We start from the raw sequence: 65,503 nt of genomic DNA on the forward strand, positions 1-65,503 counted from the left end.
ATCAGAACCACACCCCATCGTCATCTTCCCCAACGATTCCACCTCGCCGAAAAATTAATTTTAGGATATTTCTTTCCAGCTCTGTCTTCTTCTCTAGAAATTTGATCCTTTTTTTTTCTTCCTCTTCTTCTTCATTCTTCCTTTGTTGCTTAAAACTACGGAGAGTTTTGGCTGTTAATATAGAGTCTGAAGCCAAATTGACCGGAGAATACTTTTCTTGTGACAGAAATCGGCGATTTATTTGTGCAAATCAGTTGTTGTAATAGCAGAAAAAGAAAGAGCATAATAGCCCCATTTTATAGAGGTATAGGAGTGTTATTGAGATGGTTTAATATGTTCCTTTTCTTTGTTCTTTTTTTTTCTCAAAGGATTGTTGATTTTAATAAATGAAGAAACTAAGGACATGGCAGAGAGGGGGTAACCGCCTGGCGGCATCAAATCTTCGAATAAAACCTTGTAGCATTCAATTTCTTTTGTTGCAACAGGAACAATCTTTTGGGTGTGGGTTTGCTAATTCTGTATGCTACCCGACATTGCCTCATTGAAATTAATATTGATACCGACAAATTGCAACCCATTTGGACTCCCCACAAAAAAATTAGATTTGAAGGTGCTTTTGATGGGATCTTAAAAATGAGAAACAAAAATAAAAAATTATGGTGGTAGCCAAATTTAAAGGTGGCAGTGTTGGTGGTGTGCTCAGATTTGGAGGAGATGATATTAATGGTGTGAAAGATCTAGTAATTTAAAAGAAATATTCTCCGGAAAAGTTTTCGGCAAAAGCTATTATTTTCCGGCAAAAAGTATGAAAGATTTGTCTTTCGGACCATTTTTACACGCTTGAAATATGTGAGAAACACTGACCTTGCCATGTCAGCATTTTGTATCTAAATGATACAGCAAAGTAGGGGTGGGCATTCGGTACTTCGGTTCGGTATTCGATTTATCAATTGTGTATACCAAATACCGTACCAAAGTAATTCGGTACAGTTCAGTATTTCTTATTTTGGTTTGGTACGATTTCGGTTTGATACATATTCATGTGTCACGTATTGCTAAGAGCCTTAGCAAGCAGAAACAAAATTATAGTGCATGAATACATTCCTAATTTAGGAAAATCTTTCCTTTCATTTCTAATTAAAAAGAAATAAAATCTAGAGGCATCAGCATTCAATTAGCACCATTAATATCTTTCCTTTGAACTGCAAAATGATACTCACTAAATTTAATACTAATATGAAAGGAAAGATTCTGACTAAAAGAAAAATCTAGCAGCAGAATTTCTAATTCAAATTTACACTTTACACACAGATGCAACAAAAACACATGTATTGGGGCAAAATTTGTTTATAGTTTATACAGCCTTTTGTACCCAAAAATTAAGCTACTGGTTACAAAATACAAAGTTAGAAACTGAAATTTGAAGAACGAAAAAGTTGTGAACATGTTGAAGAGTTGAAGATTAAAGAATGAAGGTCAAAAATGAGGAAACAAGCAGTCACACTTGAGAGTCGTCAGCGAGGTGCAAAAATATTACTCAAAAATGAGGAAACAAGCAGTCACAAGCAGTCAAAATCTTAATACCGAGGACCATACCAGTATATCGAAAATTTAATATTGAATTATACCGAAACCGGAATTCAATTTTTCAAATTTTATGCACACCCCTACAGCAAAGGCCTCGTTAAAAGTGTTCAAATGGAATTAAAGTATTCAAATAGAAGAGATTTGAGATGGAGTGTCTAAGTGAAAAAATGTGGACAACTTTAAGGGACTAGCGATGTATTTTGCTGAAAAAGAAAAATCTTAAATGACGTCGTATATATCATCTTTGAACCAAAATTGCAAGCAAGAGGTGCCATTAGTTTCTGCTATTAAATAGATTAAATTTCTATTTGCATAAATATCTAAATGGCCCCTGCTCGTGTAACGGAATGTGATTTCACCCAAAGTCCAATTGAAAGTTAAAGAAATGAGCCATCCTAGAGCTAAGAAGAAAGATGTCCCGGTAAAACATGAGATCAATCAAGCGGGGGAGAAACTACATATATATTGATGAAACAAAAAAAGGAAGCATTATCTTTTGCAAGTCTGCAGAAAACATCGCTCAGAACAGAAAACAAAATTTAGAATACTAACATTTCACTTCGTAATAGAAAACTACCAAGTAGAACACCAAAACAAGGGAGCATAACATCTAAACAATCATCAAGCCTCAACCCTCTCAGGTGCTGGTGCCTCCTCAGTGGTGGAGATAATAACTTTACTGGTAGGTTTAGACAAGATATCAGCATACTCTTGGAAAGGAGATTTGGTGAAGCGAGTCTCCTTCCAGAAGTCTGGAGTCAGGAATCCATAAGTCTTCATCAAACAATCAAATGTAGCCTGCAACATATAAAGAATGGCATTTACCACCAGTAAAAAATACTATGGTATATCAACAACAGATGAGGCATCCAAGTGCTGTGGCTGAACAGATGATCCTTCTGCTTGTGAAATTAATTTACTCTTGTATTATGTCAAGTTTGTACTATTACTCCATGATTGAGGGTAATATAATTCTTAAAATAATCTAAATATAACATATTTTTTATTTAAAGATGCCAAAAACACACATTTCTATTGCCTATTGATACTATATTTCTATCCTATTCTACAAACTCTCGCTTTTTATTTCCTAAAATTCGGAATTTTGAGGACAACAATTGACTATCAAACAGGATACAAAAAGCAGAATACTTTTTTTGTTCAATCACAAAGTTGAACAACCAATCGCATCAATTCTTACACTATAAGATCACTACATGTACTAAACATATAATGCTGTATTCAATATATCCCACCATAAAAGGTAGTTGCAAGATTTATTAAAAGGATCGAACCTTAACGAAGTTGCCAAGGGTTTTGGTGGATCCACGAGAAGAGGTGAAGACATCCTCAATACCAGCAAACTGAAGCACCTTCTTAGGAACACGAGCAGCCACGATACCAGCACCACGCGGAGCAGGCACCATCCTCACTGTAACTGACCCACATTTCCCAGTTACTTTACACGGCACTGTGTGTGGCTTTCCGATTTTGTTGCCCCAGTATCCTCTCCTCACTGGAATCACTGATAACTTAGCCAATATAATTGCGCCACGTATAGCAGTCGCCACTTCCTTCGAGCACTTCACCCCCAAACCGACGTGACCGTTCCCATCACCGACGACAACGAAAGCCTTGAACCGGGTTCTCTGACCGGCCCGGGTCTGTTTCTGAACCGGCATGATTTTCATCACCTCGTCCTTTAGAGATGGTCCGATGAGTGTATCGATGATTTGGAACTCCTTAATAGGGAGTGAGTGGAGGTAGATTTGCTCCAGTGAACGGATTTTGCCGTCTTTCACGAGCCTTCCGAGCTTTGTGACTGGGACCCATTTCTCCTCCTCTGTCTCACGGCGGGGACGACGGCCACCACGGCCGCGTCCGCCGCGGTCTCCGCCTCTTCCACCGCGTCCTCCGAAGCCACGGCCAAAGCCTCCTCTCTCTCCTCCTCTCTCAGCCATGGTTGTTTGCTGTCAACGGCTAGGGTTTTAGTAAATACAGAGGAAGTATGAAAATGCAGAATAAGGGGTTGGTTTATAAGGGCTAGGGTTTGTTGATGTGGTGTAATTGGGCTTGAGAGTAAGCTGATTGTGACCCATAGAGAAAGGCAAGTTTGGCCCAGAGCTTGCTATATATTTGTCGGAAGGTGATTATGTCATATAGTATTGTGGATCAAATGTGGCATTACATTAAGAAAGGAAATTCCTAGTTATACTTTCTAAAAATTATCATTCGTAACTATATTTTAATTTTATAGCAAATCCGTCTATAATACTGAAACAAGAGAATAATTATTTTAAAATAAATCAAGAGAGCAACAAGCTTTAGTAGCCTAGTTGGTTAGATCACTCATTTAGTAAGCGAAGGTCTTAGATTTGACTATGAATGAGAGCATTGACACCGTCGGTATTCAATCCCCATGATTTATTCCTAAAGTTCTAAAGCTCTCTACATGTGAAACTACAACATTGTATGGCACTTTAAAGGTAAAACTCCAACACTTCTCGCTTAAGGTAGTCATTTTGTGTAGAACTATCTTGATTTATAACTTTATATTGTTATTCCAACTAACACTATTAGACATAGCTAGTATCTATGAATATGCGTTGCACGTTAATAATGGCACGTGATGATTTAAACATTTATTTATATGAAGGAGCAACAAAATTTAATTAATGAGAGAAATTTTTTGTATAATAATACAACAATCGTCTAATTAAATGCTGAAAAATATTATTACATTCGCATAATACATGAATTTAAAATAAAAGGATATCATCAAATCTTACACAAATGATCATTTTTTGTCATGTACTTGACCAGTATCATAATATTTGTATGTATGACGTTATTGTCAAAACTTCTATATACTACCCGTGTGCTATAACATAAGCTATTCAGCGTATCTAAGTTTTTCAGTAGCATGGCGGGCATATTTCTTCAAAATCAACCTATATATAATGGAAGATCAATTTTAACTTAGTCTATTATATAAACGGTGACACTAACATACGTAAGAAATAATAAACTTGACAACAAACATGTATGGTAGAAGGCCATTTGGTATTAAAGTATTTAAGTATTCTTCTTGTTATTAATTATTGGTATCATTTTTTGCGGAGTCAAAAATAGAAAAATATTTTGTTTTTACTATAAAATTTTACAATCAAACATTTATTTAGTTGATCAACACTTTCATTTCTGCTAGCTAAGATATTTTTTTATTTATATCATGCGATTTGCACAAATTACGTTTTAATATAATGATATAAATATTTCTCTTATTAAATGCACTACTATTACCATTGGGATTGACAACCAAGTGTTCAAAAAAAACCAAATTATTTTTTATTGGATGCTCTTCTTCGTTTCTGACACGAAGCAAGAAGATACTGAATATTGGATCTGTTCTTGTTTTATATTTTTTGTCAGTTGAATCTTTTTCATTTGAGGCCAGAAGTATAACTTTGGCAAGCTAGCTTTTACAGTCTTTACTTTTGTCGATTTTGGAACTACTGGTAGTACTTGACATAAATCACATCCAAAACCATTAATTTTCCAACAAACGGTTCATTAATATACAATACACTTAGTCATAAGTGCTTAATCCAATATTATCAATTTTATTTTCCTTATAAATTTAGTATCGTTGCTCTGCTTTGATATATTTGTGATGACTATTTAAGTTGTTTGAAGAGGTATATCAAATCTAAAGTGGGTGACATGCACAATAAAATTGTTATTGGTACACCATTTGGTATTATTGCTATTAGTGTCATGCCTCTTGATATGATACTTGCAAGTAATGCATGACATAGAAATATTATTCATACAAAGAGTAATCTCATTATAGCATAGTCGACTCTTTATAATATAGTCTTGAAAGTTTGTTCTTGTTTAGGATTTAGTTTTGTTTGTACTTCCTCAAACACTTTTATAGCATTTTGATTCTTAATAATATACTAACATTTTTACTTTGTGTTCTAACGCTCTTTTTATGGAATAAATTTATATACCCTATGACCTTTTTAAAATCTTAAATAATAATTTTACTCATATGATGAATTTTAAAAATAATTGAATTGGATTCTCTTGCTAAATAATTAATTAAAAGATTTAATTATTTGGTTTTAATATAAAAAATAATTTATTCTATGTTGATTCAGATCTTAATATTAGTTACTCTCTTGTTTTGAATCTTTGGTCCTAATTATAATTTTATCTACCATAAATTTTATTTTCAAAGAGTAAAAGATTGATATGATATTTCACTTTTAGATCTCTATGCTTGTAGAATCATTAGTGGTATTGACTTTTGCCAACTATTTTTTTTCTCTTTCTCACATATTTATATTCTTAAATATTTTTTAGTTGTTGTTTAATAATTAGGTATTTTTCAATATTACACGAAAATTTGATTTAAAAAATATTATTTGAGTAGAAAAATAGTTCGAATATAATATAAAATATATTAACGTGGGGGTATTTTTTTTAAATTTTAACTCTTTACGCAGTCTATTTAATATTACTTTTTTTTTGTATTGGACATTATGGAGTGGTAATGTATTGCCAATACGGATGATTATTATAAAATTGACTGGCAGAATAGGTAAACACCCCTCTAAACTTGACACTTTTTATTGAGCGTACACTTTTTATGGAAGCGATGGCCATGAAGAGCTGAGGGTTGTTAAAGAAGATCTGAAGAAATATAGACAAACGAATAGGAGAAAACTAAGGAAGGAAAAACCTAATGGATTTTTAGGTGAAGTTGGAGTTGATGAAGGTTATGAGAACATAGATTGGCCCAAAAAAATGAGAGACAAATTAGGAGGTGATGATGAGCCTTACTATGATAGTTCAGATCCAGAAAGCTTTGAATCTGAATTGGATATGGAAGGGGAGGGTGATCCTGTATCTGATGATGATGTAGATGGGGAAGATAATATAGGACAATTAAGGGGAAGGAAAATAAATAAATAAGGTGGTTTATGATCCTTCTGCCAAAATTGTTACTTGGCAACTGGATAGAAGCATTTACCAAGTATGCTATAAAGAAAGGTATTCAACTAGTTAAGGATCCCAATGAGCCACATAGGGTCAAAGTTAAATGCAAAACTGGTTGTCCTTGGTTGTTGTTTGCTAGCAATGAAGGTAGGAGTATAAACTTCACAATCAAGACTCACAACCCATGACACAAATGCCATAAAAACACTTACAACTATCTGTGTAATTCAAAATATGTGGTAAAGCAGTTCAAAGATAGAATTACCTCACAACCTAGAATTAAAGATTGGGTAATTCAGGATATGGTAAGAAAAAAACTTGGTTTATATATTGGTATGGTTGTTTGTTTGAAGGCCAAAATAATTGTGTTGAAAGAAATTATGGGGGATCGTGTTGCTGAGTTTGGTAGGATTCTGGACTATAGGGATATGCTACTCAAAACAAATCCTGGTAGCATATGTGCAGTAAAATTGACAGACACAAATGATGGACAAAAGTAGTTTTCCAATTTCTACATTTGTTTTGCAGCTATGAAGCAGGGGTTTATGGAGGGTTGTAGGAGATGTATAGAGTTAGATGGATATTTTTTAAATGGTGTTTATAAAGGGCAATTATTGACAACAATAGCAAAGGATGGGAATAACCAAATATTCCTGATAGCTTGGGCTATTGTAGGCACTGGAAAAAAGAAGAAGCAAACATAGAGTTGGTCCCTCAGGTTATTGCAAACTGATTTGAACTTGGGAGATGGCAGGGAACTCACCATGATAAGTGACATGCAAAAGGTATATACTGCTGTTTAAATACTATTATTTTTCTGGTTTAAAATACTACTATTTTTCTAGTTTAAACACTACCGTTTCTCTGGTTTAAACACTATTGTTTCTCTGTTTTTATGCAGTACTATTTCTCTGTTTTTATGCGGGGTCTATGTTCAGCTGTTGAAGAGATTTTACCTGAGTGTGAGCACAAAGTGTGTAGTGGACACATTCTCGCAAACTGGGCAATAAAATTGAGAGGGATTGAAAGAAGAAAAAGATTATGGAGTGTTGTTAGATCAACATTTGAGTTTGAAATGAAAAGAAATCTAGATGATCTTGATAAATTGGGTCATAACATTTGTGAAGACCTAGTTAAATACAACAAAGAAAGATGGTGCAAAATATTTTCCCAAACATTCTCCAAGTGTGACAGTAAAGAAATTAACATGTGTGAAAGCTTCAATGCTTGGATATTGGGCCCTAGACACAAGACAACAATATCAATGCTAGAGAAAATAAGGGTCAAAGTTATGATTATGGTAGTAAAGATGAGAGAATTTGTTAAAACTTGACAGGATAGTGTATCTCCAATGGCCATGATTGTGTTCAATACTAATGTTGAGAGGTCAATGAGGGTTGACTTCATGTTTAATGGAGATACAAGCTTTGAACTCAAATATGGTCCATGCAAGTTCATTGTAGATTTAAGAACAGGCTAATGCAGTTACAGGTCTTGGGAACTAAAAGGCACTCCATGTCCACATGCTATAACAACAATGCACTTCAAGAGACTTGATCCTTCAGAGAATATTGTACACTGGTACAGGGAATAGACCTACATGAAGGCATATTCACACTTCATACAATCAGTTCCCAACATGATAATATGGCCATAAAGTAGTAACCCCAAGGTATTACCTCCTCCAGTTCAAAATATGTCTGGAAGGCCAAGAAAAAATAGAAGAAAGGAAGTTGGAGAAATAAAAAGGGCTGGAAAATTATCAAAAAAGGGAACAACTATGACATGCTCCATTTGCAAAGCAAGTACTCATAATATGAGGGATTGTCCAACAAGACCAACAACTAATCAAGAGGTACCTTCCTACCTTCTTCCTTTACTACTATCTTTTTAGTTATCTAAGAGCTAATTTCTCATTTTCTCATATAATAGACTACTAATTGCTCACAACAATCAACAACAAAAACTTCACAAAAGAGAGGTAGAAAGGAATATGACAATGCATCTACAAGCAAGGCATCTACAAGTACTGGAGGAAAATCTGGGGGGGAGGGGGGCAAGAAGCCACTACAAGAGGCCTAGGCTTCAAGGACATGGTGTATTTGTTGTACGGTTTGATTTTACAAGTATTAATGTAAGTGTATTTTTTTTTTGTCCTTAGATGTTATTGTCTAACATACTATATGATGTTATTGTCTAACTTTGAAATGTATCTTTTGGTTTGAATGTTATCAACATGGTTTGCCTACAGTCAGAAAGGTTTATACTGGCCCTTTAATTAATTCTACCCATGTTATTGATGATATTGGATATAAGCCTTCTAAAGGTTTGAAATGGAAAGAGAAGGAAGTTATGATTCAAAGACAACTTCAAGTTAAATTTGCAATGGCTAGAATCAAGACAAGGTCCCAACCCACTGAAATACAAACAAGATCTAAGGTTATGGAAAAATCTCCCTCCAAGAAGACCACTTGGATTTATTTACCGTTTGGATATAGTATTTGATATACTAGACTTCTTTTTATCGAATTCGTGGGGTGACTGTTTTAGTTAAATTCATGGGGTGTCTGTTTTTTGTGGATACTGATGGTGTTACGCAACTTTATTTTGTGAACTTGTTTGTCATGTGTATGTCTAGCTGTATATGGACAATATAGTTTAACTCTATTGTTTGATGTTAAATTCCGACTTTCTTTGTCAAATTACCAGCTATGTTACAAAATGTTGTGATTGTGATTAGTTATTTTTGTGGATACTGATGGTTGTTTTTATATAAATTGTGATTGGCATCAATTCCATATGTTGACAAAATATTGACATAGTAGTGTCGAACAACATATCATATTGCTTAACTTTTATTACATACTACCAGATAACCATTATTTGTACATGAGCAAAATCATATTCCAAAGTAAACTGAAAAATAATAGAAACTTTAGCATTCTTTCCCTCTTCGATAGTTTATTAGTTTGTTAGTCTTCTTCAATAACCCAGAAATAACAATGTTTGATTGCTCCGGAAATGGAGGTTCATACCACTGAAAAAATTGACAACAATTTGTCTTCGGATAAAGACTACATTCAAAGAATCGTCGTCCAGGATTTGCAGTAATTCATGCAACTTTTAAAGGAGCTGACTTGCCACATCTACAAAAAACATTCATCTTCTTTCTTCCAAGTAAAAAGTAAAAAAATAATTGTTATTTGGGCAAAAAATAAGAGCCAAAATCTGGGGGAGGGGAGGGGTGGAATTTGAATGGACAAAGAATGTGAGAACAAAGAAAATGCTGAAGAATTAGAAAGAAGACAATAAATAGGGGTGCGAATGGGGTTGTTATCGTTGGGGTCTTCATTTTTTGGGGAAAATGCATTTATTACCGTTGGGGGCGGTTCTAGGATTGGGAAAAGGAAATATTCAACTGATGTGGCAAAAAATATACTCCCCCACACGCACTCAGCCATTTGAACCAACTTTCACTGCCATGTGGCAGGATATGGGGTAATAACATCCGAAAAAGTAAGCATATGGAGAAAATTAAAATCACGTATAGTTAAGGTGTACGCTCATTAAAAAGTGTCAAGTTCGGGGGGGGGGGGGGGGTTTACCTATTCTGCCAAATTGATTTTATTAAACCTTCCTACATATTTTCAATTAACAATAATTTAATAGATAAAATTTTATTAATTTTAAAATTTTAAATAATAAAAATTAGCATAAAAGGTATTGTAGTCCAAAAAATAGGTTATTGCATTTATGTCCTCTTCCTATGAGTTCTTCCGTTTAATAATTTAGGGCTATTTTGGCATATTAATAATGTATTTATGCTTTTATAATAATACATGTTCTCCTTTTTCAAAATGAATTTGGACAATATAATACATTCTCAAATTAAATTAGCAATAGGACATTATAATACGTTTTCAAATTAAATTAGTAATAGGAATTTTTAAGAAGTATATATCTTGAAAGTAATATGATTACATGACTAAAGATATTTATTTGTTCAATTTTATATGAATTAGACAGCCCGAAAGTAATTATACTAACGTGTAGTATTATGTCGTAAAACTAATAGGATTATAAGGCTAATGTCTAAAATTTCAGTTATATACTTTTATTATGAGTTATTATGTATTATAAGGTTATTTTTGTAAACCGACATTGTATTCATGCCTTTATAATAATATATAATAAATATAGATTATTAATATTTAGTATTCAAAATTTCACCAAACACTCTTTGATTTACTAATAATAATATTTTATTTTTAATTTTTTTCAACTTGCCAACCAAAATCAAATTTTTTATTTTAGGATAACTTTTTTTATAAAAACATATTATTAAAAGAAAAGTTGGACATAGAGTGAGAAATGGTTTCACCAGCCACATCTAGCTTCTTAGTTCATACAAAGAATCAATTACCGCCTTTGCCAATACATACTTGATACTCCCCATTCATCCAAGTCCTGGACTAAAAGTGCTTCGATCCTGCAAACGTAAAGGACCATTTCTGTTCATGGTTACATTATAAGGACCAAAATACAACCTATTCATATACCTAAATGGACTAATTAGCACCTATATGCTTTGCTTTTTCTCAAAGAGAGCGCGCGAACCAGAAAGCAAGCTGAGTTTCTCATTTTTGGGGTTTAGGGTTTTTGCAATTTTCCTTCTGATCTTCCCATCAGATGGGGGCACCAAATAGTCCTGTCTCTTGTCACTCTCCTCGCAGCTCCATCTCCTCTTCTTCCTTCATTAGAGAAGTACATTTTTTTTCTTAATAAAAAATTAATAATTTTGAATTTCCATTAGTTACATTCAATTTGTATATACTCAGTATTCACTGAGAGGTGCATGTAATTTCTTGTGTAGGTTCACTTATACGATTGGTGGTTGATTAAAGCCGAAGATGGTGCTGGAGGCAAGCAATTGGGTGTTCAAGGTTTCGCTTGTAAACAGTAAAGTCTACCCTCTTCTTCAATTTCCTTGTTATTAGTGAATACATGTTAACATTTTCTACTGTATTAGCAGTTAATTTTTAAGAGCAGCACTTAATCCTATCAATCAATAAATCAATCCGTTAATCAACCAGGCTTAGTCCCAAATTAGTGTGGTCGGACTATGAACCATTCCACTCCGGGATAATTCAATTCATGTGCTACTTTCACCATCTTTCGGGTCATTTCTAATCTTATATAGTTTAATATGAACAAAAATTCATTTTAAAATCCACATTTCTACTACACTTATTTTGTGGATATGTTTGATGTTAGAGGCACATTATTCACTTCTATATAACACTGTTAATCTCACAACCATTTTAAAACATGCTTTTATTTTACTTAAAATTTAATCAAGACGCAGATGATATGTGGATTTCAAAATTTTGCTTTGATTGTCTTACAAGTAGCCACACAAATTCTTATGAATTTTTCCATGTTTTTTTCCCATTGATCAAGTAAGAAACACGGTTCTATTAATGTTCTTTTTGTTGGATTGTTTTCCAAGTTGCATACATAAGTATTATAACTGTAGCAGTATATCTTGTGGTGGATCCATCAGCTTTTAGAACCTTATTTGGAAGGGTATTAAAAGTTTTTTGGCAACGATCCCATTTTCCAGAACCTAATTAGCATAGCTCAGCTTAGAATCTTTCTTTTGGTTCTTTTCCATGGGTATGGATAAAAGATCTAATTCACTTTGCACCTGGATACCCCTGTTGGGCTGCTCATATGCAAGCATAGTAATTCATAAGTTTGTCTTAGTCTAGAAGTGCTTTAGTGGAACTAGTGTACTGTATTTATTTTATTTCATGTGACAAGGCATTTTTTGGATCCAATCATGTGATATTTTGTTGCACCCCCATTAAATAGGAGACCAGATGATAGACTTTTCACCTCCGCAGCAATTGCGATGAGGCATGATACTGTCACTTTAGTGACAGTGGATGGCATCTCCATTCTTGTTAGCGGTTTAATAAATAGGGTTCGGACTCTTCAAAATGGGTTCTCATCAGAGGTATTGAAGTTATTCTAGCTCTTAACTCCTCATATGACTGCTTTATTTATTGACAGCTGTTGAGATGGAACATATGATTGAGATTTACGTTAGCTAACGAGTTTTAGAGGTTCTATTTGGGCTCAACTGTAGCATTAACTGTTGAAATCATAGTACTACCGATAGTTTGTCAAACTTGGTGGAAGATAATGTACGACTCAGCAGAGTCACACACACATCTTGTACATGTTTTTTCACATCAACTTAGTGTTTATTAATGAAATTTTTTGACTTATAAAAATATTCATATTACTATCTGGTGGGTCCTTTCTTGTTCGTTTATTTTTGCTTACCTATTCTGAAGTTTACTCCCCACTCCTCTGTAATTTCTTCTGAAATCTTTTATCAGCTATCAATCTTCTAACAGATAAACTTTAGTCTTTTTCTGCTTTTGCGGTTTTAACTAGCTCCTTGAGGAACCTAAAATAGGAAAGAAAGCCCGCTAAATCATAAAAAAGACTCTTTAAATGAGCATAAGCGCGTTAATTACAAATTAGAATAAAGTTGTTTTTTGAAGATGAAGATAATAAACCAAACTTTCAAACCAACAGGTTTGCAACCAGTTCCTTATTGGATTTCCGTACAACTGGAAAGAATCGGCTGCTCTATCATTTGAGGAATCAACCAATGAGGATGCAGCCTTTGGAAATCCTGGTTTCTCAGATTCAAAAGCATCAGCTGATCGCACAAGTAGCTCCTTCTCTATGCCTATTGATCATCTTCCCACCACTGTTTTACGAGATATCTTAATATCGAGTGCTGGTAATCCAGAAGGCGGGATGCTAAGAAAGAGTATTTTTCGTGAAATAGTGCAGAAATATGGTACCAATGCTTTTAACATTGGTGAAGCTTCTTGTTTGAACGAAAAAAGTGGTAATCTGGTCACAACCGAAGATCCTTCTTTGAATGAAAATCCTAGTCAAAAGAAGAAAGCTAAAACTAATCGGAAGCAAGAGGATAGCTGTACACCAGATGCAAAATATGGAAAAGAAGACTTTCGGCAAGCTACTCTGGAGGATATACCAGAAAAGAGTGTTTTGAGTAGAATACTACATAAAAGTGGTGACAATGCTTCTATCCTTGGTGAAAATTCTTGTTTGAACCAAAAAAGTGGTACTCATGTCATAAGCAGAGGTCTTTCACTGGATGAAACTCCTTGTCAAAAGAAGAAAGCTGCAGCTAGTTTGAAGAATGAAGATGATAACCATGTGCCCGATGCACAAAGTAGAAAAGAAGTGCTTCAGAAATGTAATGATGAGAGTGGAGCTGGCATTGATAACAATAGCTTAAGTAGCAATCCTTTCACAAGAAGTAAAGATACCCTATATAAGAAAACCACAGTTAACCAGAAGGAAGAAGAAAAGAGAGATGTGCATAAAGTAGAATCTGGACAAGGAGATTTTGGGATACTTAACCATGCCACTAGCTCGAGTGATGGTCCATTGACAAGAAGTAGAGCTCAAAAACAAGTTTAATAAACAAGTTCAAGAAGGAAATAGATATTTGTGAAAGGTGTTATCGGAGTTTCGTTGTGCAGATTAACTACCTCTGTATAGTAATGGAAGTTCCATAAATCAGAGTGTTTATGGATTTGTCACCATGTTATTGTAGTCCATAAGGGAGATTGGGAACCATTCTTGTTCAAATTTTGAAGGTTATGTTTTGTTATGGATTGCATAACACCTCCTTGTCTCTTCTTCTAAATGTCAATCTAGCATTTCAATTTTTCCTTTTTGTGTTCCTCTGAGAAGGGGAGCCTTGGAGCAATGGTAAAATTATTTCTGTATGACCTATTGGTCACGGGTTCGAGCCGTGGAATCAGCCGCCACTGATGCTTGCATCAAGGTAGGCTGCCTACCTCACACCCTTGCTGTTCTTTTAGCTTCATTTTCTTGTTATCTTGTTGTTGATAATGCTTGGTGCTACTACTCTTCTTTTCGTCTCTCGTGAGCCGAGGGTCTATCGGAAACAATATTTCTACCTTCAAGGTAGGGATAAGACCTGCGTACACACTACCCTCCCCAAACCACACTTGTGGGATCACACTGGATTTTTTGTTGTTGTGGTGGTCCTATTAAGAAGATGGTGATAGTGCTTGGACCAAGAAGTATTAAGAAGATTGAGCAGTTTCACTATGTGACACTGTACTTCAACGCTAATGCTGTATTTTGCACTTTGTCAAAGTTATCCATACGTTAGACATCATGTTTTTTCCCAAGGGATTCAGGTGTCCTTTATCCTCCCTGCGCACAATCTAAATTCTTAAGTGACAAAGACATCATCCGTCTTGCTTGGAATTCCAAATTTCCAATCTTGACATCTTATCTTATTACCAGTGGGTGCTCTTCTGTAGTGAAATTAGTCCTGCAGATTGTATTGTGTTTTTCCTCATACTCTTAGAACCAGAGACTAAGCGATGGGTTTCTAGTTTCAAGCAGGTTCAATCTTCCAGCAAATGACTCTCTATTCAGTTCTATGGCTCGTTTGATCCAAGAGTTTTGGAATACTTGCTTTGTCAAAGGAAAGCCTGAGAGCATTGAACACGTTTACAAGAAATTTTGGTGTGGTAAGGAAAAACCTTTCTCATAACAAGAAGAGTTATTTACACATCCCTCATGTCGATAATTATATTGAGTAGTATAGTTTTATTACTGTTAAACTAGGCGATTTTATATCATATATGTTCAAGCCTCGGTGGACAGAGTTATTTATACTGGGGGAGGTCGCAGACTAACTTCACTCTAGCGCCTCGTCAGTCTTCTTGTATCTTTTCCAGCTTTGAAAATCGACTAAGCGTTGCGCCAAGCCTACTTGTGAAGAGAAGAGTCGTCGGGCTATTGCCGAGTGAAGGAAGGTGTCTTGGCCTAGGCCTACTTGTGTCAACACCCATAAAGTCCGGAATATCGTATATAATGTGATTATTGTATATATTGATTTTTTAAAATAAAAAGTATATATACTTTATTTAGTATTTAATTTAGATGTTTCTCTTTTTCCACAGGGAAAAGAATATCTCTTTGCCATGTCTTTGCGCTAGCTATCTACTCCTCTTTTCACTTTTTATTATCATCATTTCAATTTCTTTTTTGTTCTAATTCGAATACAGCTTTGGAATCTCTCCTCCTTCTTTGGCTCTCTTTTCTTTGTTAATTATCTCATAGACTTCTTTCTTTAGATAGATTTGAAGGATCTATATTTCAATGAGGTATTTGTACTACTCATCTATTGACCTCATACTCCGACTTTTTGCTATCGTTTCTTGAAATTTACCACAGCATTTGATATGCCCTAAAATCAATAGTCATAGGTAGGAAGCCAAGTGAAGGTTGCCAAGTTTGAAAGTAGGTAAATTAGACGAGCAGCAGGCTGTTTACTTAAGTCGCTTCTTTTGGTGTCGGTTCATCTAATTTTGCTTTTCTTCAGAATGAGATTTAGTAAACTACCTATTAAACTACATATGCTAGGCTCAAGGGCATTAAACTATCTGCTGATAAAAAATGGCATGAGTTTATTTTGCAAAATAGGTCTATATTCTTGCAACTTCTGTCAAATGAAGGACTATTCATGCAATTTGATTTTAAAATTTGGAGGAGGAAGTGTGTGTATTGCAGGTGAAAATGCTCAAGGCTTAACCAAGACCGTCTCCCAGGGAACTTCCTTCCATCATAACAGAAGGATATACTTAAATATACAAGGATCAAACTAGCTAATTTTAGGTTAAACGAAAAAAATAAATAAAAAAAATAGTGCGCATCAGCTCTATCGTTTGGTTTTTTTTATTGTACACTATTTTCATGCTTAGAAACTATTACAACAACAAAAAAAAGGGACAAAAAACATACCTGAAGATCGAAGTTCTTCGATTTTTTAAAAAATATTTTTTGCGTTATTTATAATTGCGTTATATATAATTTTTTGAATAATTTAAGATTATTAGTACGGAAAAGGTCTAAAAATATTACCCAACTCACAGAAATGGCCTATCTATGCCATCCGTTAAAAAATTAGTTCATCCATGCCACTAAGTTATACTTTTGGCTCATTCATGCCACTCAACTAAAAGAAATGGCTTATCTATGCCATCCGTTTAAAGGTTGGTCCATTCATGCCACTGACATTATACTTTTGGCTCATTCATGCCACTCAACTACCAAAAATGGCCTATCTATGCCATCCGTTTAAAGGTTCGTCCATTCATGCACTTTTGGCCTATTTATGCCAGTGTCTACTAACAGTTCCATTTTATGGTTTTTCCTTAATAAGAATTAATTTTTCGACCCCGATTTTGCCACGTGTCTTTATATTACTGGTTCTTCTTTACTTGACCCTACATTTCTTTTAACTCTGATTATGTATAATTAACCATGCTCAACCCGATAAAATCCAACTAGTCGTGATGACACATAACCCAACCCGCTAGGTAAGCCAATTAACAACTATTCAATTTAATGAGATTTTTTTAAAGACAGATCAATGATAAAATAACTGAACCTTAATACATTTTCTACGGAGATTTTTAAGTCTTTAAAATAAATGATAAAATAACTTATTAGTATTTGTCCTTTGTCTATAATAGAATTGGATGAGGGAACGACATCCAACTTAACCATGATCACCAAGCCCTCCCCCACTCTCTGAAAAAGAATATATTTGTCACCGTCGCCCTAACGTTAACTTGTCAACGGAATGTTTGGAGCAAAGTTTCAAAGGTAACACATCATTTAATTAACACTGCAGTATCCTAATTTACTTGTATTTGGTATTTACATCGAACAATATTAACTTACTTTGGTTAATATTGATATAGGTATCTTGTTCCAAGCGGTGTCACGTGATACCGTTTCGTTGAATTTTTTTTGTAATATATTTGCATTAATAATGAATAAAATTTATATATATTAAGTATAAATATAAAAAATGACATCGTTTTTCGTTACAGTGATTTATTCATTTATTCTCTTCTTCATATATTAATACTGCTTAAGAAAACTCTTGCGTATGGCAATGACGGTTAGGTGGTAAAATTGAAGTAAGAAAGTGCTATTAATTGTAGTGGTAGTAGTGCATATAAAGACATGTGTTATGTATTCATCAGTTTAATGTAAATAACTAGTGTGTGTAAATTTTATTACTATCTTGTGTATTATTTTTTGTGAGATAAAATAGAAAACAAGAATACATTTATTAGTAATGCGAGGATTAATTATTTAAAAATAAGAATGCGCTTTTGAAATAAATAATTCACATAAAATAATACTTCATCATTAATCACTGCATTATAATTTCGTATACTAATAAGTGAACCAAACGACTCATATTATGGGAAGAGTTTCGTTATATTAATACTCTTTTACATTACCTTAATTCAATTTCATGTATTACAATTTTTTATTAGATATGATTGTTAGAACTTCGAAGAAAAAGACTTCTTAGTTAATTAGTTTGTTGTTCTAGTTGTAACTTGTAAGTAATTGGAAAATAGCATTTCAATGGGAACAACAGTCTTACAAGTTATTGACGCTGCAATCAATGATTTAGAAGGAGAGGCAAATGAAGTGCTTTGCCAAGTGAGCAAGAGAGGTGCTTTGTCAAATGGTATCATTTGTTTTTTAGTATCATTTTATTTTTGCATGTTAAATTACATCGGATGTTTAATAAACTTTTCTAACGAAGCGATGTCGGCTAACACGGTGCTCTGCCCCTGTTTGTCATAGTCATCAAATTTACTTGATTCCACAAAATAAACTTACAATTGTCTATAGTTTGTCGCTAAGCTTGCTTCGAATATATTATTCTCTTGTCTAAATTTGAATTTCCTTCTCAACTGTGGAAGGGGTTTTACGCGAACCCCGTTCGTCAAAAAATTATACTGTATATATAATACAAAATCTATTTTGTGCCTTTATATATTATATTTTGAATCCCCTTAACTTGACACAACTTAAAAGTATAGCTTAGTAGTTAAGGGAGTTCAAAACGTTTATGAGGTTATTGGTTTAGTTCCCATTGGCCACAATCTTGTTTACGTTTTTTATTTTTTATTTTTTGAACTTCCGCCCGTGCTTCCAATTTGACCATTTTGAACTTTCACTATCATGATTAAAATTTAATATAAAAGAGTGTCCATTAACCACCAGATTAACTTCAACCTAATTAAATTTGATTTACTACACCATCGCAAGGGTTCACGAACCTCTTAAGTCTTATCTTTGGGCGAAACTTCAAAAAGGAGAAGAGACCACATATATTGAATACTCTTCCATTACAATTGTGAATTGTCGTTGACTTTGACTGTTTTCGGTTCTTGTCTTCTAGAGACTAGAGTTGGAGTTCTACAAAAGAAAAGTCATGAAACTAACTTAATTGACAATTCTTTTCCAAAGAATTTAAGGACCTCCATATATATTTTTTTCATTTGTATAATTTTCCACTGTACTCGGTATCCACTGTCCCACTTTAAAAATAAAATGCTTCTTATCAAAAGTGATACTATTATTTTTAGGCTAATAACTTGTTTGGCCAAATTTTAAAAATCAGTTTATTATGAGAAGTATTTTTTCTTAAAATTACTTTTTTAAAAAGTATATTTGAAGAGAAACAATTTGTGTTTGATTAATTAATTTGAAAAATATTTCTGAGCAGCAATTTGTTTTTGACCAAACTTTAAAAAAATACTTTTAAGTGTATTATTTTCAAAAATATTTTTCAAAAAATACTTTTGACTTTGAAGATGATTGGCCAAAAAGACTATAAAACCTCAGAATTTTAGTTAAGAATAAAAAAATATTTATCGCTCCATTTCGTCCTTCAATATAATTGTTTGTTGTAGAGTTTCTTCCTTTTTGGAAGTGGTCAATCCTAAGACTAAAAACCCGGTTTCATACTGGTTCAAATACGCGCTTACAAGTAACAATAGCCTATCTAAATTTACCGGAAAAAACCTCACTACTAATTAAGTAACGTTTTGGTCATAGATTTTGTCAAAATAAACTTGAGTTTTACTTGACAAATACATTTTTTGGCCATAGATTTTGTCTATATTTTAGCCAAATCCCAAATCTCAAATGAGCTGGTTTTGGGCTAAAATATCACTATTATATTTTTTAAAATTGCCCCAAACTTTTATATTTTATAAAAGAGCCCAACATTTATTATTTTGTAACAATATTGCTTCGTCTTCTCGATCATCTCATAATGCATCATATAGTTAATTATAAAAATAATAATGAATAATTTTTAAAATGGATATAAGTCATATTTCATATTTTTACAAATCAAACTTCACTCAAAAAAAATGTCCAAACAAATTTTAATCTTCATAACAAACTTAACCTAAATCACATTTTTCAATTTGGAAATTTATTGCCAAACGCGGCCTAAAAAGCTCCCCTCTCCCTCTCTCTCTCTCTCCGTATTATACACGTTTGCTTTGCAGACACATATACTTTCTCTCACTAAACTGGATTGTGGGTTTTTATTTAATTTTCTCAGAGGTAAATTATACCAAGATCTTGACTGCTTCATATCTTATTTGTCTATAAGATTTTGATACCTTTTACTTTGATCTTTCTTTTAGACTGTGTTTTCTTCATTTTTATTGTATAAAGTCATGATCTTGAAATTAGTCCTAGTTGGGTTTGCTTCAATTTTGTTGTTCTCTTTTTTGGACCTTCAAGCTTTGGTTTGTATTGGATGTTTTTGCTGTACATTCTAGAAACTAGAGATTTGTTAGGTAGGAAATTGGGAATTTTAATGATCTGTTTTCTCTTTGTTTTGTGGTGAACTTTCGTATCAATTTGTTGAATTGCAGGTTAGTTAAAGTTTGATTCTTGATGAGGTTCTACTTTTATTTCTTTAATGTTTTTGTGTTTTTAAAGGGTGTGTTTATGTTCTTAGCTTTGAATTTATCAATTTTTGACAAAAAAGTTTTTTATTTCCAGGGAGATCAAAGGTGGAAAAATTTGAAGAAAGGGTGGAAAGTAGAAAAAGATGGCTAATAATGCAGCAGCTTGTGCAGAAAGGGCAACAAGTGATATGCTGATTGGTCCAGACTGGGCTATAAACATTGAGCTTTGTGATATTATCAACATGAATCCTGGGTATTTTATCTTGACCATATTGTTTAAGTGATTATCTGGACTTGACTGCACAGTATGCACCATGCTTTGCGTTCTGTCTCTTCCAGCATCACAAAATAATAAAGTGTCATCTGCATATAGAATATGTCACTGTGTCCATCTATGTGGAAGTCCTTGAGCCAGCAGTAACTTTTTTTTAACAAGTAAAAAATTTCATTTTACAATTCCAAGCTCCAACCTGATTAAGCATTAAGCTTAACACTTCCATGACCATGACAAATAGGTAAGGATAGATAGGGCCTCCTTGTCTTAATCCTCTTCGTGGTTTGAAAAGACCATCAGGGTTCCAATTTAACAATTTATTTATGTGATTGGAAAAATTTCACCTAGAAGATGTATACCAAAGTTGAGAACCTTACATGGTACCTGTTGCTGGTGGGAGGTAGCAGGTGCGCGCAAGTTGGGCCGGACATCACAATTATCAAAAAGAAAAAAAAAGAACCTTACAGAAAGACGTGATTCTCTCACGAGTATCCAGTCAACACTAGTGAGTGGTACATCAAAAGTGTTCCTAGATTTTGACTAGACATCTGTTGTCGAAGGCAAATGTGTTTTGTATCTTATATATCTTATCCAAAAAGAAAAAAAAACACTGTGTAAGAAGGAAGAATTAGTCTTGTGTTCCCTTCACCGCACATTTTGGGGAGGTCGTTTCAAGGACTGCCTGTCATGGCTCATGAGTGACCACACTTTCAACAATAGCCTGAAACGTGATCCAGCTTTGCCTCCTACCTTAGTCTCTAGAAGAAATCCCAGGGTCTGATAGCAGTGAAGTAGGTAAACCGTGTATACTTCTTGTATATGGGCCTTTTGTTGGTGCAAACATTAATGAGGTTTATTTACCTTACCAAAGAAAAAGTTGGAGGCAGGCTTTCTGGCTGATAAAAGTTTAAGATGCATTTCTGCTGATTTTTCTTTTACCTAAATGGTATTTCTGCATTGCTTTATGATCTTCTGAACTTGTTTGTTTTCTTGTAAAATTTCAAATTGCCCTAGTCTTTTTTGCCAGGTTGAGCTATTCTGTAGTTGATCTTGTACCAGCTTACTGATTAAACTCTAATTTTTTTTGAGAAGGCTTACTGATTAGACTCTAATTGCAGACAAGCAAAGGATGCTCTTAAGATTATCAAGAAACGTTTAGGGAGTAAAAATCCGAAAATACAGCTCCTTACCCTATTTGTAAGTACATCTCACTTGAACTTAATTTTACTAGATTTCTTTTTGTCTAGGGTTACATAGAGTTTATTTGCAGAAATATCTTCCATAAAATTCTAATTTAATGAAATTTTATCCAGAAAATTATTCTCTTGCTTTTCTCATATATGATTTGTTGAGTTTGTCTCCTTATATGGTCTTGGGCAATTCTCACCTCATGATTAAAAGTACCAAGATCCATATTTGAGCTAGCTATTGGGGTTGAATTAGGCCCAATGTTCATTTCTTATCATGTTTAAAAGTACAAGTCTAAAAGTTGAACTTCCCATATCTTATAAGATCCACTTATATCCTTAGTTTAACATACAAATTTGACATGTTACTGGTCTCATCTCCTCATTCCTGACATATCGTCTGTGAAACTGGTATAACTGACAAGAGGTGAATATAGTTGTCAAACTTTAGCTTGCTAGTGTACTCTGCTGAAATATCTCTTATGTGTTTTCAGCACATATGTAGTGTTGGCATTTTTCAGATACGTTGATAACAATTGCCAATAGAAATTCACTTATTAATGTGTCATGTTTGACTGCTTATGTCTCGAGACAGTTAATTTATCAGTAAAAAATTCAGTGGATATTCTGGAAGTACAGTTGTTCATTCTCATCATGGGATTTGCCATTTGAAGTTGCAAAAAAGTTCATAAAGAGAAACTTGAATTGAAGATTATTTTACTATCTATTTTATTCTCCGAACGTTTTATTCAGGTTCTCGAGACCCTGAGCAAAAATTGTGGAGAGAATGTGTTTCAGCAAATTGTGGAGCGGGACATTTTAAAGGACATGGTCAAAATTGTGAAGAAGAAGGTAAACAACTTCCTGATATACATGGTTTCCTCAACTTGTTTCACCTCTTTGAGATCTGTACTAACTTTACGATTATTGTTTTTGATGTAAACTCTGCAGCCTGATTTAAATGTGAGGGAGAAGATTTTGATTTTGATAGATTCATGGCAAGAAGCTTTGGGAGGGCCAGGGGGAAGATTTCCCCATTATTACGCTGCATATAATGAGCTGAAGGTGATTCCTTTGTGTTCCTATTATTATGTTTAAGCATCTATCAATTTTTGCGTTAAAGCTGTGCGCAAATCAGGGGCGGACCCACATAGGGTCAAGAGGGTTCAAATGAACCCGCTTCGTCGAAATTTTTTGGTATTATATATGGGTTAAATTCTGTAAATTTGATATAATAATGTTATTTTGAATCCTCTTGAGCAAACATGATCTCGTGGACAGATGGTTGCGCGGGTTCAATGTTTGATGCAGGTTTAAGGGTTCGAAACTTTGTAACAGCAACTGTTTGCTGTTTTGTTCTTTTGCATAGTTTTTGTTCTTGCATATCTTTTGTTCTTTGTCACCGTGTGTGCACAAGAGCACATGTGTGTTCAGTCATCAATGCGTGAAATCTAACATTATTTTGCTAAAACATGCAAGTGCAGACATTGAATATTTATAATTCCTAGTTCATCTTAAATTATTTTATGCTAAATTAATTATTTATGTTATGTCGAACAAGTTAGTTTACTTTATCAGCTCTCTTATCTTATATTAGTTTAGTTTAAGTTATAACTCTTTATTTTTTGTTTGTAAATTAACAATTTTGTTCTTTATAAGAAAAAAATCTAATAAATTTTCAAATTGGTTGAATTTTTTTTGTTAAAGTTTTACAAGCTGTAAAATTCGTTTAAGTATAATTGCTAAATTAAATAGAAAAATTGTTAACATTTGCAGCTAAAGTAATTTGTATTTGTTAAACGTTTTAAATATCTTTCCCAACTATTTTTGGAAAGAAAAAAAAGGAAAAAAAAAGTCGTCTCAACTTTTTGGATGTTTGTTTTGTGGTAGAACAGTATGACTCAAAAAGAAAAAACGTTGGGCAAAGTTTACTTGTCGGTACAGCCCTTATTGTTGGTTATAATTATTTTTTATTGAACCCGCGTGCATAAAATTCTGGTTCCGCCACTGATGCAAAGCATTCTTGGTTGATCTTTCCCTTATTGTAGCGCCTTGCTGTAGCAAAGTTTCATGTTTTCAGTTTCAGTTGGTAATAATTTCCTAGATATCTTTCTCACAAAAAAGAGAAAAGTTCCTGGATTTAGCTGAATCAACTCCTCTATATTAATCTATTAGATAAGAAAGTGGATATGTTTCCCGGATATCGATTCACATTGACCTCTATTCAGATGTCTTTGGAACTGGATAAAACAAAGTGAAAGGAATGGAAAATGAACCAAAGAAAGATAAAGAAAACTGAAAGAAGAGAGTTCCCTTCCTTTTGTCTAGGACCTCTAGGTGCAGAGCAAAGCTAACGGAAGACAATTTTCTCTCTCATCACTATCCTGGTTGAAATAATTAAGTCTGCCTTAGTAGAAAATAGTTTTCCCAATTTCATATTGCTTCCCTCTCTCCATCCAAACCAAACAAGTTAAATGAAAGCTGCTGCAGCCATGCAGGAAGAGAAGGCAAAACAACTTTCAATCATCTAAGTACTGTGCAGAATTTCTGTTCATGATAATGCTATTTTCTCACTGATGTCCCTTAGCATTCTCTTAGGTCTGGCTTATTTTGATAGCTTTTGTCATTTTCCTGGTGGTTTCCCCTTTCCAGGACTCGCTTTATCTTGCCGGGCAATTGCCTGTTTTCCACAAGGTATTGTTCTCCTCCGAGGCTTGAGAGCTTATTCCCTTCTTGTTCACCTTTCCATCCCGAAAATAAGAGAGCCTTCACGGAAAAACTGTTGGAACGAGATCTCTCATACAAAAAGACCTGAACTAACTACCCGCTCAATGCGCATTGAAATTCTAATGAATGCCTTTTATATTTCATCTATAACTATATGTCGGTCTTTTCTTCCGGACACCCCATTCTGCAGTGGAGTATGAACACAAATAGCGGGACATGACAACGGTTGGGGAGAAGGAAAAGCTATCAGACATCAATCCAATGAACAGACAAAGCGGCTTGGCCGAAGGGGGTGTGTGTATATATATAAGTTTTGCTAACCTACAACATGGTTGTAGTAGGTTAGCATTGTAAACATAATTTAGTTCTCCAAAATACCCATATTATTTGCTGCCACCACATCAAATTTAGGTTTTTTTTTTGGGTTCCAGAAAAATTCGCCATTTTAACTTTTATCTCTGCAATCTGCATTTCCCACCTCTACAACGTTATGGCAGGAAACAAAGTCAGCAACACCTTTATTTTCCATCGTCAGCATGTCATTCTTCTCAATCCAGTATCTTTTTCTCACAACTTGACAATAATATAATGGAAGTAAGATTTTGCTCTAATGTCTCTTCATATTAGTAAACAGATTATGGTGTAAAATTTTGTCAGTTTGCTTTTTGATTTGTTTATACCCAACAATAAGTCTATTTTATTTTATCCAATAGAATCCACCATTTATTGTTCCAAAATTGGATTTTACAGATTCAAGATTCATTTTTCTTCAGTCATGCACAAGGAGTCTATTAAAATAATCCAATTCTTATTTTGTGGTTTTGTCTTTATTCTTCTTCTGAGTATGTACTAAACCTTGCAAAATCACTTTATTATTCTGCAAATTGTTCTTCGTTGCTATGGAAAGAGAAGAGGAGAGAGGTAAAGGGGCTACTGCGGAGAAAGAGTTCTAGTAAGTTGGGTTTAGTATTTCAAGTTTAGAAGGACAGAAAACCCCTTAAATTTAATGGGGTAACATTAAATAATATGAGCATTTTGGAGAACTAAATTATGTGTATAATGCTAACTTACTACAACTATGTTAGCAATATATATATATATATATATATATATATATATATATATATATATATAGGATCTTGCTAACCTACTACATGGCTGTAGTAGGTTTGCATTGTACCAACTTTTAGTTTCCATGTCAGCAAATTATCAACACATGAATTAAATGGGTTCTTTGTCTTTTAGCTCATCCAACTCTTTCCTCCACCGTACTTGGCGTCTCTCTCGGGCAGAGAAGAAATCCAATTTTGCTTCACTGCAAAATTCTTTGCAGTTTTCAACCCATTTTCTTAACTTCAGTTTCCACTGACAATTCTTTGCAGATTTCAACATTTTCTTAAATGCCTCCCCCATTTTCTTAACTTCAGCTTCCACTGTAAATTATGTTCTTAAAATGAAAATTTCCAGATTAGCGTTTGCTGAAGTTCTTTTTGGTGGACAAGCCACATCAATTGCTTCTTTCATTTCTTTTCCCAGGGAATCCAATGAAGAGCAAGAGAAAAACGTGAACATTACCGGCGGTTGTGGAGGGGGGGGGGGGGCATTAATCTGATTTAAACTAATCAATATGGGTCTAATTTGTTTTTCAATTTTTTCAACATATTTATTCTTGAGTTTGGAATTGTGAAAACTTTAATGGTGATACTTGTGGAGAATAGCAACAACTAGCCATGTAAAAAGCTTTGGTTAGTTGAATATGAAAGTCGGGAAAAGGAAAGTATATGAGAGAATTGAAAAGAGAGGAGGAAGAGAGGGAAGGAGAATTAGATATAAATTTTGGTAAAAAGACAAAAGAGCTCATCTGATTGACACATTGTTAATTTGCTGACAGAGACATATGAAAACTTATAAAATTGGGTACAATGCTACCTACTACAACATGTGTATGTAGGTGCATAATTTTAAGTAGTTTCAACATTGGCTACAAAATAGGAGATATATAGAATATAGAATAACGATGTACGAATAAGAACCAACCATAGAACCCTGTTCTATAAGTGGAATGCATAATGACTCATTCTTAGTTAGAACGGGATTCCGACTCAGCACCTTTTGAGAAGAATTGCTCTTTGGAGAGCTTCGTCTCTGGTAAACTTACCAAGGGCTAAAGTCATAGTGATCCTCCTATTCAACTGCTTCGACCATTCTGAGCACCTCATATCTTTTTCGGGGCGTCAGAAGATTCGGTCATATTTGCATGACTAAAAATCGTAAGCTGTTTGGTTTTAGAATTTCAAAGTCTATCTTCCCTATAAATGTAGGTGTTACTAGCTTCAGCTCAAGAGTTTGAGTGGTATAGACTTTCTTGGATGATTATATTTTTTCACTTTGCTGCTAAACTATATAATTGCATTTTTTTTTTATAACCATGGTGTCCGGGCCAGCTTACTGCTTGCTTACGTGACTAATTCCACGGGATACTTACTACCTCCTACCAGCAACATGTACCTGGTCACTTTGTCCACCAAGGCTTCGACTTATGGGAAGAAATTACCTAGTATTTTGTCTCTGCTGGGATTAGAACCTTAAACCTCACGGTTATAATTGCAAAATTATGCTAAGGAACATTAATGTTTTGAGTCCTTAAGACATGTTAGTGATAATCAGTTTGTTTAAGAAATCAATATTCGGCACATGTATTGGCCATTATTGGGACCTTGCTAATTTGGATCAGCATGGAAGTTCTTCAGCAAGTATGTATTTTCTCCGAGGAGCGATAGCAAAAGATATATAGCTCCTGTTTAAAGGGAGGGAAAAAAAGGTTAACCCACCATTCTAGAGATTCTAGAATCTTGCTAGGACACTGTATCGATCCTAGAAATTCTAGAATCTTGCTAGGACTGCAGAACAGTTTTTCTTCTATTTTTTGCTCACGTGTAAATATGGTGTCAGTACAACCTATGTACTGATCTTTTAATATACACAATACATTACCATCTCAAAAACAAAAACCATTCTAAGATGTATGCTCTGGTTCTGTGATCAGAAAATAAATCATGCAAAGTAGTTGAGAGTTAGAACCATTTTTAGTAGGTTAAACATGGACATGTATTTAACTGCTGCTCTTTCCTCTTTTTCTCTTCTTTTTTTTGATTGATTTGAGAAGTAGACATTGTGCCAGTATTAGACATACTTGTTCCAAATTAGCCGGGCAAGTGGACTAAACATCTGTTGATCTTAGGATCAACTTTTCCATATAGTTTATGTCGTTCTTATATGGTACTCTGTTTACAGTTCCGTATGCTGCCTTTTTCTTTTAGTTTTTCAAACTTTCCTACATATACTAGTCGCACTTGCATATTACAGTTTTATACGTTAGTTTTTTTTTTCCGAATTTTTTTAGAGAATGTTATGCCAACAGAAGTGCTTTTGTATTTGAATGTGTTATTACAATTACACTTTTAATGTAAAGGTGCTTTTACGTGGCTTTCAGAATGGCCATCTTGGTGGCTTGGGATATTATTATGAGGGCCCATTCGCTTCTTTCTTTCTTTATTTCCCCTTTTTATTTCTTTGGGTTTTTCGTTAATAGGAGTTTAGTGCACAGTAAAAGGAAGTAACACTAACACTTATGCCATAAAGCATGTCGCATGTTTTGCCAGCAAATTGGAGCAAAATGCTCTATTAAGATTAAACAATGACAGATTCGATAGTGAAATAAAGAAAAAACAACCATAATTTGATTAAACCATCGGTGCAGCAAATATCGGAATGTGAAAGAAAGAGCACAAGTTGAAGAATGTCAAAAAACATGATCATGTTTCTCGAGAAAATTAAGTAGACAAGCACCACAGAAGAGAAGCTGCAAACAGTGTCTTTATTTCTAATGCGCAAAGAAGTGGCTGCAATTATGTAGGAGATCCCCGAATTCACCACACCAAAGCCCCGATTTATGATATAGTTAATCTTTCTCAAGTAAAATTTAGAGTCCATCCTCCATATCGAACAGTCATTCCTATCTGTATATAGAAAGATATCAAAACTTTAGTTAAAAAGACTGCTAAACCTAAAGCCCTGGCACTAAATACAACACAGGAATTTCCAAAAAACTTCTGGTTTCCTATGTAATAAACTATGAAATCACTTGGCATCACCATTGTCTCACTATATTATTTGTAACTTTTGACATGGTTTTGTAATCGGAGAGTTCATCATCTACATGTTACCTTTATCTTGAGTTGTTTATGTTTTCATAATTACCTCAACTTTTACTTGAACTAACGGTTTTCCTTGTTTGGGTTTCTTTTAGTGCTTCTTCTGTATTTGATAGTTATACATCTTTTTATTCTTTTATTTTTATAATTTTTGCTCTTTTTTTTTTTTTTTTTTTTTTGAATGGCTGCTCTGTTTTCATGCAAAGTAATTCCGCATACGATCTTAGGGTAGCACTGACTTTGTTTCATAATTGACAATTCTCTTTCTAAATAAGTTTTCTGGTAAGTTCCCTTTTTTTTTTTGAGAATGATCTTTCTGGTAAGTTTCTTTTCCTAAATAAGTTGATTGTTCATGTCCTTTCAACGCCTTTAATGAAGTACATGGTAGATTGTTCGAGAGAATACCATTTTGTATCCATTCTGTTCGAATTAATCATGTGGGTTGCTCACTGAACTAGCGTCCTTACTCTCCCTATTACTTCCTTCTTGTTGTCACAGTTGCTCTGTTATTTTGCATTTGTTTCTTTTAAGACCCTTTTCCCCTCCAATATGGAAATTAGTGGACCTAATGGCATTAGTTTTACTATATATCACTTACAACCTACATCTTTTTTATGTAGATTTTATCAATTTGATGGATTACCCGTCATAGATTCATTCAAATCTTCATGTATTTGCTTTTAATATGAACTTTGCAGGCATATGGTGTAGAGTTTCCACCTCGAGAGGAAAATAGTGTACCTTTATTTACACCACCACAAACGCAGCCAATAGTCCACATGCCTTCAGCTTATGAGGAGGCTGCAGTTGAGGCCTCTCTTGAATCAGATCCTTCTGGACTCAGGTATTGCATAACTTGTTCTTTTCCCTTTAGCATGGCTTCCTGCTAAGAAAATTTAGATTTTTATTTACGGACATCTCACTTATTTTAAGGACACAATTAAGTTTTATATGGATATTGTTAATATGGAAACATCTCTGCTTTCAATAAGTGCTCCACTGTTGTTTATGGACACCTATGTTTTAAAGGTCAATAAGTGCTCCTTTAGCCTCAAGTTAACTATCTAGAAATGAAAATCTGAGGGAGTACTTTTTGGTAGTCAGCATTCATTGGTACCTTGTTCAAGTGTAAGATGAAGTTTTTGATTAAAAAATGCATTGTTTTTAACATTAAGTTGACGAGCTTGCAGTCTGTCCCATTCATAGATGTATTGAAACTGGAAGAATGTAGTAAACCATAAATCTCAGATGAAATAGAGCAACTTTTATCAAAACTCAATTTCGATATTTCCATTCATTTGGGAATCGTTTTAAGATTGGTATAAATACTCCGAATTTTGGCGGGGGCGGTACTATATGAGGAAAGCCCTGAATTCAGCTATACTGTACTGCATCTTTCTTTTGAATGAGTTATCATTGGCATCTAGGCTACTTGTGACCTCTGGAGCTATATCTTTTTCTCATCGAGTATGTATTCTTAGTGTTGTGGATTTTTTATCCGGCTTTCAAACTTTATTGCAACTTTCTCCAATGCCTTCTGTCCCTCGTCTATGCTGTTTAATGAGGCCTAATGTACAAAAGAAGAAAAGCCATGGGAAGTCCTCGTGTTGCGTCCTCCTTTTTCAACGAGCGCAAGTATGTATTCTTAGTGTTGTGGATTTTTTATCCGGCTTTCAAACTTTATTGTAACTTTCTCCAATGCCTTCTGTCCCTCGTCTATGCTGTTTAATGAGGCCTAATGTACAAAAGAAGAAAAGCTCTGGGAAGTCCTCGTGTTGCATCCTCCTTTTTCAACAAACGCAAACCTCTTCTTTTACGCTTCCCAACCACTTTTACCTTATCCCCCCCCAAAAAAAAGAGAAAGAAAGAAGAAAGAACTGGTAATTTCAAGTAAGTGACATTTATGGTATCCCGTCTTTTCAGTGTTTCGGAGATTCAAACTGCTGAGGGACTAGCAGATGTTCTAACGGAGATGCTTGGTGCATTGGATCCAAAAAATCCTCAGGTCAGAACTAGTTTTAACTCTCTTGTTTCTCAGGTTCATAGTGTTTACTTGTCCTCGCCGGCTACTAAAGTTGAAAACTGGAAGGGTCATATGAATTATTCAAATGAGTTTCTTTTCTTGGATTGTCTTTGGTCACCTGTATTCGATTAAGTTGACAATTTCAGGACTACACCTTTTAGAATGCTCCCTTTCACCCCTTCACTATTTGAAAAGAGAAGCTTAGATAAAAAGATTACCCCCCCCCCCCAAACCATGCACACACACAAAAAAAAGGAACAAAGAAAAATAAAAGAACAGTAAATAGAGGAAAAAAAATGAAATTGTACCTTCAGAAATCCTTTATGTAAAGTATTTGGCATTTTTTTTAAACTTTTTGATGGGGGCATTTTGCATCTAGGTTTCAGAAAAAATGGTTGATGCAGTGAATTAGGTTAAACGGCAAGTTTAGATTGAAACATTGAATGCAGAAATTCAGTAGAACCGCCGAATATTTTTTGGTGAAGACAAATATGCTAAGGTAGTTTTGGGCATGAAATTTGGGAAGAATTAGGAATCTCTCATTTTAATGTTGTTTGGGATATTTAAATTTCTGTGCCTATTATAGGTATCTTCTTGTTGTTTAATCTTGTAGGTTAAATCTATATGGTTATATAATATATAGGCATCCTGTTCTTCTACCTTTCTCGGCCTTTTGGCTAAGTTCAACTGTAGTCCTGTTCTTCCTTTCAGTAGGCCGAAATACTACGAGTTCCCTTTTTATATTTCATTTTTTGATAAGCGATCTTACGTTCCATCATTGAGTGCTAAAATCCATATAGGTTGATCACCATTGTTATATCCAATTTACGTTGGGCAGTACTTGTAAAATCCAGATGAATTATTGTTCATGCTTTAATTTATTGCTTGACATCTTTACAGGCCGTAAAGGAGGAGGTGATCGCCGATCTTGTCGAACAGTGTCGTGCTTACCAAAAGCGTGTTATGATTCTTGTGAACAACACAGTGTAAGAACCTGTAGGTTTTGTGGTTTTATTTCATTCCTGATCACCCCTTGACATTGCTCACCTTTCCAAATTTAGAGACGAGGATCTGCTGTGTAAAGGATTGGCACTCAATGATGACTTGCAGCGAGTTCTTCGTAGACATGATGATATTGCCAATGGAACCTCAACAATTGTACAGCCCAGAGAAACTCCTGTTGCACCCCTCATGAATGTGAATCATGAGGATGATGAGTCAGAAGATGATTTCTCTCATTTAGCACGGAGGTAATGCTTGGTCATTTTGCTGCTATACTGTTCCTTCTCCCGTTTTCCTTGTCCATACCAAGTAGTATTAGTGTTAGTCTTGCATTTTCTTATTTTTTTTGATTTCTATTACTACCTGTTGTTTCTTTCGCTTCGGTTTTCTTGTTATCTTGCTGGTGTTACTGTCTATCGGTAACAACCTCTCTACCTTCTCAAGGTAGAGGTAAGGTCTGCGTACACACTACCCTTTCCATACCCCACTTTTGGAATTACACTGGGTTTGTTGTTGCTGTACTGTTCCTTCTCCCCCACCCGCACAGTAATTGTCTTCAGTTTTATAATTATGGTTTTGCCAGGCATTTTCTGTTCTTACTGCAAATATTGCCACTTTAGAGTATGTGATGTAGTAAAAGCATTTTGATTAGATCTTTAGATGGTCATTGATATGAGAATATAAATCAACTGCCTTTATTCTCCATCAAGGAGAAGTTGGATTTCATTTTCTGGGAAGAACTTTATGTCAAATGATTCCTAGAGATAATTTTTGCTTTAGTTCTCCCAACAGGTTAGCACACTTCAACATTTAGCCAGTTTGGCATGCATCCGAGGTAACCTACTTTTAGATTTATTATAGATTATCAAAAAAGGATTTATTATAAAGCAGCAGTGATTAGTTAATTCCATTGTTGCTATTTAAAAGAGACCAGAACTGTGATACTGTTTCAAACTTGGGGTTTCACCAAACTATTACCTTCACTTTTTGGTATTCATTGAAAATAATCAACTTTAGCCAGTTGCTGTTATGTGTACCTTTCATATAACCCCATGTGAAAAAGTAAATAAACTTCAAAGGTTGAAGGTAAGGCGTGTTTGTCTGACTCTTCCTCTTCATTTCTAAGGGGAGTTTAGTTAAGATTATAGAGCAATCAAAGAATATGAGATCACATCAAAATTTTGGTAGCAATAGTGAGAAGAAAAACCGTATAGCTGATCATAACTAATTTTGGTTGAGGTTTAGTTGATTGATTTATGGTGGGTGAGCAGAAAAAACATAGTCCTTCTAATATTATTTGTTTTGTCTTTCAGTATAAATTGATATTAACAGTTCTACAGGGATTTGTCTGTGTAATGTCAAAGGTTTTTGCTTTTACCACTGTAAAAGATTTCTTTGTGTAACATCAAAGATTTTCGCTTTTACCAATAGTGTAATTTTTGCATTATACCGTTTCTTTCTTGTTATGATTCGTTTGCTTGTTGCGAGTCTCTGCATAATGATGAATGGATATCCAATAGGTGAATGTAGTTTAGTACAAGATCACTTTCTTCAACAATTTAAGGCACTTCCTTAGGAGTTGGGAGTGATTTGTTGGGCTTAAGTACATTGTTCCAAAACTTTCCCAAGTCCTCCTTAAACTCTTCTTGGAACTCTTCCTATCTTGGCCTTGCCGTTTCCGTGAGTTTCCAGCAAATAGTGGTGCAATTTCCTCTTCTCAGTTTTCTTCTGAAAAAATGCCAAACTCCAGCATTTTATCCATTCACTGTGAGTTCCACACAGTTGGGACTTGTTATTGAGATTCTGTTTGTAACAGAAGAACGGCTTAGAAACAAACAAGTGCATCAGAGCTTAGTGTCAAATGCCACCATGTTATCCTGGTCAAGTGTCCCAGACTGTATGCCTTGCTGGTTGGATCTGAATCTGCTCTATAGTTATCTAATCTCTTTCTTTTTCCTACCTCCCCTACGAAGGGATTCCCTAGGATTTTGATTACAGTTAGAGTTACTATGGAATTTTGCTAAGTACAGAATAATGGTTTAAAGCAAACTAGTGTTGCAGAGCCATTGGAGTTGTGGCTCTAATCCTGCATTTCTCATGTGCATGAGTTGGATCGCTGGGAAAACCAGCTTCTCCTTTTCTTCTTTACAATTTTCTGAAATCATTTTTTTGTATCAATATGTACTTGACCCAAATTATATTACAATAAGCCATCAGCACTTGAAAGATTTTGACACTTAGAATCCAAAAAAATTATATGGGTGAGTGATACAATAAGCCGGAACTGCACTTCATCCGTGTACTCAAGGTTTAGAACATGCATAGTTGTTAATTCACAAAAGAGCCGAAGAAGCTTTTGCTCAACATCATTAGCAAGCTCTCAAACAAGTAAGCTTTTGATTCTTGGTTTTCCACCAGCATAAACATATGCAGTTGCTTAATAAGAAATTTGGGAGATAAAGAAGAGGAAACGATGAGTTTCATTTCCTGTTTACGGGTTTTAATGGAATAATGGGCTGATGATTATATTACCATTTGAAGTTCCAGGGGCAAAAGCCTTCAAAAAGTTTTGGATAGGAAAAGTGCACTTGTGGGGAAAGTTTGGGATACAAGAGTTTATCGTACCTATTTCTTGAATCTTTAATTTCTTTTCTCGACCTAGTTTTCCTACTTCTGCCTCGGGTGGTGTGACAATAACTTCATAATGTTGTCAAATTCTGAGTAGAATGTTTCCTGGGTCAAGGGCAAGAGCTTGGCAGATTGATATTGGTGCCTGTCATGCTTAAAAGATTTGCAGTCTAGTTTTGCTGTAAATCCACTTTATTCATCTGTATGCTGTCATGTGCACAATTCTATTTCTAGACTATGAATCCTCATTGAGTGAGAATTTTTGGGCACCGAGTATGAAACTTTACTTCCCTTAGTAGATATAATTGGCAATGATTTGTCCCTTCAGGGACATCCAATAAAATTGGTACGATAAAGAGAAGATATAAGTGCCAATTATTTTTATATCCATCGTAGATATAAGTTTGTGTTTTACTTGTTAAAAAAAAAGATATAGGTTTGTGTTTTAATTTACTCAAGGATTTCAAAAAGCGCAGGAACATTTGGTTGTGTTTTATCAAATCTCTACTGGTTGGTGGTGTTGTCCCTGGCTTTGCTCGTCCTTTTCTTGATGTGTTTTTACTATCACTTGTGTTGCAGATCTTCAAGGGATCCATCGCAGGCACAGGGGCGGAAGACTGTTGATGTAAAGAGTGAACCTATGCGAATTACCCCTACTCTTCCTCCCCCACCTTCATCAAGGAAACCAGTTTCTACTGATGCGGGAATGGTTGATTATCTCAGTGGTGACAGGTTTGAATCTGAAAGATCTTTTGGAACAGCAGGATCCTCACCTATTGCTGTTTCAACTAATTCAAACAATGTGAGCTCCATCCCGCGATCAAGTCCCAAGCCTTCTTCATCCGCACCCCCTTCGGATGATTTGCTAAACCCAACAGCTGATGATGATTTCGTGAACCCCACTGCATCCTTGTTTACTGGAAAAAGCAACAATGGCGAATCTGATACAAAAGCCAAATCTGCTGATCACTTGCCTCCAGCACCTTGGGATGCTCCTCCTCCTACCACGCTCCCTCCACCACCGGCCAGATATAATCAGAGACAGCAGTACTTTGAGAAAAATGTTTTTGGTGGTGGATCGAGTTCTTATGATAGCTTAGTTGGACAAACAAAGAATCTTTCCATTAACTCTTCGTCGCCATCCAAACAAGAGAAACCTGAGGACGCACTGTTCAAAGATCTTGTTGATTTTGCAAAAGCCAAGTCTTCGTCATCGTCAAACCAATCCAATAGATCATTTTAAGTGATTGTAATGGATATGAATAATTTGTGGTGGTATATATCAGCTTTTACATCTTGTAGACAATAAATGTTAAAGAGAACTGGGTTCATGGATTACTGGAGCTGCTCCCTCTGCTTTATTTTCAGTTGTGAACCTTGGGCTTTCAGCTCCAAGGTGAGTGATAGTGTAGCCGACATGAGATTTACAGTTTGGTTATTATGTATTCTTTTCTTCCTTTTAAATTGGTTTGTAATCATAACAATACTTGGGTTCTACTATCTCTCAATTAGTAGGGATGATCGTCTACGACTATATGAGTTCTGTTTACATGATTATATGTTCTGCTGGTGGGCTGAGTGATTCGGGGGATCCGTATCCTATATTTGTGCCACCTTTTAACCTGTACCCTATTTTTAAAAATTATTGATTTGGTAGCCAGCTGACAAAAAAATTCGTAATAATATGATAATTACACCCTTGACAAAAGATATAAAACCTGCATCATGCATTAATCGCGTGATCTGCAACCTCATTCGTTAAAAAAGATCTCCTTCTCTCCTCTCAGCAGTTTTATCAAAAAACCAGCAACTTGTCCTGATGTCCACACTTACATGAATATGTTTCACCTTGAAGCTAAAATTTCATGCTAATGTAGCATGAAGTTGTTTCATGTTGAAGCTAAAACTTCATGCTAATGCATGCTGAAATTATTTATCCTGCAGTCTACATTTTTGTCATGGGTTTTATCCGAATTTTCAGTCTAAACATGCTGAAGTTATTTAGTTCATTTGTTAAAACTTCAGACTAAACATGATTAAGTTTTTTAGTTCATTTGCTAAAATTTCATACTAAACATGCTTAAATTTTTGTCTTGCATTATGTAATTTTCTAATGAGTTTTTGCTAATGCATGCTGAAGTTATTTAGTTCATTTGCTAAAATTTCAGACTAAACATGCTTAAGTTTTTTAGTTCATTTGCTAAAATTTCAGACTAAACATGCTTAAGTTTTTATCTTGCAGTATGTAATTTTCTAATGAGTTTTTGCTAATGCATGCTGAAATTATTTAGTTCATTTGCTAAAACTTCATACCAAAACATGCTGAAGTTTTGTCATGCAGTCTACAGTTTTGTCATGAGTTTTATCCGAAATTTCAGTCTAAACAAGCTGAAGTTTTTTAGTTCATTTGCTAAAATTTCAGACTAAACATGCTTAAATTTTTATTTTGCAGTATGTAATTTTCTAATTAGTTTTTTCTATGCTGAAGTTATTTAGTTCATTTGCTAAAACTCCATACCAAAACATGCTGAACCCTACAGTCTATAGTTTTGTCAATAGTATTTTATTAAAGAAGGGCAAAATCGTCTTTTTAAAACGCTTTTATCAAAAAAATGGGTACACATGCAAACAAAAAAACAAAATGGGTATAAGTTAAAAAGGGGCGACCAAATAGTGCGCCCCATGCAATTTTTACGAGTGATTCTGCCTCCAAGAAGAAAGAAAATCCAAAGGTTCAACACCTTTCTCATATTTCAGTTTGATAGCATCAAACAATACATTAGAGGATGTAATGATGGTTGCTTAAGAATATCGTAATCCATTTATTTTGCATAAACTGAACTAGAGGAAAATATGACATCTTCCAATGGACTCAATCAGAGAATTCTCATTGACAGCATCCTTGGATGTGAAGGCTTGGGCAGGGAAGTCAAATGTATCAACCTTCTGAATGTACTGTGGTCAATAACGCTTCTGGTTCATCAGATAGGGATTGCCATAGCGACGCCACCTTGTTCAGGTGATACTTCACAACATCCTGCATGTTGAACAATTAGTCATAGATTGGACCAGTCGTCTTGTTTTTAACCATGTTGATGTGAACTGTGTTTGTTTAGGAACAAGAAAACTTCCTCATTTAGCAACTTGAGAATAATCTCCATAGAATCTAGAAGATTGACACGCAAGTTTCTCCAGCCACCTTCTTAAGTCGTCTGACCCTCATACCTCTTCTCAAATTTGCTGCTTTCTCCCATAATCCAACTTCAGCATACTTGTTTGCTACCATAACCAAATTCCCACTCCTTTTAGGCTCCAATGCAAGCAACCTCCTTCTGACCTTTTCTCCCACTCCAGTATTGTCATTAATATCATGAATGTGGCACGAACTCAGTAATGTCCTCCATATAACTGCATCAGCCTCAACGGGCATGTCCACGATGAATTTGTACGCTTCTTCAAGACGACCAGCACGACTCAAGATATCTACCATGGCACCATAATGTGCCATCATAGGTTTGATCCTATGGACACTTTCCATCTCTCGAAACAAACGTTGCCCCTCTTCCACCATACCAACATGGCTACAAGCACAAAGCACTCCAAGAAAGGTCACATAGTTAGGCTTCGTAGAACAATCTTTCATTTTCCTAAAGTGTTTCATGGCCTCTACAGCAAATCCATGTTGTGCTAATCCAAGAATCATCGCACTCCATGTCCACACATTTCTTTCACCAAGCCTATCAAAGATCAAACGAGCATAATCTACAGCTCCACATTTAGCATACATGTCAACAAGGGAAGTTCCCAATTGACAATTCACAAACATCCCTTGCTCAATCACTTGACAGTGTATCCATTTACCTAAACTCAAGTCACCCAAATCAGCACAAGCAGAAAGCAAAACAACCATAGTTGTCTCATCCGGTTGGAACCGACATTCTCTCATCTCACGAAAAATCTCAAACGCTTCATAAAACCAACAACTTTCTACAAAAGCCGAAATGATCGAATTCCAAGAAACAACAGTTCTCAGCGACATAACAACAAACACGTTATATGCATCCACAATCTTCTTGCAAGATCCATAAAAATGAACCAAAGTGTTGTGAACATAAACGTTGTTACAAAAACCAATCTTGATTGATTCAGCATGAATCTGTTTCCCTTCTTTCAGACCCAAAAAGGTCGAACAAGCTTTGAAGAGAAAAGGGTATGTGAATTCATCTGAAGCAGCTCCACACCGCCGCATTTCGACAAAAACACGAATGGCTTCACTATGTGAACAGTTTTTGCACGTGGCATAATTTCTAATGAGGATATTCCACCACACATTAGATGAGTTGTGGGATTGTTTGATGACAAGACCCGCGTAAGTAGCTGAGTTTATAGGGGTATGAGATGCAAAAAAGTTGACGATTTTAAGGATGATAGAAGTTTGTTGACAGAGTCCGGAGATTATGATGTGAGTATGGATTTGGAAGAGGTGTTTAACAGAAGAACAAGAGTTGAGAATAGCCACGAGTCGTTGGGTTTTGGAGGTGGAGCTCATGCCACAACACTTTTCAGCGGTGTGACATTTCCCGCTTCTTGTTCTAGTATATGGGAACAGGGTTGAATTTAGTACTTTTTTTTTTTAAACTTTAGAAAATGGTCTATATTTAATATTCATTATATTTTGCGAACAAAAATGACCCTGTAGTAGTGATGCAACTATAACCTTCATATCACATCAATTGTGTACTGTAGAACACTGTTTTATTCATTAGACATGATGAACATTATATATTAGCTAATGATGTTAACACAATAGATGTCTAGTTTTTAGGTTTGCATATCCACAAGGGCAGCGTAGCGTCATGGTAGCGTTAGCTATGCTCGACTAACAGGATGAGTCATGTGATTGACCTGACATTTTATTGAGATGAACTTCGAGCTGCTGAACCGACAACGTGTTTTCTGCTTGTTTTGGAAGCTTGAAACGACAGACAAGTGGTGACTATGGGACGCCATAGCCAACGCTCTATCTAAAAACTATTCTTTCTTTCAGGCCGGTAGGGGGAACCTTCCGCATGAAAGCGAAAGGAAGCGACCGATCAAGAAATGCAAAGAGAAGGGGAATGGTTAGTGGTTCCCAAGCGTTATACCTTTCTTCTGCAATGATTCCATTCTGGGATTCCGCGCTTCGAAAAGTCTTTTTTGATGCGTCTGTAATAGCCTATGTGTCCCAAAAAAGAACGTGCTACGCCCGGCCCCCTTTTCAGTAGATGAGATTAGGATGAAAGGGCTTTCTTTCATTAACATTCAGTGAAGGTGCATAGCTTCTTTGAATGTCCCGCTGATTGACTACTACATCTAGGGACGGGACTGATCCCGAAAGAGAGGTCTTTCTTTATGGTTATGAAATCGCTTTTAATTATTCCCGGATTGTTATCCCACCCTCCCATAAGAATAAAAATAACAGTGCAATCTCGGAATAACTAATTCCGGGATTAATTATACCACGATTTTATCTCAACTAAATATGAAACAAACTCATCTTAAATTTAATCTCGAAATTAATTATCTTTTATTCCTCGTACGAAATAAATCCTAAGTGTGTCATTAGGCTGCCTTTCCATGTCATGAAGAGCATTTTTTTTCTTCTCTTGTTATGACGTTTTGATAGACACTAGTACTATTTTCTTATTTGTTTTCTGTAATTAATAATTTTTCAAAATTGCATAACCTTTAGAGAGAGATATATTAGAAAAGGGCACAAAGAATATCTATGTTCTTAATTGAGATTCATTATTAGACGTAAAATAAGTAAATTACGAGAATAAGGTATTCTGAAACTTTCTACAATTGATCTTTCCGTAACAATCACTCTTTATAAAAATATTTCACATATAATTACAGTTAAATAAACTCTAAATATCCAATGATATTATAGATTTACAACATTATAATATACGAAAAAATGTCCGACCAAACGAGTCTTTTATAGAGATGTCTTGCGACATATATAAAAATATTAGAAAAGGGCTGTAATTCATGCCATAAGGATCAAAGTCATATAAGCTCTCTCAAATGGTACATTGATTTCGTTTTTAATTATTTCAGTTTCCATTGAAATCCTTAATTTATCCCCGTTTATTTTCTTTCATTCCCTTACTTAGAAATTTCATATATTTTTGAACAGATAAAAAAGCAGCGAGCTTGTTAATACGATAATTTTAAGCCAGCGTAGTTATTAAAAGTTGAAAGAAATGAACAATGAAATAAGCTGGTGTTGTAATCCATTTACAACAAGGATTAAATGATGCAGTAGGAAGGCATATATTCATCTTTTTTCTTTCGACCAGAAAGGATCGATATTGCTAAATACTTTATTTATTTGACAAATATGCAGATATACCACGTAAAAGAGAAACGAGTTAGTATACAATAGATACTAGTCGTGGCGGAGCCAAAATTTTCATTAAGGGGTGTCAAAATATAAATAATTAGATACATCGAAAAGTTAAGGGGAGTCAATGTATAGTAAATATACATCAAATAAAAAATATTATCTAGCAATATAGTGTAATTTTCCGGCGAAGGGGTGTTGCTTGACACCCCTTGGATCAATGTGACTCCACCACCGGATACTAGTGTTTACCCGAAAAATGGATAACAATTGAATTTATACGCGGTTCTAAGGATACGTAGTATAACTTGGTACAAATTGAGAAAATATATAAATGAATATTGAAATTAACTGTAAAAGAAATGAATGCAAACCGAATGAATGAATGAATTAGCCTAGGCTTTCAAGTTTGATCACCCTCAACTGAATGGAGAGTAGCGAATATAAGAGCAAAGTGACTCAATATCAAAACCAGAAGAAAATGCAGTATATTGCTTTATATTCTATGAATCTGAATCTGTATGTGTCTGCGAATGTGAATGTATATGTCCGCCCTCTTACAAATGATCAGACCCCCTTTATATAGTAGGGAAGTCCTATTCTTAATATCATTTTTAAATACAGCAAGGAATCCCATGATAGATTAATTAATTGGCCTCTCATTGATATGCGCCGTGATTTTCGCCGAGATTCTCGCCCAATTGCGGATATTCCAGCTTTCTGTTTTTTGGCTCGATAAGCTTTCCTTGATCTCGGCCGATCTCGACTTCGATCGGTCTCTATTTTGCTCGATCTCGATCTTAGCCAATCTCGATCTTGATCGATCTCTATTTTGCTTGACCTCGATCTAAGCCAATCTCACGATAGTGAAGATGAATTGGAGATAATTACTAATGATCCGATTCTGCAGGCCCGACAGAGGTTCGAACAAATCGGACGGCTCCAAACACAGGTGGATGCGATACAAGTCGAGGCGGAAGAATTTAAAAAGAACATGGACATTCTAGCCTCGAAAAAGGAGATCGTCCAAGCTCAACTGGAGTCGGCCAAGACCCAACTCCAAGTTGCGAAAGAGAAAACCTCGGTGCAGGTCGAAAAGATCAAGGAGCTTCAACATCGATTGGATTTGGCCGTTTCTGATAAGGCAAGCTTGGCCGATGAACTCGAAGTGGCTAGATCCGAGGTGGCCATAGCCAGATCTGAGGTGGTCGAGGCTAACAAAAGGGCTGATGCTAAATTGGCCCAATTTAGGGTAGATGTCGAAGTCAACCAGGCCAAGGCCAAGGACATGGTCGATCATGCGAAATGGCAGGCTCGAAGGGAAGCCCTCGAAGGGGTTCAGGCCCAGGGCTTCGATATCATGGCTGAGGTCGAAAAGGCTAGAGTAGAGGAAGCTATGGCCCAAAAGCTAGCCTTCCCTGAGGAAGACTCTGAGAGTTCGAGCGAATCCGAAGACGGAGAGGATTTCGAGGACGGAGATGCGACCCTCAATGAATACCAAACCTCTTAGGACTTTTTATTTCTTCTTTTTGAGACCGTTGTAAATTTAGGCCGATTTGACCTTTGTAAAAACTATTGTATATAAATATAAGGCTTTTCTTACCCTTTCGACTCTCGTATTTTTTCTTTTCTTTTTTGTATTTACAAAGGTCAAAAATGCCTTAGCATAAAATAAGGCTGTATTCGAGGGTTCGAACAAACCTTGCTTTTATTTCCTTTATGGGTCGAAAATGCCTTAGCATAAAATAAGGTTGGTTGTTTTGAGCAGCTACTATGGTCGGAAATTTTGCTATGGGTATTTGAGTTATGTGGTACATCCTGTAATTGTAACTTAGGTTATGGTTGCGGTTTGGTATAGCTTGTTCAGACTTATACGGTGTGTAGGTTGCGAGATTCAGATCTTATAAGAAATTTCGGATGTTGGAAATTGGATTCTAAGGCTTGTGGGCTAGGTTGAATTGAGAAATTTTAGTTATGTTGTGCTATCGGACCTATATGGATAGGGTGACGTGGGATCACCCTCGGGTATGTGCCTAGTAAGGTTATATGACGGTTTGATGATTTTGAGAACAACTCTTGGCACGTTCGAGGACGAACGCATGTTTAAGTGAGGGAGAATGTAATGACCCAATCAGTCGTTTTGTACATTTGCACTTCGATCGGTAGTTTACAGACATGAGTAGCTCCGTATGTTGTATTATGACTTATGTGAATCGTCGGCTTTGGTTTTCAGGTTATTCGAAATCGAATTGGAAGAATGAATTTTATAGTTGAAGCTTTAAATTTGAAAGAGTTTACCAAGTTTGACTTTTAGCATTTGACCTAGGATTGGAATATTGATGGTTCCGTTAGCTCTGTTGGGTGATTTTGGACTTAAGAGCGTGTCCGAATTGTGATTTGGAGGTCCGTGGTTGAATTTGGCTCATAATGGCGAAAGTTAAAATTTGGAAAGTTTGACTGGGAGTGAACTTTTTGATATCGGGGTCGAATTCCGATTCCGGAAGCTGGAGCAGGTCCGTAATGTCAAATGCGACTTGTGTGTAAATTTGAAGTCATTCTGGATTGATTTGATGTGTTTCAGCACAAGATATAGAATTTGAAAGTTCAAATTTCATAGATTTTGAATTGGGGTATGATTCGTCGTTTTGATGTTTGTCGATGTGATTTGAGACCTCGAGTAGGTCCGTGGTATGTTTTAGGACTTGTTGGTTTATTTGGTTGAGGTTCCGGGAGCCTCAGGTGAGTTTCAGATGGTTAACAGATCAAATTCGGACTTAAGGAAATACTAGAAACTGCTGCCTCTGGTGTGATCGCACCTACGAGGGTGTTGGCCGCAGGTGTGGCGGGGTTGGCGCAGATGCGGGCCTGGGGAGAACGCAGGTGCGAAGGGGAATGCGCATCTGCGAGCCCGCATATGCGAGAAGGGCACCACAAATGCGAGGATTTGGAAGGCTGGTTGTGTCCGTAAGAGCGCTTTTTTGTCCGCAAAAGCGGATGCGCAGGTACGAGCCCAGGCACCACATGTGCAGAAATGCCTGGGCAGTGTTAAAAATGAGGGTTTCCGAGATTTTTCTCATTTTGGACATTTTGGAGCTCGGTTTGGGCGACTTTGGAGAGGAATATTTCCACACAACTTGGAGTAAGTGTTCTTGATCCCTTGTGATTATATTCCATGAACCTATCTTCATTTTTAGCAATTGGTTGATGAATTTAAAGAGGAAATTGGAGATGTTGGCCTAAAGTTCATAATATGAATTTTGAGTTTTGAAAATCGTTTTGGAGTCGGAATTGAGTGAAATTAGTATGGTTGAACTTGTAATTAGATGGGTTGTTGGATTTTGTGAGTTTCATAAGATTCCGAGACGTGGCCCCTACATGCGATTTTTGTAGTGTAATTTCGGATTTTTTGGGAAAATATTAGTATTTTGATATGGAATTAAATCCTATAAATTGTGTGGACTGAATCAAATTTATTGTGGCTAGATTTGAGCCGTTCAGAAGTTGATACACGCAGAATGGAAATTTTAGAGCGTTGCTTAGCTTGCTCGACTTTGGATTCGTCTTGTTCGAGGTAAGTAACTTTTATAATCTTGGAGCTGAGGGTATGAACCCTGAATATACATGTTATGCGTTTGATTTTGAGGTGACGCACATGCTAGATGACGGGCGTGTGGGTGTGCAACGTGTGAACTGTGATTTTCGTTATTTCTGTGGTACTGTGTAGTTACCTGAACTTGTCTGAAATTATGAAATCTCTACGTACTAGAGTTATCGAGCTGTGATTATGTTAGAAACCATGTCTAGGCTACATGCTTATCATGTTGGGACCCACTGAGGTCATTTCTGTTATTGAGTAATCTGTTTTTATTGCATTACATACTCAGTCATATGCATTCACATGCATATCACATCTCAGTCTCTGTTGTTATTTATTGATGCATCATATTATTGTTTTCGGGATGGTATCATGACATTGTGATCCCGAGAGACTGGAGAGATTGATGACTGAGTGAGGTTGAGGGCATGATTGTGAGGATGATTATGGGATCGGGCTGCATGCCGCAGCGGGTCAGATTGGCTTACTATAACACGTGAGTTGTCCGTGCAGCACATGAGTTGTCCGTGCGATTCCAGATATTGATATTATGGCATATGAGTTGTCCGTACAGCACGTGAGTTGTCCGTGCGGATTATAGCGCTAGGGCTGTAGGAGGCCCTCCGGAGTCTGCACACCCCCAGTGAGCACAGGTACCTACTGAGTGTGAGTGCCGAGTGACTGGGAGGACTGGGTGAATTGATACTCTAAGAGTATACATATGATCTTTATCACTGATTTGCATCGCATTTGGCATGCACACTTGACATACATATATAGAGATGCATTTTTCCTCCTGCTATATAGTATCACGGCATTTATGACTTCTCATACTTTTTTACATATGGGCATAGGGAGAACTACAAGTCATGAGCAAGTGTCTAGTAGAGTCTTATGGATCGGTATGATGACGTCCATATCTATCTTCGAGAGGCTACAGGACCTTTAGGATATACTTCCTACCTTTCTTTCCTTATAGTGCGACATTGATTCAGCTTGAAGCGTAACTCTTTGAATTCCTTGCATGCATTCGCATGCGCACATGAACGCTCGATATCAGCTATGCAATGACGACTTATGATTCCATGGTTGAGATGCGAGATGTGATTTTGGCATGCTGATGATGGGCCAGTCTGGAGGACTTGAGGCCGGGTTTTGACTGTAGCTTGATCACGTAGATTTCGATTATGTGAGCAAGTGCTTTTGGGACTTATAGGTTCGTTGGTGTCCCCATTAGTGGATTTTGTGATTGGAGGACTATGTGGTGAGTATGATGTGACTGCGAGATGTGTTCAGATTGTTCGAATGTGACGAGAAGAGTTTATGTGAGATGTAGCAAAATCTATTGGGTGTTTGATTTCTATCTTGATTTGGCGTATGGTCTCGAGTTATGGGTGTGTTGAGGGATCTCTCATGTTGTTTAGTTGTGGAGTAAAGTAGATTCTCATGTCTTGTTGATGAGTTCATAATCGATAAGTTAAAGTGATTGCGTAGTAGTCGTGACTGTGGAAGGGTATAAGGAGATGTCAGTTTGAGGCAAAGCAAGTGTGTTGTCTCCTGTGAGGTGTCCTGAGGTTGTGTGATCCCTATGATGATTTGTAGAGAGTTATCTTTTACCAGTGAATGATATATGTTGAAATTTGAGTTTGGATCGCTTGCGGAAGTTGGCTTAACCATCATGAGGATGAATGCGAGATTGCAGATGATTTGAGGTACTGGATGGTTTGTGTTGCATGAGCTGACGAAGGATTTAGTTGAATCTCACTGCGGTATTATAGCAGTAATAAAGTATGGGTATTTAGAATTATGGAGTGTTTTAATTTATGGCTTTGAGCCAAGTGGGGGAGCCTACTATTGACAATTTGATTTCATGGTTATGTGTTAAATTTTAATTATGGTCTGAGGTATACTTATGGATTAGTTATGACTTACAGAGGTTGAGTTCGAGAATGACTCGAGTAAGAAATTTTTTGGATACGGGTTATGGCACTTTAGGAGTATATGAAAATCATAGGAATCATAAAATAATTGAGTGGTTATTCGCGAAGGATGTAGTGTACACAAAGTATGAATTTGATCGGTGATATTAAGGCATGGTTACTTCTTTGGGTGTTTTTATACTAGTGGGGCACGTGTCTTTCAGCCCATTTGGGGCGGTGCAATTTAGATTTGAGCAAATGGAGGACTCTCGAGAATTGTTCTAATGGATTCAAGATTTATAGTAGCGATTGGGAATTTTCAAGATGTGTATATGGCTAGAAGCTGAGAGTTACATTGGATGGTGTCGAGACTTGCGGTAATTATGTATAACTATGGATTCTACATTTTAGTATAAGAAAAGGGAAGAGGAGAAACTTTAAATTCACATAAGGTCGTTCAGAGTGGATGTCTCAGTTGCGGTGCTTTTGGGGTACTTAGAAGGGAATTTATCGGCTTATGGGCCTTAGGGTGTTGTGGTTTTATACTAGGGTCTCTTGTGTGGTGAATTTTGATTAAGGGTCGTGGTGTTCCATCAAGGAGAAATATCAATTTGAAGGCAATCTGGAAGGGACGTGAAGAAATAGGACAATGTGGTAGTAGGTTGGATCAACACAGTAATGGATATAATCGGTTCTTTGGGTACTTATGATGTGGCTAGCCTCCACAGGTGTTTCGTGGCAATGCTCTTGGGTTTTGGCGACCTACGTGACTGGGTTGAGTTAGAGAGATTCGGTTATGATAGCTTGTTGTGTGCAAATGGGTTTCGAAGAGTTCTCAATGGGTTTTACCATGATTCGAGGAGTATATTTCCTACCGGTGTGAGGAATATGTTGCGTATTGGGATTTTCTCCGGAATGAAATCAAATGGAAGGTTTCTGACTAATCGGGTATGTATTCTGCTTGTGACTCAGAGTTATTATGATATTCTTGTACTCTTCACAGGATGGTATGGTAGATGCGATGTATTGTATGAGATTGAGATTTGCATGTGCAAGGTCACAGTTCGGTTTTGAAGGGAAGGACATAAATTTGTAGGCAGCATGGATGGTTTCAGATGACTAGGTAAATGATATTACTAATCGGTATGGCCTGATGATAGTATACATTTCAGAATGGGCAATGTATTTTGATTTATGGATACTTCATTGGTATTGCGACACTCTCCTGGTTGATCCACTGTTGATATTCAAATTTTGCTAGGTGGCACGAAAGAATTTTAGAATTATTCCTCGTGGGATGATCGTGTATGAGAGATGTGTTAGACATTCGGGTGGTGGATATGGAATCAGATATGGTGATTCGTGTGTTTTATGGATTTGGAGGCTGGGAGTTCTCAGGAGCAGATTGTTTCATGGTTGTGGACTGTGAGGTTGTGGCCGAAGCTAGCCAGATTATAGTATGTTTTATGGTTCAGTCATTGTGGACTTTAGGAGGGTTAGTTATCTATTTGTGGGTGACCAGAGTTGATTTGGGGGTCCATTGGTAGGCCCAATTAGGATGTGTATTCTACACCGAGTCGGATTGGTTGGCTCCATACTGCTATTATTGAGGGATGTGCCATTCGGTTGTTGTGGAGCTTATTCGTGTTCTGAAAGGATCTGTGAGTTGCAGTTCTATGTTACGAGGAGTTGTGATTCGTTGGCTATAAGCACACCTGGTGTGGTTCTAGTTGGGCTTTATTGCGGAATATTTTGCAAGATGAATAATTGGGTATTGCATGGTTGTGGCGTATGGGTTATGTTCTTTTCGGGTTTTGTGTGGCATTGTGTCATCTGCTTCTCCATGGTTATGGTAATGCACTTTGGGTACTTGATGTCGAATTATGCTTGATTATTGATTTTAAGCATGGTGGCTCGAGGTGTCTCATATGGGCCAGTGTTTGGATGGGGTCGCACATTGCAGTAGAGTTATGTTGAGATATGATACTTGTGTTAGATTCGTGTGTTATGGTTCTACGGTGTGTGATGGGTTCTTAGCAATGCGTTGGGGTGGTACCAGTTGAGCTTGCGGGACGGTTCTCTTGATTGAGTTATTTTTGTGATTGAGTACATTTGGATTGTTGCTTATTGGTGTATGGATTGCACGGTTTGTGGATCTGGGTAGTATTGGTATTACGTGTCAGTAGAGTAGTTGGTATTCGATAAGATAAAGTCTTCGGATCTAAGATGGGTGATATCGGATTTGACTGCGGTATAGTTAGAAGGATAATATCAGAAGTCGGCTTATATAGGAATTGGCTACAGTTCTTATTGAAGGAGAGGGAGCTCCATGGCTTGTTGATTTGATGAATGGTTATGAGTTTCTGCATGTTCTTTCATTATCGGCAGTGTACGAAGGTTTTAGAGTGAGATTTTGTTAGATGTGAGGTTTATTACCGGAATTTGGTTGTTTTGAGCAACTACTATGATCAGAAATTTTGCTATGGATATTAGAGTTATGTGGTACATCCTGTGATTGTAACTTGGGTTATGGTTGTGGTTTGGTACAACTTGTTTAGACTTATACGGTGTGTAGGTTGCGAGATTCAGATCATATAAGAAATTACGGATGTTGGAAATTGGATTCAAAGGCTTGTGGGCTAGGTTGAATTGAGCAATTTTAGTTATGTTGTGCTATAGGACCTATATGGGATACGGTGACGTGGGATCACCCCCGGGTATGTGCCTGGTAAGGTTATATGGAGGTTTGATGGTTTTGGGAACAACTCTTGGCATGTTCGAGGACGAATTTATGTTTAAGTGAGGGAGAATGTAACGACCCAACCTGTCGTTTTGAGCATTTACACTTCGCTCAGTAGTTTACGGGCATGAGTAGCTCTGTATATTGTATTATGACTTATGTGAATTTTCGGCTTTGGTTTTCAGGTTATTCAGAATCGAATTGGAAGAATAAATTTCATGGTTGAAGCTTTAAATTTGAAAGAGTTGATCAAGTTTGACTTTTTAGAATTTGACCTCGGATTGGAATTTTGATGGTTCCGTTAGGTCTGTTGGGTGATTTTGGACTTAAGAGTGCATCCGGATTGTGATTTGGAGGCCCGTGGTTGAATTTGGCTCGAAATGGCAAAATTTTGGAAAGTTTATCCGGGAGTGAACTTTTTGATATCAGGGTCGGATTCCGATTCCGGAAGTTAGAGCAGGTCCGTAATGTCAAATGCGACTTATGTGCAAAATTTGAAGTCATTCCGGATTGATTTGATGTGTTTCGGCACAAGATATATAATTTGAAAGTTCAAAGTTCATAGATTTTGAATTGGGTATGATTTTTCCTTTTGATGTTGGTCGATGTGATTTGAGGCCTCGAGTAGGTCCGTGGTATGTTATAAGACTTGTTGGTGTATTTAGTTGAGGTCCCGGGGGCCTCAGGTGAGTTTCAGATGGTTGACAGATCAAATTCGGACTTAAGAAAATGCTGGAAACTGCTGCCTCTCGTGTGATCGCACCTACGAGGGTCTTGGCCGCAAGTGCGATTCTACAGGTGCGGCGGGGTTGGCGATGTGGGCCTGGGGATCGCCTGGGGCGCACGCAGGTACGAAGGGGAATGCGCATCTGTGAGCCTGCATTTGCGAGAAGGGCACCGCAAATAGGAGGATTTGGAAGGCTAGTTGTGTCTCCAGGCGCGCATTTTTGTCCGCAAAAGCGGATGCGCAGGTGCGAGCTCAGGCACCGCAGGTGCGGAAATGCCTAGCCAGTGTTAAAAATGAGGGTTTCCGAGATTTTTCTCATTTTGGACATTTTGGAGCTCGGGTTGGGCGACTTTGGAGAGGAATATTTCCACACAACTTGGAGTAAGTGTTCTTGACTCCCTTGTGATTATATTCCATGAATCTATCTTCATTTTTAGCAATTGGTTAATGAATTTAAAGAGGAAATTGGGGATGTTGGCCTAAAGTTCATAATATGAATTTTTGAGTTTTGAACATCGTTTTGGAGTCGTAATTGAGTGAAATTAGTATGGTTGAACTTGTAATTAGATGGGTTGTCGAATTTTGTGAGTTTCGTAAGATTCCGAAATGTGGTCCCCACAGGCGATTTTTGTAGTGTAATTTCTAATTTTGTGAGAAAATATTAATATTTTGATATGGAATTAAATCCTATATATTGTGTGGACTGAATCAAATTTATTGTGGCTAGATTCAAGTCGTTTAGAAGTTGATATGCGCAGAATGGGAATTCTGGAGCATTGCTTAGCTTGCTCGACTTTGGATTCATTTTGTTTGAGGCAAGTAACTTCTCTAATCTTGGAGCTGAGGGTATGAACCCTGAATATACATGTTATGTGTTTTGATTTTGAGGTGACGCACATGCTAGGTGACGGGAGTGTGGGCGTGCACCGTGTGAACTGTGATTTTCGTTATTTCTGTGGTACTGTGTAGTTACGTGAACTTGTTTGAAATTACGAAATCTCTTCGTACTAGAGTTATCGAGCTGTGAATATGTAAGAAACCATGCCTATGCTACATGCTTATCATGCTGGGACCCACTAAGGTCATTTCTGTAGTGGAGTAATCTGTTTTCATTGTATTACATACTTAGTCATACGCATTCACATGCATATCACATCTCACTCTCTGTTATTATTTATTGATGCATCGTATCATTATTTTCGGGCGAGTATCATGACATTGTGAGTCCGAGAGACTGGATAGATTGATGACTGAGTGAGGCCGAGGGACTAGTTGTGAGGATGATTATGGGATCGGGCCGCACACCGCATCGGGTCAGATTGGCTTACTATAGCACGCGAGTTGTCCGTGCAGCACGTGAGTTATCCGTGCGATTCTAGATATTGATATTATGGCACGTGAGTTGTCCGTGCGGATTATAACGCTTGGGCTGTAGGAGGCTCTCCGGAGTGTGCATACCCCTAGTGAGCGCAGGTACCTACTGAGTGCTAGTGCCGAGTACCGTGTGTCGAGCGCAGAGTGATTGGAATGACTGAGTGAATTGATACTCTGAGAGTATGCATATGATCTTTATCATTGATTTGCATCGCATTTGGCATGCACACCTTACATACAGGCATAAAGATGCATTTTTCCTCCTGCTATATAGTATCACGTCATTTATGACTTCTCATACATTTTTACATATGGGCATAGAGAGACATCTTACATTTGCTATTTGAAAAGAAATGAAACATCTTATTTATTGTTGAAAGGATTTTTAGGAAAAATCACAGTTTTCAAACTTACTCGTATTTTGGATTTTTCGGTAAAAGATTTGGGTTTTCACTGAGATACTTGAAAAGAAATGCCTACTTTTCTGGAACTGTGAACGAACCGAGCCTTTTATTTCTAAGATACTCTTTTGTTACTTGTACTATGCTGTTATGAACTGTTGTGGAATATTAGTGTTGGACTCGACCTTTTTGTTAGCTCGTCACTACTTTCAACCTAAGGTTAGGTTTGTTACTTATTGAGAACATGGGGTCGGTTGTATTCATACTACACTTCTGCACCTTGCGTGAAGATGTTCGCTGTTGCTGTTGCTGTGTTCGATGGGAGTTGGATTTGAAGATGTACCTGCATCCCAGTAGTAGCTTCCTCTTGTTCGTGGTAGCCTTAGATCTATAAAAAAAATCTGCTTATGTACTTTTCAAACAGATGATGTATTTATTTCATTTCAGGTTTGTAAACTCTATTCTTAGAAGCTCATGATTTGTACTACCAGTTCTTGGGGAACGTATAAGATTCAGATAATTTCTTTACTTAATTGCTTTATTAATTGTTATTGGAACTGGTTAGTGGTTAACTGGCTTACCTAGAGGGTTGGGTTAAGTGTCATCACGACTAGTTGGATTTTGAGTATTGACAAACCGGTTGTGAAAGAATTTTTTATTTATTGAAGGCCTATTTTTGTTACTGATTTTGGACGTCTCCGAGCCGTGTTAAATTGGTCGTAGCCTTTTAGTTCGGGAGTTAACCATTGGGCTTATTTTCCCGTTTTATCTAGGTTTGCCCGAGATAGTTCCCGAGTGGGGTGGCCATGACTTTTTGAAATCGGGGTGTTGCCTATTAGGTCTTTTTCTCCCGAGGCCGATGAGTTGGGCTGTTTTAGTCGGATGGATGTCCCCGAGTGAGGGAGAGATCGTTCGTATTCCGGTTAAGTATTGCCCTTGTGCTTGTTTATATTCGGAAGTACACAGCTCTTTGCAAATAAGGAAGATAAAAGAAATTCTGCTAATTTCAAAGCATAAGATGTTTGTAAGGAACATACTTCTCTTTATTCTCGATCGAAACAGGGTTCGAGCAATCTATATGGGCATGGTTCGATTTGACCGTTTGACTCTTACAATAAATCCTATCCTATTTATCGAGATCCTCTCTCTATGAAGTAGTTTCCTTTCTAGAGTTGATATTCGAAGATAACGCATATCCGAGGGTAACCCCCCCAGTATTCGAGGTTGATTGCAAAGGAACCTCGGATAATGTCGAATGGATCTTCGATGCAGATTCGTAATCGGGTTTGACTATAAGTTAGCACGATTCATCGTTGCCTCGTTAAAAACCTTGCCGAAAAAACCCATTTGGGACAAAACTCGATCTGAGGATAAAAGAGTGCAACATGTGCTTTGAAACCTAAGGACTTCGTGCCGTTTGCTAAAAAGTCCGTCGTCATTTCTTGTCGATCGCCTGCATGTGTTAATCTAAAAATAGAAAAGGAATGAAAAAAGAACGTACCTTAGCAGTAGTACCATTTTAGGCGAGATATGTTCCAATTGCTTGGTAGTTGTTCCCCGTTCATTATTTCGAGCTTATAAGACCCTTTTCCGGTGACCTCGAGAATTTGGTACGGTCCTTCCCAATTCGGACTCAATTTTCATTCATTAGGATTTTGGGTGTTGAGGGTGACTTTTCTTAGCACTATGTCCCCGACATTGAAATATCGAATATTAGTTATTCGATTATAGTATCTCTCGATTCGTTGCTTTTGGGAAGCTAATCGGATGAGGGCGGTTTCACACCTTTCGTCCAATAGTTCGAGGCTCGTATTCATGGCCTCGTTATTTGATTCCTTTGTTGCATATTTGAACCGGATACTCGACTCTCCTACTTTGACTAGTATTAGAGCTTCAGCGCCATAAACTAATGAGAATGGAGTAGCCCCAGTACTGGATTTCGAGGTTGTGCGATATGCCCAAAGAACTTCGGGTAGAATTTCTTTCCACTTTCCTTTGGCGTTAGTTTACTTCTTTTTAAGATTTTGGATGATGGTTTTGTTGGTTGATTCAGCTTGCTCGTTCCCGCTAGGATGATAAGGCCTTGATAGGATTCTTTTGATCTTATGATCTTTGAGAAATTTGGTTACTTTGCTACCGATGAACTGTTTTCCATTATCACATACAATTTCGGATGGCACCCCGAATCGACATATGATGTGATCCTAAATGAAGTTGATGACTTCCTTCTCCCTAAATTTCTCAAAAGCCTACGCTTCAACCCACTTAGAAAAATAATAAGTCATAAACAAAATAAATTGAGCTTTACCTGGTGCCAATGGAAGGGGGACGACGATGTCCATTCCCCACTTCATGAATGACCATGGTGACAAGACCGAATGGAGCAGCTCCCCGAGTTGGTGAATCATTGGTGCATGCTTTTGACATTTGTCACATTTTCGAACAAACTCTTTCGTCTCTTTTTCCATGTCGATCCAGTAATAGCCGGCTCTGATTACCTTTTGAACCAATGATTCAGCACCGGAGTGGTTTCTGCAAGTGTCTTCATGAACTTCCCTTAGAACGTACTCGGTGTCTCCCGATCCTAGACATATCGCTAACGGACCATTGGACATTCTTCTAAACAAAGTTCCATCTTCGGTCAAAGTGAATCGTGCTGCTTTCGTGCGTAAGGCCCTAGATTCTTTCGGATCTGAGGGAAGCTTTCCGGTCTTCAAATACTCTATGTACTTATTTCTCCAATCCCATGTCAAGCTCGTGGAATTTATCTCGGTGTGACCTTCTTCGACTACTGATCTCATGAGTTGTACGATGGCCCCTGAATCGATCTCGTCATCCTCGATCGATGACCCTAAGTTTGCGAGAGCATCAGCCTCACTATTCTGATCTCGAGGCACATGTTGCAAAGTCCACTCCTTAAATTGGTGCAAAGTTACTTGTAACTTATCTAGGTATCTTTGCATTCGGTTTCCTCTAACTTCGAAGGTTCCGTTAACCCGATTCACTACAAGGAGGGAGTCGCATTTGGCCTCGATCACCTCCGCTTCCAAGCCTTTGGCTAGTTCGTTACCTACAATCATGGCCTCATATTCGACCTCATTGTTAGTCAATTTCACAGTTCTAATAGATTATGTAACCACGTTGCCTGTGGGTGGTTTTAGTACGATGCCTAGCCCAGACCCTTTCACGTTCGAAACACCTTCCGTGAAGAGGGTCCAGATTCCTGAGGACGTACCCGAGTTTATCAATAGTTCTCTTTCGACCTCGGGCACTAGGGCCGGTGTGAAGTCAGCTATGAAGTCAGCCAAAAGTTGAGACTCAATTGCTATTCGGGGTCGATATTCGATATCATGTCCTCTCATTTCTATGGCCCATTTGGCCAACCGTCCCGAAAGCTAGGGTTTATGCAAAATATTTCGAAGTGGATAAGTTGTTACAACACATATGAGGTGACAATGAAAGTATGGTTTTGGTTTCCTAGAGGCGCTTACCAAAGCGAGCGCCAATTTTTCTAGGTGGGGATATCTAGTTTCGACCCCACCTAAGGTTCGACTGACATAATAAATGGGAAATTGCGTATCTCGTTCTTCCCGGACTAGGACTCCACTTACCGCTACCTCCGATACAACCAAATATAAGTAAAGCTATTCGTCTGCCCTTGGTGTGTAAAGCAGCGGTGGGATTGATAAGTACCGTTTAAGTTCTTCCAAGGCCTACTGGAATTCCGAGGTCCATGTGAAATTATTTTTCTTCTTCATCAACGAGAAAAATTGGTGGACTTTATCGGAGGACCTCGAGATGAATCGCTTCAGGGCAGCCATGCGCCCGGTTAATCTCTGCATGGCCTTTATGTTGTCTACCACTATGATGCCATTGATAGCTTTGATCTTGTCAGGATTAATCTCGGTTCCTCGGTTAGATACCATGAACCCAAGAAATTTGCATGACCCGACCCCAAATGCATATTTTTCCGGGTTTAACTTCATGTTGTACTTCTTCAATATACTGAGAGTTTCCTGCAAGTTCTTTAAATGGTCCTCTGCTCGCAGAGACTTAACTAGCATGTCATTAATGTAACCTTCCATAGATTTCCCTATTCGTTCTTCGAACATCCGATTTACTTGGCATTGATAAGTGGCACCGACATTTTTTTAATCCAAATTGCATTACATTGTAGTAGTAGGTACCATACTTAGTGATGAACGAGGCCTTTTTATTTTGACTGCTTATTTGCTCTCTTTTACTTACGTTTTAGCTCACAAATGCTTAAAGGTATTCTCGAGAACTAATGAAATGTGCTTTCTTGCAGGAATACTGGGAAACAAGCCAAAGAAGTGAAAATCAATTCAAAAAGGAGTAAAATTGGACAAGAACCAAAACAAGGCAAAAAAGGGCTACAGTGCGGACCGCAAAATACTGTGTGCGGCCGTAAACTCTGAAGATGCACTGATAGAATTTCTTCACAGAGTGCGGACCACACAATTATTGTGTGGCCGTAGAAAATTAGATTCAGAGACTTGTAGTTTGGGATCTTGAAGATGTGCGGACCACACTATTATTGTGCGGCCGCACTCATAAATGTGCGGTCTGCAGAATGAAGCCCAAATCCAGTCCAAGAGAAAGAGTACGGCTGTATTAAAAAATATGGTCTGCACAATTAGAGGAAGTGCGGCTGCATCACACTTTTATGCGACCGCAGAAAGCCAACCTGACCAGTCAATCTCAAAGTACAGACCGTACACAGAATTGTTGGGAGCTTGAAGATGTGCGGACCAAACTATTATTGTGCAACCGCAGGATGCCAAAATGCGGTCGCACTCATAAATGTGCGGTCCACAGAATGAAGCCCATATCCAGTCCAAGAGCACGAGTGTGGCCGTACTCAGAAATGTGGTCTGCACAATTAGAGGAAGTTCGGCCGCATCTCACTTTTATGCAACCGCAGAAAGCCAACCTGACCAGTCAGTCTCAAAGTGCAGACCGCACACAGAATTGTGTGGCCGCACAACCTTCCCAGGGGCAATTTTGTCAGATATTTTTTCAGCTGGGTATAATTAGATCTTTTTATCATTTTTAGGTTAAGTTTGGTGAACCTGAACACGTATAGCCGTTTTTATTTACTGTATTGGGTAACTTTATACTAGTTTAGCATTTAAACATTAGATTTTCTTTATTTAATCAATTATTATGCATTTTATCGTAGTTTCTTCTTTAATTTTTTCATTTTTCATGAGTAGCTAAACCCTTAGTTAGGGTTGTAACCCAACCCTAGTATGGGTTGTAACCCAACCCTAGTATGGGTACTTAATGGGTGATTGATTTAGGGCTTATTTATGATTGAGTATATGATATTTTGCCTAGTTCTTGTTTGAATTTGAGAATTGATGGTTGCAAATATTGATTCACGCCTAATTTACTTAGTCTATACTTGAGAAAGTGAGACCAAGTCTAGAAAAATTTGACTAACAATAAATTGGGGTGAACTCAAGAAATTGATAGCCCCAATTAAAGGATCCCTGTCATGTCAAGATGGGACCAAGAAAAACAATCCATGTTAGCTATAAGAAATTGAATAAGCTTTTTCCTGAGCTCGGGATTTAACCCTGTTCCCAGGTATACCTTTTGTTCAGGCAGATGTTCGATTAATATGATTTGCTCAAGCTCTTCGACCATTGATTTGGTATCGTCGGAATCATCGGAGACTATGAAGGATCGAGGGACCCCATAATCATCATCTTCGTTAGACTCCTGCTTCTCTAGTTGGGTCGAGGCCGGTGTTTGTGATTGCTATTTGGTCTCCTATTTTCCCTTCGAATTTGACCCCTTTGTCGATATGAGTGACGATATTGGAATTACTTCGTCGACGATAAACATTTTCTTTGCGGTGGGTTGCTCCCCGTAGATTATTTTGATTCCCTATGGTTTTGGGAATTTTAGAACCCGGTGAAGGGTCGAGGGTACTGCTCTTATGTTGTGGATCCATGGTCTCTCAAACAGGGCATTATACCTCATGTTGCCTTGGATCACGTGGAACTTCGTTTCTTGGATGGTCCCGTCCATGTTTACTAGCAAAGTTATCTCGCACTTAGTAGTTTCACATGCCATGTTGAATCCGTTTAGTACTAGGTCCGCGGGCACAACCTAGTCCTGTAGACCGAGTTGCTCTACGATGCTCGATCGAATGATGTTGGTCGAACTACTTGGATCAATTAACACATGCTTAACTTGAGTCTTATTCATGAGTAAAGATATTGCCAGTGCATCATAATGGGGATGCATGATTCCTTCTGCGTCTTCGTCGTTAAAGGACAAAGTTCCTTTCGTTATGTAATCCTGAGCCCGAGATCGCTTCTCCCTTACGATCGACACCTTAGTGCGTTTAAACACTAGCCCTTGGGGAACATCGACCCCCTCGATAGTCATGTGAATAATGTATTGCGGTTCTTCTTGCTCGTTTTGTCTATTGAACTCTATATTTTGAAGTGATTCTTGGCCCGATCACTTAAAAACTCCCGACGGTGCCCTTTATTGAATAACCATGCTACTTCTTCTCTTAACTGCCTGCAACCTTCCGTTCTGTGGCCATGGGTGCCATGATACTTGCATACTTGATTGGGATTTCTCTGGGCTGGATCGGTCAGCAGAGGTCGAGGTCATTTAATATCTTTGATGCTTCCAATAGCTGATACGATGGCAGATGCATTAATGTTGAAGTTATACTCTGACAATTGCGGTGCTTCCTTAGGTCCGGTATGCCTGTCGAAACCATTCTTCCTCATCAGACCTCGAGAGACTTGGCCTCGATCACTTCGCCTCTCACCTCATACGGAGTTGTGCCCATGTCTGTTGCCCCTACGATCTCTATTATACGCCTGATATCGATCCTTGTTCAGCCTTGGTTCTCGATCGATGTTTCTTTTGGTAACAGATTCAGAAGGAGCCCCCAACTGGTCATCTTCGACTCTAATCTTTGATTGATTTCAATTATGTATATCGGCCCAGGTAACAACCGGGTACTCAATTAAGTTCTGCTTCAACTGTTGTGAAGCCAATGAGCTTTCACTACAAGAAATTTGTCTTTTAGTGGAAATATGTAATGGCGACTTTATTTATTGCTACAAATATCACATTTATTGTGGCGATTTTAAAAGTCACTAAAAAAGATAAATTATTAGTAGCGACCTTCTTAGATCGCCTCTAATATGTGCCACTAAATCCTGAAGTTTTTGTTCCCGCTATTAACAAAAATTTGGCTCCAATGTTTTAGAAGCGACTAGATCGCTACTATAATTAAAAAAAAATCACTTAAAATAACATAAATAAAAAAAGCAATAAATCAAATAAAAGACTAGTTTACAGAGAAGAGAAGCATACGTACTTCTGCAACAGTGCAACTTCATCCTCTCACTCTCTCTCAACAAAAGGGTTTTTCTCCCACTCTTATTAAAAATTATCTAACCGATTCCCTCAAATCTCTTGAATCTATCCTTAAATCGCAAATGTAAACCGATACTCAAAGCCCTAATTAGAAATTATATTCTCAAATTAGGTATGTGCTTGAATCCTAAGTTCTTTTGGGTGGTACATGCATCTAGTGAGAATAATTATTTCTACAATTTCACCTTTAGTTTTTCTGACCCATTTAAAATTATACAGGAATCAAAAGTAATTTTTCTTGAACAACCATCGCCTAAAGCCCTTTCTCAGTATCGACTGCTCTTTCGCTAGGTAAGTTGAAAACTTCTTTTTGATTTGAAGATTGTTTGTTTGGTATTCCACTCAAAATCATGAAATGTGATGTTAAGTGGTATGGGTCTTCCTTTTTCTTGATATTTTTCTATGGAACCCGTAATTTTCGTAAATATTTACCCAATAATATTTAGTGTAGTGCGAGTGAAGGTTATTTAAGCTTGTGTTGATATAGTAATCGACAAGAGTCTTCATTGAGTTCATTGCAATTGAATTTATTTTTTGTTTTGTTCTTTTTGTTTTTATTTTTGGTGTTTGTACTATCATATTAAATTGCTTACTTCTAGGATGATAAAGTGAAGTTACAACTAAAATTAACAAAATTGAAGGATAGAACATGGGTAGTCTTTGGACTTATTCTTTTTTTCTTTGGCCGTTGTTTTGAAGAAAACTCATATGATGAAATCATGAACTATATCGAGTTTCGCAGTGGTTCCAACTCGATATTTATAATCTTGAAACTCTAAGTTACAAAATGAGGTAGTTAGATACTTTAGCTAAATATATTTTCATGGTCCAGACTTTCAGGTGATTTTAAATTTCTGCTCACAGTAAACTATACCGTCTCCTCCCATTTTTTTCTTTTCTTTAAGGTTAGAGATCAGAGGGAATTATTCTTTTAGATGTGGTTGACTCTCTCTTAGTCGTGTGATATTTGAAGAATTTATTCGTGCTTGTAAGTTATAAGGATTTGCTCACTGATTGTTATAACGATAAACAATATAAAAAGGAATAGTAATTACATAACTAGTCTACTGCATTATTTGAATGGATGAGAATTTGAATTAATATGTGGAAACTGTAGTCATTCTTCAATAGTATGAGGCCCTAAACTAAAAAGTTCATGTATATGGGAGAATACCCTTTATGTACTTGGCACTATCTTAGTGCTTGGTATTTTGTAATTTATAAAACTTTAGTGTCTCATTTTTAAAAGTATGTGGTACAGAAATGGCCTAATTTTATTAATAGATGTCTATATTGATTGGATTCTATGAAATTGAGATATTTTATGAAAAAGTGACCATGTTGGACAATAAATATTTCCCACTTTGACTAGTATAGTATTACTGTATTTTCGTTTGATGCACTGTTTCTTTTGATATACTATTCTTAATAGGAAAACATTGTTGCTGCAGTGCTAATTTTTTATGGGTGATTTGATTTGTTCATCTTTTTCAGTTATGTTCTTGTAAAGTGTGAGACTTGCATGGGGAAGTGTTAGTTAGAGTTAAAAATTCTAATGTAGTACGCAATGATGAAGTAGGAGATGATAGCATTAAAAAGGATAATATTATGGAAATGATTCAAAAAAGAACTATGTTCGTGGTAAAGGGTACGAAAAGAAGCCTCCACAAAAGAGTCACATTCAAGCAGCAAACTTAGAGGCTAGTGTATCTACTGCGATGGCAACTGTACGTCAAGAAATGCAAGCTGAGATGAGTCGAAAGTTGCAAGAAGAACGTGAACAAATGGCTGCCGAATTAAAAAGTAACATGGAACAAGAGTTGCAAAAGAAGTTGGAAGAGAAGCTTGAGCATGTGAATGTGGAAGTAGACAATCAGATCAGTGTAGAAGTAGCCAAGAGGTTTCAAGAACAACGGGTTTCTATCATGACTGGAATGCAACATGTGATCTACTCTTAATGTTTCTGTACTCTTCCTTCTTGACTATTCTTCTTTTTTTCTTGAATTTTCTTCCTTCTTGGCAATTTTTCTCTTCATATCTTTTGTGAGACACATAATGTGTTTGATAAAATACCTTCTTTTATGAGGTACATAATGTGATTGATAAAATACCTGAGAGAGAACTTGATTTATATTCTATTACAACTATAAAAATTCGATCCTATTTTATGATATTATTGGACAGAAGTGTCTATTTTATGAGAAATTTTGGTTTGTTTCTGATATTATTCTACAGAAGTGAATATTCTGGTGCAACTATAGGAATGCTAGCCTATATTATGGGTTTGTTTCAAATCTTTTTAGAGATTTTTGAATGAAATTTATATCTTTTTTGCCTTAATAAAATAAAGAGTCCCTTAAAGGAAGGGAATTATTGGGAGTCGATTTTCATAAAATTCGTGATTCTTCAGAGAGATTCTTGGAACAATAATTTGACGTAATTCTCGGTTAAAGGTCCATTTTTGGATAGTTAATTACTAAACGTAAATTTTCTTTGGCCAAATATGAAATATTTGGTTTACAGCTACATATATATTATATTTTATTTAATATTGTCTAGTTATGAAACTTTCTCATGTTTTTATGAAAAAATTGGGTTTGCTTCGAATGATAGCCTATTTTATGATATTACTGTCAAGCCTACTGAATTTCATAAGTTTGGATGCTGACAATAAGAAGGGAAAATGCCATAAACTGCTCTTTATAAATTCTCATGTTCTTGCCAGGATTAGCTCTGGGGGTATCTTTTTTTTTTTTTTTGGATTAAATAGACGATGTGAAGTTCACATTTTAGCTAAGTTTTGTCGCTGAAATTTTCTGAATTTTAGATATTTATTGTCATAGTTAGTTGGAGATTTTGATCACAGAATCAAAATTTGCAAAGCTGGTTTTGCTTCTTTTTTTTTTTTTTTTTTTGTGGGGAGGGAGTGTGGATGTGTAGGTGAGTAATCGTTCTTGTTGTTTCTTAAAATGGGAATACAAGGAGCAGTATCTTGGAAGACATATATAGCAAAGTCTAATTTTAATTCTAGACTTTTAAGAGAGGAGCTGAGCTGGGCAATAAAAATTGGAGATCTGGATATATATTTGTCTTATAAGCCCTTTTGGATCTGAACATAGTGACTTTTTTTTGGATAAGTAAAAGATAAATTGAATTTTTTTTTTATAGAAAGAGGTATTTATTTAAGTACTTAGTGGTTTTTAATCATACCAAGAATTGTTATTCTGGCAGAAAGATGTTCTCTGTTATTTTTATGTAGTACTCTTATGCAAATAATTAGTTATTGTTGGTATTTCTTTCTACACCAAAGTAGTTGCATATAGCTTTTACAGTTCGATGTAGCACCCTTGTGCAAATAATAGTTATTGGTTGGTGGCATTTCTGTGGAATCTCTCAGTCTTGGTGTCATATTGTTGTAAATCTTATTTATGGTAAAGTAAAATGAAGCTTGGTTGTTGTCTTAGAAATAAATTATCAATGTTTTGCGCAAGGATTTTTTGTTTATTATGAGACTCTCGAGCTTAAGTCGCTTCTTCGGCCTAATGTTCTTATCTGTATCTTTTTCACCTTGATGTTATCTTCAAGATCTAACAATGTGATCTTGTATTTTTTACTTAATAATAGGGACAAGGTTCTTAAACTGTGGTGACAATGAAGGAGGAGCTTGAAGCTAAGGCACTCAATATTTTACTTTTTGGTTATATGTATATGCGTACAATGACAATGAAGTATTACGTAGTATATATGCGGAGGAGCTTGAAGCTAAGACACTCAATATTTTGCTTTTGGTTATATGTATATGCGTACAATGACAATGACATATTGCGTAGTATATATGTAACTGAATTTTTAGTAATGGAAGTGTTTATTATTTGGTTTAGGAAATTCTTTTGGTGTTTATTAAATACTATTGGATGATCTTAAACTTATATATGAATATATAAGTTTTAGTAATATTAATATTAATACTACAGTGAACTCTAGTGGCGAGTTTCAGTTGCTACTAAATATCTTTCTTTAGTAGCGATATTAGAGTTGCCATTGATGATTAATTATTTTTGTGGAAACTAAGTTGCCACTAATTGTTACTCTTCAGTAGCGACTTAAATGAAATCAATTTGGTGGAACTCTTTGTTGTGGCGAGAATGTTTACTTTTTGTAGCGACAAAGTCGTCCAAAAATGTATACATTCTTTGGCGACCTCACGTTGTCGCCACTAGTAACATTCAGTAATGAAAGTACTTGCAGCAATTCCATAGTCGCTACTATAAACATTTAGTGGCCTAAAAGACAGATTTCTTGTAGAGAATTTGTTCATTTAGTCCTTGGGTGAAAGCTTGAACGGCCCGATCGTCTATGACCAGTGGTAGATCCATTTGTTCCATTTGGAAACGATATACAAACTCTCTCAGTATCTTGTTCTCTTTTTTCTTTACCTTGAAAAGGTCCGACTTCCTCGTCTCGACCTTTATGGCTCCGGTGTGTGCTTTTACAAAAGAATCTGCAAGCATGGCAAAAGTATTGATAGAGTTAGGTGGTAAATTATGATACTATATCATTGCTCCCTTTGACAAGGTTTCCCCGAATTTCTTTAGTAATACAGATTCGATATCGTCGTCCTCTAGATCATTCCCTTTGATGGCACACGTGTATGAGGTGACATGCTCGTTGGGGTCGGTCGTTCCATTATACTTAAGAATATCGGGCATGCGGAACTTCTTGGGTATCGGTTTGGGAGCTGCGCTCGGGGGGAAAGGCTTTTGTACGAACTTTTTGGAATCTAAACAGTTCAATATTGGTGGTGCCCCCGGGATATGATCAACCCTGGAGTTATAAGTTTTCACTTTCTTGTCGTTCGCTTCGATTCTCTTTTTTCCTGATTCTATCCGCTTTGTCAGTTCCTCGAGCATCTTTATAATTTCGGGGTTAGTCCCCGATTCTTGTTCATTTGACCTTACCACAGCTGGTCCCGTTCTGTGGGTGACTTCTTGGGGTGCCCTGCTCAGTGCCAGGGTTTGGCTCTGCAACTGAACTATCACTACCTGTTGAGCTTGCAGCATTTCGAAGATCATACACAGGCTGATCCCGTCTTCTCCAATATTTTGGGAATTTCGAACTGCAAATCGGATTCCACCATGGATGATGTTTTCGGGACCGAAATGTTGGTTCGCTTTGATGGCCACATGAGAATTAACATCAATCGGATCCATGGCCCGAGTTTCAATGGGGTCAGTGGGTGGCCTTTCATCCCTGGGCGTTCCGTTGTTATTCTCCCCTTGATAGTCAGATTCGTTGTCGATATGTATGGGTATTAATTGAGAGTTCGTCATTTTTAGCCTGAAATCAAAGATACTTCCAAGAACAAACATAAAATCGTGTGTTTTACAGAGATTTGTATCAAATAACTACTATTATTCTTAGCCCCACGGTGGGCGCCAAACTTTTTACCCGAAAAACGGATAACAATTGAATTTATACGCGGTTCTAAGGATACGTAGTATTACTTGGTACAAATTGAGAAAATATATAAATGAATATCGAAATTAACTGTAAAAGAAATGAATGCAAACCAAATGAATTAATTAGCCTAGGCTTTCAAGTTTGATGACCCTTAACTGGATGGAGAGTAACGAATACAAGAGCAAAGTGACTCAATATCAAAACCAGAAGAAAAGACAGTATATTGCTTTATATTCTATGAATCTGAATCTGTATGTGTTTGCGAATGTGAATGTATATGTACGCCCTTTTACAAATGATCAGACCCCCTTTATATAGTAGGGAAGTCCTATTCTTAATATCATTTTTTAAATACAACAAGGAATCCCATGATAGATTAATTAATTGGCCTCTCATTGATATGCGCCGTGATTTCCGCCGAGATTCTCGCCCAATTATGGATATTCCGGCTTTCTGTTTTTTGGCTCGATAAGCTTTCCTTGATCTCGGCCGATATCGACTTCGATCGGTCTCTATTTTGCTTGACCTCGATCTTGGACAATCTCAATCTTGATCGATCTCTATTTTGCTTGACCTCGATCTTGGTCGATCTCGATCATGATCGGTCTCTGGGTCTCGAGTTAGGCTACCTAACTTCGCATCATGGCTCGATATTACACAAAGTTGAACCTTGGTCTATCATGTTCCAATCTCGATTAGTCATACAAAGGGCAAACTCGGTTTTGACCGTATACAACTAGCTAGTATTATCTACTTATTCATCATTAGATTATAAACATGTAGACAATGACCAGTGCTGAAATATGCACTTTCTTTAAATAAGGATCAAAGTTGTTTTAAGTCTATATATCTTTTATGAAGAGAGGCCAAAAGGAGTAGAGTAGCAATCAAATAAAGATAATTCTTTCA

At 36.6% G+C, this 65,503-nt stretch overlaps 4 protein-coding genes across 6 annotated transcripts; 2 read left to right on the forward strand and 2 right to left on the reverse strand.

The window, feature by feature from the left end:
• Positions 1-2,032: 2,032 nt before the first annotated feature.
• LOC107763154 (uncharacterized) lies at positions 2,033-3,613 on the reverse strand. Its single transcript, XM_016581605.2, has 2 exons — positions 2,883-3,613; positions 2,033-2,385 (listed from the first exon to the last, which is right to left on the reverse strand). Exons 1-2 carry the CDS (start codon positions 3,546-3,548, stop codon positions 2,209-2,211), a joined length of 843 nt encoding a protein of 280 aa, XP_016437091.1. The 5' UTR covers positions 3,549-3,613; the 3' UTR covers positions 2,033-2,208.
• Positions 3,614-11,040: 7,427 nt separating this feature from the next.
• Positions 11,041-14,380, forward strand: LOC107763153 (uncharacterized). Its single transcript, XM_016581604.2, has 4 exons — positions 11,041-11,358; positions 11,468-11,553; positions 12,469-12,613; positions 13,204-14,380. Exons 1-4 carry the CDS (start codon positions 11,284-11,286, stop codon positions 14,125-14,127), a joined length of 1,230 nt encoding a protein of 409 aa, XP_016437090.2. The 5' UTR covers positions 11,041-11,283; the 3' UTR covers positions 14,128-14,380.
• Positions 14,381-20,008: 5,628 nt separating this feature from the next.
• LOC107763152 (TOM1-like protein 3) lies at positions 20,009-36,087 on the forward strand. 3 transcript variants are annotated; one of them, XM_016581601.2, is made up of 10 exons: positions 20,009-20,145; positions 20,593-20,751; positions 21,891-21,969; positions 22,713-22,811; positions 22,911-23,024; positions 29,599-29,744; positions 30,824-30,905; positions 31,824-31,909; positions 31,985-32,173; positions 35,133-36,087. In XM_016581601.2, the coding sequence occupies exons 2-10, from the start codon at positions 20,642-20,644 to the stop codon at positions 35,794-35,796; spliced, it is 1,569 nt and encodes a 522-aa protein (XP_016437087.1). In that variant the 5' UTR covers positions 20,009-20,145; positions 20,593-20,641; the 3' UTR covers positions 35,797-36,087. The 3 variants fall into 3 exon arrangements, with proteins under 3 accessions (XP_016437087.1, XP_016437088.1, XP_016437089.1); XM_016581602.2 differs by lacking the exon at positions 20,009-20,145 and adding an exon at positions 20,150-20,462; XM_016581603.2 differs by lacking the exon at positions 20,009-20,145 and adding an exon at positions 20,258-20,384.
• A 1,185-nt stretch (positions 36,088-37,272) lies between these two features.
• LOC107763151 (pentatricopeptide repeat-containing protein At2g36730) lies at positions 37,273-39,256 on the reverse strand. Its single transcript, XM_016581599.2, has one exon. The coding sequence runs from the start codon at positions 39,100-39,102 to the stop codon at positions 37,720-37,722; it is 1,383 nt and encodes a 460-aa protein (XP_016437085.1). The 5' UTR covers positions 39,103-39,256; the 3' UTR covers positions 37,273-37,719.
• Positions 39,257-65,503: the final 26,247 nt, after the last annotated feature.

Source organism: Nicotiana tabacum, chromosome 12 (assembly GCF_000715075.1).
Source record: "Nicotiana tabacum cultivar K326 chromosome 12, ASM71507v2, whole genome shotgun sequence".
Taxonomy (NCBI): domain Eukaryota; kingdom Viridiplantae; phylum Streptophyta; class Magnoliopsida; order Solanales; family Solanaceae; genus Nicotiana; species Nicotiana tabacum.

What these genes read in the sequence shown, in the direction of transcription:
- LOC107763154 (XM_016581605.2), bottom strand. Translation starts at nt 3,548, where the DNA reads ATGGCTGAGAGAGGAGGAGAGAGAGGAGGCTTTGGCCGTGGCTTCGGA. An exon ending in CCCTTGGCAACTTCGTTAAG is followed by an intron (nt 2,386 to 2,882) that starts GTTCGATCCTTT and finishes TATATGTTGCAG; the next exon opens with GCTACATTTGATTGTTTGAT.
- LOC107763153 (XM_016581604.2), top strand. Translation starts at nt 11,284, where the DNA reads ATGGGGGCACCAAATAGTCCTGTCTCTTGTCACTCTCCTCGCAGCTCC. An exon ending in CTTCTTCCTTCATTAGAGAA is followed by an intron (nt 11,359 to 11,467) that starts GTACATTTTTTT and finishes TTTCTTGTGTAG; the next exon opens with GTTCACTTATACGATTGGTG. An exon ending in CAAGGTTTCGCTTGTAAACA is followed by an intron (nt 11,554 to 12,468) that starts GTAAAGTCTACC and finishes CCCATTAAATAG; the next exon opens with GAGACCAGATGATAGACTTT.
- LOC107763152 (XM_016581601.2), top strand. Translation starts at nt 20,642, where the DNA reads ATGGCTAATAATGCAGCAGCTTGTGCAGAAAGGGCAACAAGTGATATG. An exon ending in TCAAAATTGTGAAGAAGAAG is followed by an intron (nt 22,812 to 22,910) that starts GTAAACAACTTC and finishes TAAACTCTGCAG; the next exon opens with CCTGATTTAAATGTGAGGGA. An exon ending in TCAGATCCTTCTGGACTCAG is followed by an intron (nt 29,745 to 30,823) that starts GTATTGCATAAC and finishes CCGTCTTTTCAG; the next exon opens with TGTTTCGGAGATTCAAACTG.
- LOC107763151 (XM_016581599.2), bottom strand. Translation starts at nt 39,102, where the DNA reads ATGAGCTCCACCTCCAAAACCCAACGACTCGTGGCTATTCTCAACTCT.